The 71,656-nt window shown below is 46.1% G+C and overlaps 2 protein-coding genes across 2 annotated transcripts; one reads left to right on the forward strand and one right to left on the reverse strand.

Moving 5' to 3' along the window:
- Window positions 1-16,769: 16,769 nt before the first annotated feature.
- VPS18 (VPS18 core subunit of CORVET and HOPS complexes) lies at window positions 16,770-33,728 on the reverse strand. The gene is made up of 5 exons (XM_027818182.3): window positions 33,022-33,728; window positions 24,235-24,376; window positions 23,960-24,051; window positions 21,284-23,154; window positions 16,770-20,057 (listed from the first exon to the last, which is right to left on the reverse strand). The coding sequence occupies exons 1-5, from the start codon at window positions 33,110-33,112 to the stop codon at window positions 19,329-19,331; spliced, it is 2,925 nt and encodes a 974-aa protein (XP_027673983.2). The 5' UTR covers window positions 33,113-33,728; the 3' UTR covers window positions 16,770-19,328.
- A 9,178-nt stretch (window positions 33,729-42,906) lies between these two features.
- Window positions 42,907-53,078, forward strand: RHOV (ras homolog family member V). The gene is made up of 3 exons (XM_007055780.4): window positions 42,907-43,432; window positions 49,721-49,779; window positions 50,100-53,078. Exons 1-3 carry the CDS (start codon window positions 43,237-43,239, stop codon window positions 50,538-50,540), a joined length of 696 nt encoding a protein of 231 aa, XP_007055842.2. The 5' UTR covers window positions 42,907-43,236; the 3' UTR covers window positions 50,541-53,078.
- Window positions 53,079-71,656: the final 18,578 nt, after the last annotated feature.

Here is a 71,656-nt window from a genome sequence, read left to right on the forward strand (position 1 = left end):
ACCCACACCTTGAATACTGCATGCAGTTCTGTTTGACCCATCTCTAAAAGATATATTAGAAATGGAAAAGGTACAGAGAAGGGCAACAAAAATTATTAGAGGTATGGAATAGCTTCTGTATGAGGAGAGATTAAAAATACTGGGACTGTTGATCTTAGAAAACAGATGACTAAGGGGGGGATATGACAGATGTCTATAAAATCATGAATGGTGCGGAGAAAGGAATAAGGAAGTGTTATTTACCCCTTCACGTAACACAAGAACCAGGGGTCACCCAATGAAATTAATAGGCAGCAGGTTTAAAAACAAACAAAAGGAAGTACTCCTTCACACAACACACAGACAACCTGTGGAACTCATTGCTAAGGGATGTTGTGAAGGCCAAAACTAACAGGGTTAAAAAAAAATGTAATAAAGTTCATGGAGGCTAGGTCTATCAATGGCTACTGAGTCAGGACTGCTGAGTAATCACGGTTGGTACTGCAGGCACCCAATCTAAAGAGTGTGAAAATTGTAGGAGTCCATCCTGACGACTCGGGGACATTCAGAGAAACTAGTGAGGTCAAAGGTGGAGCTTGTCCTGAACGGTGACATTGTCTTTGACCTCCTGGTGCAGTGAAAAGGGAGGTCAAAGACCATTTTCATTTGCTCTAAACTTGCTGTCCCTCAGTTTCAAATGTCCATGTATACAATAGAGAGAAAAGGAAGACTCATCAATTCTCACTATATCCTTTGTAGTTCTGAGTACTTCTCTCAAGTCCCCTCTAACTCTTGTCCTGGAACTGCTCCAGCTGGGACACAAATTCCATAAGGAAAATAGAAGCCTGGACTTTATTTTTACCCTCCATTCTTTCCCAAAGCTAGTAACATAAGAATGGCCATACTAGGTGAGACCAATGGTCCATCTAGCCCAGTATCCTGTCTTTCAACAGTGGCCAATGCCAGATGCTTCTAAGGGCATGAACAGAACAGGGCAATCATCAAGTGATCCATCTCCAGTTGTCCAGTCCCAGCGTCTGACAGAAGTTAGGGACACCCAGAGCATGGGGTTGCATCCCTGACCATCTTGGCTAATAGCCATTGATAGACCTAGCCTCCATGAACTTTATCTAACCCTAACAGTAGAAACCAAATATAATAATCGAAAAGAAGATTTAACACAATAAAATGGTCTGCACTCATATCTTTCTTTCACAAGATGTAGGTAGCCCTAGCTTATCCCAAACACATCCCACCTCTGGGATAGGAATTCAGTCTGTTCCCCAGGAGTCTCTGCCTCTCTCTCGCAGTTCTTCAGGGGCTGTCCTTTTATCTACCCCGAGGTTGCCAGCCCTGTCTTTCTTGAACCCGGTTAAAATGGTTAATGTGGCCCTGTAGGAGAGTTGGGGAGAGACTTCACAGCTGTTATGGGGTCAGTGTCTCCCCTCCCATGTAAGTACAGTAACCCCCTTCATGACTCAACCTCTCACACTCATATAGCAAAAGCTACAATAACAAGTAAGCAAGCAGATGGAACAGAGTATTCATAAAACATTTCAGGCAGCACCTCTTGTATCTCACAGTCAAATACTGGGACTAAATTTAAAAAGGGATAATTTTGTAAAGACCACATCTGTAGCTACATAGGTTAGGGTAATAAAGTCTTATACTTCAGGGCATAAGCTGATCGCTAGAAAGGTTGGAAAGAAATTTCCCTTCCTTTCTGTGTACAGCATCAGTGATGTCGTCTCATTCTTAATCAGTGTGTGGGATGGGAAGGAGGGTTCACACATCCTTTTGGCTGGGCATATCTTCTGTTAGCCATGTAGTGGAATTGGGCTCCACCTTCAAAGCAAGAGTCAGCAGTTCTTTTAGCAAAGGATCATCAGGGTCATCAAGGAAGTGTGTGTGGATTCAAGATAAAGAGTTTGGTGAAAACCCGTCCTCTGCATCTGCTGGGCAGTTCAAAGAAATCAGAAGAGCCACACTTCAGTGCTGCAGTTTGGGAGTCCTCAAGTGGCTGCGCACTACACAGGGACATGAGGGCTGCTCCTGAAAATGGATCCATGCTCCGCAAGGCCTATGTGGAAATTCACTGTGAATGGCACAGAACTGTGGTGATTTTTCTGCAGTGGCCTATGTTGCAGGTGCACCAAAGGCTGAATTGCTACTGGTAACAGCTGAGTAAGTATACATTTAAGGTCAGGAATGGCCAGGCAAGTGAGAATCAACATTACAATTCTTACGCTGCATGGGAAAACGATGAGTTATAAAATGCAGCTGTCCAATGCAGTAGAGCAACGTTCTGTCTGCAAAGACTCGAGAGATGCTCTAGAGACAGTCACATGAAGAGAGAAGGTGGTCTTCTTGGGGCCGAAATAAGACACTTTCATCAGACCCTGACAAGCATAAAAGTAAGAGAGGAATTTTCAGACTGAGAATGGAGTGTGGCAATCACATGCCAGTGCCACTAACTGCTCAGAGGAAGAAGAGGTTGCCAGGATGAGAAAGCGTAGAATGGCAAATGTCTCTGATCCCGTTCATGGATAATGCCTTGATCGTAAGAAGGTTGGCTACTCCTTTCTGGTACTCATAAGTTGTGATTGCAAAAACTTTTGAGTTTGGAACATTTGTATGAGAGGGGAACTGTCTCCTACTTCAGTAATTCTGGGAGAGGCCAGATACTAATTGAGGAACTTGGTTCTGTTTCTTTAATTGAAGGGAAGGTGTCTGATTCTCTCACAGTGTAATCCCTGAGTCAGTGGAAATGTGGAAATAACATGAAACCTGTTCACAAGCTGATTATTATGCAGATCAGCAAATGTTATCCTTTCACTCATTACCTCAAATGCTTTCTGCCATCTGTTGGTAACAAACCTGCATCTGGCAGATTACCCATTGATTAGGACTCCTCTGGTAATTGGGGTAAAGGCTTGTGGGGACAGTCCTGGCAACAGACACAGAGGAAAACTTATGGCATGGAAGAAAGGTTTGCTTGTTCTGTGAGCTCCCAACAGCCAGCACTCATGTACTGTTCCTGAGAAGGACTCTCCCCGGGAGAGGCTGGGTCTGGAGTCGCAGTCAATTCCCCCCAGACTGTGATCTCACCTATTCCATTCTCCACAGTGTCCCTTGCAGGGAGCACCTGAGGCTCTAACACCTATTCGCTTCCCATGGCCTACAACACTATTTCCTAGACTGACTCCTGTTGGGAGAGAATGGGGCTAAGTAGGTCTGAGCTCCCTAAAGTCAGTACTTCTGCACCCATTTTGAGGTCTTTCAAAATGAGGCACAGATGAAAAAAATATGCCTCTCCGCAGTGACTAGGAATAGTGCTAGTAGAAATTTTTCATTAGAAAGTTTGGGGGAAGGGGTATTGGATGAAAAGTGGCCTTTATTCAGCATTTTTTAAAACATGGAAAATTTATGTCAATCATGGTTTTCTAGCTTCTGATTAAAAACTAAAACCTGAAATATGTTTTAGTTCTCAAAACCCAACTACACTGTTTTCAGTTGTTCCCTGAAAAACCAAAACTATTTCCCTCAGTGTTCTAAGAACAAAAAAGAAACTCACCATTTGCCAGCTAGCTGGAGGTGCTCACTCCAGAGGTGAGGAAAGACTGGTGGTGATTTCAGCCGCTTTGGCTTTGTCTGCACCAATGGGAATTCTTAGGATAATCAACTTGTGTCCTCTCCTATTGCCTCCTGAGCCTTGTCAATGCTAACACACTTTACAAAAATAAATCCCCCCACCCCCCGCTAATAATAATGTCTAGCTCTTAAAACAGTTTTCATCACTAGATTTCTCAAAGCACTTTACGAAAGGAGTATCACGATCCCCATTTTGTAGATGGGGAAACTAAGGCACGTAGCTGAGAAGTGACTTGCCCAAGCTCACCCAGCAGGCGATGGCCAAGTTGGAAATAGAACCCAGGTTGCCTGAGTCGTAGTCAAGTGCTCTAGCCTCTAGAGCGCACTTCCACTGCAGAAACTGTGCATTAGTGCTGCTAGCAGACAAGGCTCCAGTAGTCAGAATTCTCTTTTTTTCTTTTAAAAATCATCATATCAATCAAGCCAGCTTTGCAGCAAGTTTAACACAGCGATGAAAACCCCAGAAGCTTTCTACATTAGGGCTCCCTATGGTGCGAACACTCAGGCAGCAGAAAAGGCAGAAATTTGTGTAACCTTCACTAATTTAGACATAGCCTGGGAATGCCCCATACCTGGTGTATGGAAGGAACAGTGAATTTTGGCATAAGCCTGAGAATGGCCCAAAGAAAAGGAGGAAGTGGAAATTCCTATAAATAAGCAAACACTGCCAATGCCCACTCAAGTTGGGCTGGGATCCAAGTGACTGCTCTTGGATGATAAAAGTCCTTATTAGAGCACCTAGCATAAGGGATAGACACCGTAGAGCCTGAGCTCAGATGCTAACGGGGACACTGTTATCTGAATCATAACCAACAGTGAAATGAAATCTTCCAGAAATCCACTATCTGGACTCAGTTTGGCTAAGCACTGAGACCTTGAATCTTTTTACCTGACATGACAGGGAAGTAAACGGACTGAACGGTACAGGAGGAGTGGGACTGCAAGCTGTTTTTCAGAGAGTATTGCTGGAAGATAAGGCTCCCATTATACCCTTTTTCTTTAACAGAGGGTGGAACAGCTTTCAGTCTCCTGTGTTGGAGCTTGGATTGCATTGGGATGGAGAGCTCATCAATGGCTACTAAAGCCTTGGAAACATTCCAAGCCCAGCTGCTCAGGACAAGGAGCTGAAGCCAACCTGTCTCTCAGGTTGCCAGAGTCCAGTCTGTAGCAAACCTACAACCTACCGGACTCACCACATTTCTAACTGTAGAGGGGAAAAAGGGAGCAAGCCTTAGCGGGCAGGTGACCTGGGCTGCTACCAAAAACTAGGGGCCATCTTAGGAAATCTACCCAATTACAAACCCTACATTGCTTTTAGATGAGGAGGACGACGAGGAGGAGGAGAAGTGGAGCTGAGACCAAGACAGAATTTGTCAGGTTGCTTTTTTGATGGTCAGGGTGCTTTGTGACCCCAGGATGGCTCTGTCATCTTGAGCAGACAAAGGAGAACTCAGTCGCTTCTGTACAAGATTGGATTGTGCCGTTTCAGTGCAAGTACTACTCTCTCTGTCAGCCTTTGGCCCTTGAGCCTATGTACTCATTCATGGTACAGCAGAGCCTCAGATTTACGAACACCAGAGTTACGAACTGACCGGTCAACCACACACACCCCATTTGGAAAAGGAAGTACGCAACCAGGCAGCAGCAGAGACAAAAAAAAAAACAAAAAAAACAGTACCCCTACTGTATTAAATGCAAAACACTAAAAAATAAAAACAAAGGGAAAGTTTAAAAAAAGATTTGACAAGGTAAGGAAATTGTTTCTGTTCTTGTTTCATTTAAATTTAGATGGCTAAAAGCAGCATTTTTCTTCTGCATAGTAAAGTTTCAAAGCTGTATTAAGCCAATGTTCAGTTGCAAACTTTTGAAAGAACCATAACATGTTGTTCGGAGTTACGATCATTTCACAGTTATGAACAACCTCCATTCCCAGGGGTCTACTGTATTAGTCAGAAAGAAGGAGTAGCAGTGATTGGCTGAGTCCCCTTCAGACATTTCCTTCTGTGATAAGATAGAAGAAAAAACACACGTACATCCATGTTCTCAAGTTGACCAACAAGCTGCTGCCGATTCTATCTTCATATAGTTTAATCCTAGTCTAGCTAGTACAGCCTCAAAGCTGCTTCACTTCTCAAAAGTGGCTAAACTACTGCACCGGGCAAATAGAATAGAAAGGAAGGAGGAGCCAAAAGGTGGTACACTGCTACTTTTCCACTGACACCTCGTGCTGGCAGGAGTGTGCTCTGCCCCTCTCCCTGTCATCTCTCCTCATCAGCCCCAGACTGGGGCTTGGGAGTCAGGCTCTTCTACAACTAATGAGAGTTGTAGAAACTGACAGCATCTCTCCCCAACATGCATTTCCAACTGCATCTCTTCCCCACGCTCCTGTGGGTACAGGAAACTGTCCTGTCAGTGACCTGCAGAGGAAAACTGAGATGGGAACCACACCCTCAGAGAGTGAGCACAAGTCAGGGAAGGGGAAACTGGGGCAGGAGTGGGCATTTCAAACTGATCACATTAATTCTGATGAAATAAATAAAGGGCACCTGCAGGCTGAGAGACACGTCCCATTACATCAGCACACAGTTTTAATTCTCCCCCCGGTTAATGCTAAACAACACATCCCTCCCAGGCCAGGCAGCCGGGTAACTAACAGACCTCTGCTGTTACCCCACTCCACATAATTTCTCTCTTTTCTTCTCTGTCTTCCAAGTTCAGCTTCAGGGAGTTTCACTCTGCACCCCCACCAACCCTTCCCATGTTAAATATTCATGCCAGATGGGAACTCGATATGGCTGGTGTTCTTTACCAGAGCAGCAAGCGGAGAAGGACTGAAGGAGAAAACCAGAGGTGGGAGTCATCGGCTGGTTGGCCTGCTGCTCTGTCCCAGAAACAGAGAGTGAATGGGGATGCAAAACATCTGGCAGGCAGAGGAAGGGTTTGAGAGTCGGGTCATCACTGATGCCCTACCTTGTATTAAGTCAGTCCTTGTGAATGGGCTTTGAGTCTGAATCGCCAGGCCCTTGTGTATACAGACTTGCCAGGCTTTATAGAGAGCGTTCAGCTAGCTAGCTCTGGGTTTGTTTAGTATGAATCTGCTGAGGGGAGGAGAAAGTTACAGTACTAAATACAGTATCTTGCAGAACTGCTTCTCCCCACCCTCACCCCATCATCCGGCCTTGAGGAGCAACAAGCAGTGGGCCAGACTGGCAGCTTCATGTTTCAGAATGGTTTTCTTCTTCAGAGCATAACTAAACGCAGGGCCAGGTGACTCCACACAGGTGGATAATCTAAACCATTACCTTTGCTCAGGTGTCACAGCAAACTGCGTGTGAGCAACTGCACTTAATCAGATGCTGCAATGGGCTGCAGCAGCAAACACGCTAATGGAGCACTCAGCTACATGAAGTTCCAGCCTCCTCAACTGCCAGGTACCCCTCAGCATGGATGTAAAGAGCAATCAGTGTTCTCCTGACTGCCTGCAAGCACCACACTCTCACTTCTCCACACTACTTACTAAACCAATGGCCAGCGAGCAAGCTCAGCCGCCGCCCAAACTCCACCCTAGACCTAAAAATCTACCCCCTCCCCTTTCAGTACTACTCCTGTTTGCCGTTGGCATTCTTAACCTCCAACACTACAGTATGTTTCAGTCTCCTGAATTTTGGGCCACAGAGTGTCTACTAACAGCGCTCCATGCCCATGTCAAAGTTAGTTGCTGCTAGTCATGTAAACCCATACACCAAAAACGCAAGGTTATTTTTAACCCCTAAGAGAAGGGCAGGACAGAGGTGCAGACAGCCCTCTCCAATTTCTCAGAAGGCAGGGTTGAGATCAGGCCTCAGCACTACAGAAGGGAGAATTAAAAACTGAATTTGTTTCAGCACTTTCAGGATCAGTATGTGACCCCTTTCTGCAAATCATCTAGCAAATGAGGTTACCGGGCAGAAACATACACAATGAGTTTTAAACACTAAAAAATCCCTTTCAAAGCAACTTTGAACTTGCAAACACAAGAATTGGCCCTATGGAAATAGATCTGGGAACAGAAATATCATGTGATGCGTGTGTCCAATCAAATCTAATCAATCCAACCCAACTTTCAAATAAAGAATTGGAACAGACTGCTCATGAACACCCCACAGACCCAGATACAGAAGTTATTTGGCAAATAATTTCAAACAAATCTGAGCAGCTTCCAGTTTTATTGTGGCCAATATATGAATAGAAAAAGTCTGCATTCCCTGAACAATTTGCTATGACTCAACTTATCCGCTTGTTCACTGAGCAGGCCTGTAAACCAAGAGACATCAACCCCTGAGACTTTAATATATCTATATTATCTTAAGATATTTATTTCCCTCACTGTTTCCCCTGAAAATGAGTTAGATTTAATTATCCTATTGGAATGTGGTTTCTGTATGTTTCATTTTCTCTGCATGTTTCCATGCTGAATGATTTTTTTGCCTAGCAAATGGCATTAAATGTTGTAATTATAATTCTTTGCATCATCTACAAAGGTTTACCTCAGGCACCCTTTTAGAGGCAAATTACCCATAACAGAACCAACACACTATAAATGTAGTTATTCCATTAGCTGGGCAGGTAGGCAAGTGTTTGAAACAAACTGCAGACTGTTCTCCTCTCAAGGCTGCTGAGGACACAAACAAACTTGGGTGTTGCTCAGAGAGTTACACTGCATCACAGAGGCAAGTATTGAGCGGACAAAGAATTGAGGCACCTTGGAGAGAAAGCTGTAACTTTCACTGCTTTCCTCCTCTGCCCGCTACTGTAGTGAGCTGAGTTCTCAGCCAAATTCTCCCTCAGATAACGTATGTCCTGATGCAAGTTATTTAAGGGCTCTATTATCATGGATGGCAACATATGGCTTAGATATACTTTAAGGATTATTCTACCAGCAACCCAGTAATGCACATTAATGTTGACTTGATAACCATTGGGAGATTAACTGATCAATAGAAGATATAACCTCACCCACCCTGTCTCTCTAATATTCTGGGACCAAAACAACTACACTTCATACATGATCAACAACAGGCCCTTTTGCTGGACCCAGCTAATAAGCCAGAGAGCAAGCTTGAAGATTCTGCCGCTTGATCTAATAAAATCTTCACGGGACTTTTTCATTAACTCTGGCTCTTACGGGAAGAATCGTCTTGTCTGCAGGGAAGCAACAGCTGGTTATGGCATCCGGAGCAGCTGCTGACACCACCACCAGCAATGTCTGCAAACAGAAGCCCTAATAAACTAACAGGCAACAGTCTTCATGCATCTCCCTGCCCTTAGCATTCCTGCTTCCTCCCCATTCATTAGTCCACCTGTGTACCATCCCTGCCTCTCCCTGAAACACCCTGCCTGTAAATGAGCTGAAAGGAAGCCAGACCTGCTCACTAAAAATCACTGTGCGGCACTTTATGTCAGCATCACAGTAATCAGGAGTCCTAAGCAAATTTCTTGTGCAGCTGTTCCCTAGAGATTGGCTATTTATAGAAAGAACAGGAGTACTTGTGGCACCTTAGAGACTAACAAATTTATGAGAGCATAAGTTTTCGTGGGCTACAGCTCACTTCATTGGATGCACAGAATGGAACATATAGTAAGAATATATATATATTATAGACACACACATACACAAGTTGGAAATTTCCATACAAACTGTGAGAGGCTAATTAGTTAAGATGAGCTATTATCAGCAGGAGAAAAAAAACTTTTGTAGTGATAATCAAGATGGCTCATTTAGACAGTTGACAAGAAGGTCTGAGGATACTTAACTTAAGGAAATAGATTCAATATGTGTAATGAGAAATCATTTTAGTGTATACCTGTGGGGAAAGGGATAAACCTATTGAACGATGAAACAAACTGGACAACAGCACAGTTTGTTTAACCATCGCTCTCTTCAGTGCAGGCCTGCCCCCCTGCATTCTGCGTGAAGTATACCATCCTAGGTAAATGGTGATTGGACTTCTATTCTATGGAATGGAGAATGTCCAAGTTTAGATAGCAAGACCAGTTGGCTCAGGACTTGTTAAAAGGATATGGAGCTTTTCACATAAGTTATCATCACCTGCATACATGAAATGAGTTGGTGCTTCATGTAACATTGCACTCCATGTGTTTTATGGAAATATGCTAATGAGTGTGAACATGATATATCTGAAATATGCCTTATGCAAAATGTCTCTTGTAAGGTATCATTACAAAGCTTATAATCTACTGAGTGTGTTCATCCAATCTGTATGCATGCATCATTCTTGTATCTGAAACTAGAAATATGAAGTATAACTCTGAGGGCCTACCGTAATTACGCAAAGTGTGGGCCATTGATGGTGGTTTAGAATCTTGATGGCTCCCATTGACTAGAACAACTGGTTGTGGATGATTTATTTACCTGCAAGCCTTCCTGTGTACCTGTGGGCCAGCCCGTGGGTAATGAAGAATGAGGTCTTACAGTGACACATGACCATGTCACCTAATAATGAAATCCATCTTAAATCTGGTACTTTTCCATTTAGAAGGAGGGATGAGGACCCAGAGAGACAAAAGATTCCCGCCCTGTGCCAAAGCTATAAAAGAGGGTGGAGCAGAACAAAAAGAGGTGGCCAGTCATGAGAAAGCCCGTTTTTCACCTAAGATGTCTGCTGGAACTAACAAGAACGGTACCAAGGGAAAGGATTGGGCCCAGACTAGGAAGGAGTCTAGTCTGTGAAAGAAGCTTATTAGAACATCTCTGAGGATGAGATATTATCTGTAATCAGTTTCTTAATGTGTTAAGCTTAGACTTGCGTGTTTTTGCTTTATTTTGCTTGGTGATTTACTTTGCCCTGTCCGTTATTACTTTAAACCACTTAAAACCTACTTTTTATACTTAATAAAATCACATTTATTAATGAACCAAGAGTAAATAATTAATAGCTGGGGGAGCAAGCAGTTGTGCATCTCTCTCTATCAGTGTTATAGAGGGCAGACAATTTATGAGTTTACCCTGTATAAGCTTTATACAAAGTAAAACAGATTTATTTGGGGTTTGGATCCCATTAGGAGCTGGGTGCCTGGGTGCTGGAGGCAGGAAACCTGCTAAGCTGTTTTCAGTTAAATCTGCAGCTTTGGGGGGCGTGGACCAGACCTGGGTCTGAGCTGCAGCAGGCTAGCGTATCTAGCTCAACAAGGGAGGGTTCTGGAGTCCCAAGCTGGCAGGGAAAACAGGCTCAGAGGTAACTTCAGCACTTCAGGTGACAGTCCCAAGGGGATCTCTGTGACCGATGCCATCACACTTCAGCCTGCATTGAGACAGGTGTCCTCATCACAAAAATCACAACGGATGCCTTTGTAGCTGCTCAGTAGATTTGGCAAGTACTGAACAAACCATGGGAGACTGAAGCAACTGCCGCCTCTACAGATGGCCCTCTCTGGGGTCAGGGTGCTGGCACCAGGGGGCATGGGGTATGGACTGTTGCAAAGAATGAAATGCCAAAATTAAGTCTGCCTGTACAACCTTAAATTTAGGCCCCTTATGTGAGTGCATTATGATACAATCTTTAATTACATGATCACATACTTTTTCCACAGGACCCCAACCTCATTCAGTGCATAGAACGGACAGCATTTTCATTGAAGAAGCAGCTGTTCAATAATTTGTTTTCTCTTCATTGTTCAATGTGTGGCCCCAGGCCTTATTTACTGCCCACTATTTAAACACTGCTCCGGATACAAAATAATTTCCTCATGGGCTTTTCTATGACACTCATCAATCTAGTACGAGGGCTTCACAAAACATTAATCAATCTTCACAACAACCCTGTGCATTGAGGGGCTGATATTATCCCCACTTTACCGATGAGGCAGACACACAGAAGTCAAAAATGTCCACTAATTGTGGGTGCGCGATTTGAGATTCCCAGGGTCTGATTTTTCAGAGTACTTAGCATTATGTGGCACTTGTGTTCACAACAAAGCTCCCCATGACTTGAGTTGCAGCTGTGAGTGCTCAGCACTTCTGTAAATCAGAACCGAGGGTCTCAAGTTGAGCACCCAGAAATTCAAAATAATTAGTGGGCACTGGTGAAAAGTGACTTAGCATCACATAGGAATCCTGTAGCAGAGGCAGGGACAGAATCCAGTTCTAGAAGGCAGCATTCAACTGCCTTGGCCACAAAACCATCCTCTCTCTGCTTGCAGTCCTCTGCCTCCTTCAGTACTCCCCTTCCAATCAGGGCTTGCAGAGAATACTTTACCTTGAAGGTAGTCTGGCATGGAATGTGCCAGCACATGCCTTCCTCTGCTGCCTCCAAGGGCACTGATACAGCTGGCAGCTCCTATCTCCACCCAAGTTGTCTCCCCCAAGACCTCTCCGAGCTGCAGATCTTCCGCCAGGACTTCCTCAAGACCTGGAAGCTAGTTTCACCAACCAGGGCCAAAGAGGCCGTCAAGGGGGAGAACCTCCTTGCAGAGCCCCTGCTACACAATTCACACCTTAGTGTGCAGGTGGTGGAGTCCACTTTGGTGCGCTTGATGTTGGTCCTGAGCGAATCCTGTGGGAGGGTGCTCTCTGCCTTCCTCTCACCGTGGCCCTCCTGCCCCTGCCATCTCACTGCTGTCCCGCGATCCTCCCCAGCTGTCCCTGATGTGCAATCTGAGCCAACTGGTCCACCTCTGAACAGTACCCAAGAAACATCTGTACACGCTCATGCTCCATACTATTCACTTCCTCGCCCTCGTGTCCCGCCCTGACACCAGGTGGCAGGACTTGTTGCCACGTGCAGAGGGTAAGGAACCCCGACTGGCCAGTCTGTACTCCACTCTGGTCCCACAGCCCACCGGGGATATTAGCTGTCTGCTCCTTCATGGAGCAGTGAGCACAGACATGTACCTGGTATGGTTCCTGAACTCCCCCAACACCAGCCCCTTTTGCGGGTAGAGGGAGACCCTGGTGCACAACTACATAGGGTGCATCAGGTTGCAGCCCCTCTTCCAGAATCTCTTCTGAGGTTCTGGCAGCACTTTTCCCCACACCTCCTGCTCCATGCACACACATCCACAGCCCCACAAAATCACAGGGCCGTCTCATGGACCTCCTCCTGGCATGATGAATGGCTGTCTTGGCCAGTTCCAGGAGGAGGAGGAGGAGGAAACTGGGGGTGGGGGGGGTTTCTGTTGCTCCCAGTATCCATCTATGGCCTGGGTCCACTGGTCCCTCCTCCCTAGCTAAGCTAAGCTCCATTCTATGCAGGGGTAAAAGAGTATGTGATTGTGTAATTAAAGACAGTAGCTGTAGCACTAGGGACTCTGCTCTTTAGGGCAGGGACTGTCTTTGTTGTGTTTGTACTGCACCTGGCACTGTGGGCTGATGGCCCATGACTGGGGTTATTACACACTACAGTAGTACAAATAAAAAAGAATGCATTCATAACAAGGATACTGAATTAAGGTTGCCCGGGCAATCTTGATTCCAGCATTACTTAACTTTTGAGTGCTCAACTTTGCAAGCTTAATATTTTAATGTAGTTTGTGTGTAATCTTATAGTTATATTTACCTACACAAGTTCCAATATAGCATAGACATAATTGCTTTACTATCTCTACACCGATGGTACCACACACGCATTGCATGCTGTAGAATACTATAAAAAGGCCTTAAACGCTCCAGCAGCAGGCTCGAGCCCAATGCTGGTCTCCTCCCGTTCTACCTGGGAACTAGCCTTTGCTGAACACTCTGCCCCCATCTGATAAAGAATTGAGTCTGGAGGATCAGTTATACACTAACTGTAACCTTAGATCTCTCCTACCACTTACTAGTTTCCAGGCAACTGTGACCTTATTCAGACAGGCCTTCTTCTCTGTTGCTCGTGACAAATAAAATAAATGTCCAGTTCGAATTCCCGTCCCCACTCCAAAACTATCCCTGGCCCAACCATTTTCCACATACAAACTAAACAAACATCTTAGCTTCCCCTCCCCTCGAATTCTCAAATAGGCTGATTTAAAACCTGTGTCCAGAGTGCAGACCAGCTTTACTGCCTCTCTCACTCCCAGAACTCACAGGAGGGCCTAAGTGCTAGGGAAGGGCAGACAGAGACCCTCTAGTCCATGGACCTGCATATCTGGAATTGAAATGGAAGTGTAAAGATAAAATTCATAAGAGGGCTGCTGAGAAGCCAGGAATGGTCTAGAACTGGAACAGAAGTCAGGATTTAAGGGAGTGATGTCGACAGCAAATAGTTCATGAGCTGAACCCATAAGTGACTTGCAATAGTTTACTGAACTCCAGTGACAGTTTCCACTAATAAGCTCTAAGCTATTAAAAATTCCATCGTTAAGATCTCAATAGTCCCTCCTAACAGGACTTTCCTATACTGACCCAGTTTCTCTCTTCCCTCCACACCTTAAAATAAAAAGGACAAGTTCATCCACAATACAATACCACTGACTTCAGTGATGTTTCCCCAGCAAAGAATGTGGCCCAAAGCCTTTTCTGAGAGTCAGACTGAGGGATCTTTTATAGAGAGAGTTTTTCATGCTGGAAGATGCCAAGATGTTTAACGCTCTATAGAAACAGAGCCATCAACTAGCGGCCCTCCCCTTTATCGCACACTTAAGAGGAAGGGGCAAAAGGGGATCCTTTTGGCTGGGGCATCTCTGATTATGCCATGGTACTTTTCGATGTCCACACAAAACAAATGAGTCAACTGAATTGCATGGTGCTTAGTTTGTTCATCTACCTTACAAGGGCTTAGCCAATTCTGCTGAGACTTGAGCCTGCATTTCCAAGGAATCTGGGTGTTTCAACCTGAAGCTTAGATCACTAAACAATCCCACTAGTCATGTGGTAGAGATTCCAGTCTCCACCTTCATGCCAGCTAATAGAGGATTGCTCCTTACATTACTTTGTCCAACAAGAGATGGCATTCCCATAAATTCCCTTTGGAAGTTATTCCATAGCATTAAGCAAAAAACGATTGGATGGATGGATCTGTACTACCAGTGCCAGGACTGAAATTCATGGGCTGGTAATACTATGAGCCACACACCAAGATTCTCTCTCCCCACCTTACTAAGAGCAATAGGATCCAGGAACTAGCATGGATATTAAAGCCTACCTACAGTACAGAAACTGGAAGAACAAACTTTATCCTTCTGACTACTAACACCAGACCAAATCCAACTTCAGAAACTCAAGATCCAAAAATTTGTGGCCATCTGAACTCCTTTCTCCTACTTCCTCCCCCTTAATAAGTATTGTTATAGGCACAATTCCTTTTCCTATAAAAAAAGTCACCTGAAACCTTGTGCAGCCTCTACTTCTTACTACTATTCTTCAATATTCCATAGCAAAGAGACAGAAAACACTCACAGCTGTGCTTCATCAAAAGTCAGTATATTTAATGGAGAACAATGACATCTAGTGACTGGAATTAAAGTCTGCCTTACTGAGTTTCCAGCTCAGCAGTTAAACACTATGGCAAGGACATAAAGCGATCAGTGTTGGCTTAACTCCACTCACTTTGGTTACTGGTAAGAATCCCAGCAACTTCAATGGGAAGAGAGTTAGGCCAACACTGAGAACTTCTGAAGTGTCTCTCTACATGTTGTTCTTTACTACACACTTCCATCTGTTCTCTGGCTTTCTTCACTTCTCCAGACCCTTATATAGGCAACCTATTGACAAGGCAAGGTGGGGCGTGTGAGGAGAACTGTTTTAGGCCTGGTCTGCATGAGAAAGGTTGTACTGAAGAAACTAAGGTGTGAACCTAAATTCATGTAGTTTTGCCAGTATAACCCCTGCGTAGACACATTTATTCCAGTTTGCGTGGCCTTTTTTCAGTTTAGTTTAAACTCCTTCACAAGTAACAAACTAAACTGGCAAAAGGCCCCTCATATACCAGAATAAGAGTGTCAACACAAGGGGTTAAGCCAGTATAAATGGTACAAATCAGTACAAAACAGTAAAACTTTCCCATGTAGACAAGGCCTAGGAAAGAGTGGTACAGAACTCTCCCGTAGGACTCCATGTAAAATTCATTCCAGAGAATGGTGTGGCTGGTCCATACATACCTTGTGAACAAGGAGACCCCATTACAGAGAAGTATCTTAGCAAACTTACTCCAATCCAAATGTGTCATCGCCACTGAAATGATAGGAGATGGGAATACTCTACTCAGCTCCAGAATAGCAGAGAACAAGGTCTTGGAGCTGCTCCTTGACACATCAGATACCATATTCTATGTAGAAAAGCAAATGTTGAAAAACCATGTGGGAGAAGGGCTAAAATTTCTTCAATTTTCAAACATATTGGGATAACATCTCAGCTGTTAAGGACACCTGTATTCTAAGACAACCATGAACACACAAATGTGTGATTATGAAACTCCTTTAGTAGATACTATGACGTGTGTGGAGGACACCTTTCCACGGTGGCTGAAGAGGGCCAGTGTTTGGGACACTGCTAGAGTCCTAGCTGGCATTAGCAGGACACTGCACTGAGGGTGATCATTGTGCTTTGAAATCCATCAAAATGCTAGGTGACATTTCTGTGAAGGCTCAAGGTAACAAACAAACTTGTTGCCCGAACATACAGCCCCTTGAACAGGCAGGCTTCAAAACAGTTATCCATTTAAATTTTGACTAAGTAGAATAGTCTAGTGCTTGAGGAGAGACGGGATGAAAAGACTCCCATGTTTCTATTCTACCTTTGACAAAGACTTGCTCTGAGAATCCTTAATCTGTAACTCCGTTTCCCCATTTTGCAAATACACACAGGAATATTCTCTCTTTAAAAGGGAGTATAGAATGATTAATGCTTGTATTGTGCTCTGAAGTATTTGGTATCGTAAAACAAAACAGTTCAAGAGCTTTGAATGTAAAAGAACTGTCCTGTAATTCTAAAACTCCAGAGAGAGCGAGCTGTGGACATGTGAAAGGAATGAGGAGGAAGACAGCCTCCCAAGGAAACTGAGCAATTTGAAATCCCCTGGGGTGGATTAAAATTAATTTGGATTATGATCTTTTACAAAGCAATGACAAGGCAGAAGACGGCCCATCCCCAATTTTTATCAGAACTACTTTCATCGTGTATAAAACGCACACAAGCTTCCAGCCAAGAACAAAAATCCAGCAGTCAATCATATCAGGAAGGTTTAATGTAGAATTTCAAAGACATCACATTCAATAAGTGAGACACATACCTCATGTGTCTTCATCACAAAAGCCTTCTGGTACAGAGAGCAGCTCTCTCAAGTCAAACAGCAATCCAGAACCAACCAAAAAGAGAACTGATAAGCCATCAACAAGCACTAATAGCTGGCACTAATGAAACTAGTTATTCAGCAGTTCTAGTAGTAAAAAGATAATATTTCCAATAGCAACAGTTCTTTCTACTACTGAAATGCAGCTCTGACAGTGTTCATTTAGGGGAGGGGTGGGCAAACTTTTTGGCCCGAGGACCACACTGGGGTTGCGAAACGGTATGGAGGGCCGGGTAGGGAAAGCTGTGCCTCCCCAAACAGCCTGTCCCCAGCCCCCTCAGAACTCCCGACCCATCCAACCCCTCCCCCACATTCCTTGTCCCCTGACCGCCCCCTCCGGGGACCCCCATCCCTAACTGCCCCCCCAGGACCCCACCCCCATTCAACCCCCCTGCTCCCCACCCCCTATCCAACCTCCCCCCACTCCCTGTCTCCTGACCACCCCCACCCCATCCAACTGCCCCCTGTCCCCTGACTGCCCCCTGGGACCTCCTGCCCCTTATCCAACTCTCCCTGCCCCCTTACCATGCTGGCGGCAGGACAGGCTTATTGGAAAGTCTGGGAGGTGGGCGGGTGCAAGCCGTGCTGCTCCAGCACGTTAGCTGCAGGGGAGAGGAGACAGCAGGGGAGGGGCCGGGGGCTAGCCTCCCCGGCCGGGAGCTCAGGGGCCGGGCAGGATGGTCCCGCAGGTCAGATGTGGCCCGCGGGCCATAGTTTGCCCACCTCTGATTTAAGGCTTCTTCCTGCCAGCACTGCACAAGTAAAACATTGCAGGCTAAGCCCTCAGTTAGGAAATGCTCTGATCAGAAGTTGGGGAAGTTCTACTGGAACCCTGTGAGGCTACTAAGACCCCCAGTTAAGAAGACAAAATGTAATTTTGTATTACACCAAGACCCAGTTCCACAGTCACAGCAGCTGTCATGAGTGGCTAGCAGGTCACAGATGGGTTCTCAAGACAAGAACATAAGCTTTATAGAAGTCAGGAGAGATTTTTTTTTTTTTTAATTTCCTCTCAACTAAACTGACAAATATCCACCACCGCTTTACAAAACGTGATTCTCACGACTGCCCCTCATCTGTGGATCTTTGTGATTTAGTCCCAGCCAAAGCTCCATGGGAAGTTTAGTTCTTTCATGAGGAAGTGCTGACAGATCTAAATGTCACATGCCACTACTAACTCCTACTAAGGTGCTAGAGAAAAATCTCATCCTCCACCTCAAGTGTAATGATCTCCCTGTCAAAAACAGGACCAAAAAAAAATCTTCCAATGCTGAGCAGCATCTGGAGGGGTTGGGGAGAAATACACTGACCTACAGGAGCACTCAACTAAGCCATGAAGGGAACAGTTAGATTGCTTAGCAAAGGACGCCAAAGGCTCTCAAGTTTCTGCTTCAAGATGAAAGATGAAATGGTGTCACTGACTCAGAGAAGTGCTGTGGTCAGTCCTTGAGGAAACTGATTGCTAGACTTTCATTGGAGTGCCCACTCAGTGGTGCTACCTGTGAAGTATCATTATACGTAATACTCAAACTACCATTAGCAAGTACTGTACTTCAGTGGTGCTGGAACCAAAACAGGTAATTGTGCAGAATGTCCCAGTATGGGTATTCAGAATGGACTACAGTATAATGGCTGGAAACAAAGTGAAGAGATCCTACAGAAGATTCAACTGTATGGATCAGACCAAAAAACTTGTTGGAAAACTGGGGAAAGACCACAACCCCGAAATTCCAGACACAGGGATTAATATGCATCTTTTTAGACACTGCGCTGCTTAAGAATCATATTTTTATGTTATTATACAGAACCATGCATTCGTGTAACAGGACAGATGTTTGTAGACACACATGTAAACGCAAGTCTATTGCCTTCCTTTTACATTTCTGTCAGTAAAGCTGGCTAAACAATCTCATTAGGAAGCAAACTAAAAGCAATTCCTAATTTGAAAGTGATGAATGAAAGCCTATGCCACCAAGCACTCCCCACTGCTTCTTCCCATCGCCCCAGTCTTCACCTGAATTAATACTATAAAATGGGGAAGCAGTGCAACTGAATGAAATCATTTTTCTGTTCCCAGTTCTCTCTGGGCAATGAGGTATTCTTATCTTCATGCCAAAGGGTCTCATAAGAGCAGCTTCAAGAGGCAAGCTCAAGCTCACCTTCAGAGAGAAGCCAGAAGAAGTTCTGAGGCATTGGTGGAAATTAATCTTCCAGTTCTTAGACAACCATAACCATTTCTCTCATAGTCCTCCAGGACTAACTCATTGCTTTCCACATAACAGTACCAGCTGCTCTCTCCTTAGAGCTCTATCGAATCCATTTGTTTTCAGATTTCTGGAGGCTAATTCCTAATATGCATATTTCACAGGCAGTGGACATGACGTATAACTCAAAGTTTTGTGTTCATGCGCAGCCTCGAACAATAACTGTGTGACCCTACAGCCAACTCTGCCTCTCCTCCTCATACTTTTGTGGGTCAATGAAAGGCTTGTCAATGGACCGGATCATCAGCTCCCCACAGTACACGCATTCAGCTGCTACAATATCATCAATGTCTGCCTTGATCTGCTCCCGACTCTGCTGTCCCTTCCCCAAGCTGGTGGCATCTGTGTCCTTGGGGCGATGATGGGCTTTGGAGGGCTGGCTTGTGGCTCCCAGCTTCTTCTGAAGGTCTTCTAGCTTAGCTTGCTTGTAGGCAGGCAGGTTTGGAAAAACTGCCTGGAACAGACAGTCATAGTGGAACATGTGGCCGCAAAGGAAAAGGTAGAAAGGGCGGTTTAGGAGTGGAAAGTCACAGGCTGCACACTTCTCCTGAGGCTCCACAGAGCCATATTTGTTTCTCATCTCCTGGATGTCCTCCCGGATTCTCTTGGCACTCTGTGTAGCTTCCTCCATCTCTCTCTTCAGCTCCTCAATGTGCCTGTTGTAGTCCTCCAGAGAGTTGCAGATTGCCTCCTTGAAGTGGTCGATTGTGACAAAGTCAGGGAAGAAGGGAAGGACGTCTTCAATCTTTAGTAAGTTGCAGCTAGAAAGGCAGGCCATAGCCTTCTTGACGTCCTTCTCTTCCTGGACCACGTGGCGAGCAATTTTCAACCAGAGCTTCTTCCGTAGTTCCTCATCCTCTTCAGGGAGGTCTGCACAGGACTTTGCTAGATCCACATCCACCTGAAAATTGAACAGAACAGTAAGGAAACAAAATTATGATTTCCTCTTCACTTCTCTCTCCGTCATGAGAGCCCACTACCAGTAAAGGAAGGACACCAGTAGGAGATCTCTCCCTTATGTCAATCATAACTACAGCTATACAGTTGACATGCCCACTTGGCTGTTTGTCAGCCACATCCTCTCTCCCCCTGAGACATCCACTCCCAACACAAAAGGTGTGCATAGCAATTCTGGATCACTTTGAAGAGTCATTAGGGTCCAGGAACACAACAGGAAGATCTAGCTCTCCAAAGCCACTAGTGACCTTCGACCTCCAAGGTTACAACAATGAATTAAGTATCCACCCTCATACAGCAGGCACAGTTACAATTTTTGACCTTTACCGGGCTAGAGCATTTATCTCCTCCACAGTATTCTCTATACTCAGAATGTAGGATTCTGCAAATATTGTGATGAACTAAACTCAGTAAATGTCAGCACTTTAAATTGTACACACTGCACTGTCATCATTCAGAACCTAAGTTACCTCTACACTAATTTAAACTTTCTACAAGATGACCAAGGGGGGATAAATTCATTTTAAGTTTTTCTTGCCTTTTTTAATTAAATCAGGAGATTAAGAATAGGGTGGGATCCTCAGATCAGCAGAGCTGGTTATCAATGAGCAGAGTACCACAGAGCCAGGACTGCATTAACAGAAACCACATCCCCCACCACACAGTCTCTTTCACTCTCCTAAGATTATGGTCTGTGAAAATCAGATATCCACTGTGGGTATCTTTACACTACAATTAGACACCCAGGGCTGGCCCATGCCATCTGACTCAGGCTAAAGAACTGTTTAATTGTGGTACACACATTTCAAATTGGGCTGCAAGCCTGAGCTCTGGGAACCTCCCACCTCGCAGGGTCCTAGAGTCTGGGATCTAGACCGAGCCCAAACATCTACATCGCAATTAAACAGCCCCTTAGCATGGGCCAGAGTCAGCTGGCACAGGCCAGCCAATTTTTAATTGCAGTGTAAACATACCCTGATAGTTCTGAGCTTCCACTATTGCTCTAAGTTAATATGGTGACAGATATTCCCTCCCTTTCTTGGGGCCTTTATAACCCTTTAAACACACTAGCCAGCCTTCCCACCCCTTCCCTTTAAGAAAGGGAAAGCTCTCCACCATTGGACCTTCAAGAACAAATTAACTAAGAGTACTAAACATAGTAGCACACACCTGCAGAGCTAGATCCACTGCTTCCTCATATAACTCCATCACTTTGTAAACATGGACACAGGCTCGGTGGTGTCCATGCTCTGCACACAACCGAAGCGCATACTTCAGGTCATAGTGGATCCTGTTAGGGTTGGCTCCTGCTTGTTCGAGATATGATAGCAGCGAGTCTGGCCGACACAAAGCATAGAGAGACAACAGATAGTTGTGAATGGCTTGCTCGGTTTCCTCCAGCTCACACACACAGAATTCCATGTATCGAATAGCTTCACTGATCTGTTGGGTGCTCCCACTTTGGCTGTAGTTGACGAGGGCAGGTATGAGCTTCCTGGCATCCAGTTTCGTGCCCATGGAGATCCAAGCATCAACCACCTTCTTGGGGATGTGCTGGATCAGGACCGGAGAGAACTTGTAAAAGAGCTTCTCATCTCTGTGTCTGGTAAGGACGTTTAGGGCTTCATCATAGTCATCATGCTGGCAGTGATGGGCTACCACTCTCTCATAGTCCTGCATAATAACTGAAAAATAGACCATGTGTTCTGTGTCCCCATGGCTTGCTAGCAACTCATAGATGGACGCTCGGTTATTGAACAGGCACTCTTTGTTTCTGGGGCTGCTCAGGAAGCCGCAGAACTTCTCCCGAGTCGCCTCAAAGAGATTCCTTTTCGAGGTGTTCCCCTCCAGAGCACCTAGCCGATTCAAGTAAAGCTCTGTTAACCAGGTGGTCAGCAAAGTTGTCTGCGTCTTTTCAGAGGACTTTAAGCTGGCCAGTTTCTTGAGCAGAAACTCCATCAATGCCTCCTCCTGCTTGGCTTCAATGAACTTAAGGGCAATCTCTTCAAAGTAGTTCTGGGTCAGTGCATAACACTTGGCACTATCTAGGTACCTCTTGTTTTGGAAGGAGTGTTCTGCCTCTCTTGCCAACACAATATCTAGGCACTCAGGACGGTCTTTGCAGTACTCTTTGGCCAGATCAAACTTGTTAATGTTCATGTACATCTTCCAGACATCTCTCGATTCCCGTTGTACGTGGTAGCGGAATACAACTTTCTCCGTGTAGATCCAGATCTGCCCGACTGTGGGATCTTTGATCATGCGCTTCAACGAGCCAAACTTCTCCAAGAACAGGTCTTGGAAGACAACCTGCCCATTCAGAGTGCACACAGCCTTCACTCTGTCAGGCAGTAGCAGCAGGAAGTGGAACTGGGTGAGCACTATGGAGATTGGCTTGTTAGCTGCCACATCTACATCAGAGGGATACTCCCAGACCCGTTCATCACTCAGAATAGAGTCAGGCCGTCCATAGTCCAATGTACCATACAAGACCCCATTTCCCATCATCCAGGCAAAGGAGCGTGGGGAGGAGCGTAGCTTTGGAGTGTAAAATGCTATTTCGCTGTAGCCAAAGCTGGCTGGGAACTCTCGGAAGCTGGGCAAGTGGTCTGCATGCATGCCAAACACGAAGCCAAAGCCCTGTTGCTCCGCCCCCTCAGGCACTTTGCCAACAAACTGGAAGAGTCTCTTACGAGTAGTGGCAATGATAAAACATTTCCCATCGAGCCCTCGCTCTATTTCCAGACAGCAGACTGGGGTCGGTCCTGCCTCCTCCTCTAAGGTATAGGCCAGTCGGAAATACTGGTCCAGATTAGTGCTGAAGAGACTTCCCTCGCTGACAGAGATCTCAGCCTCATATATTTGGCCCTGGGCTGTCCCCACCAGGATAGGACCAGTGTTAGTCTCTGAACCCAGAAACTTGTTCCAGCCCACACTTTCAATCAAGTGACCTTTCCAGCGGGAGAGCGTCCGCACCTTCTGAGCACTTCTGTTCAAATACAGGCATTCACTAGTGTTCAGTGCAATCACAAGATGAGATCCTGTAAGGCATATAGCAAGAGATAGACAATTAATGGGTGCAGGGTTAAAGGAACTGCAAACACCACAACCCAGGCAGACCACTACTGTAAAGCAAGACTGCTGGTTGTTCTCAGAGTCATGTTAGACAAAACATGGAAGTCAAGTTCCTAGAGTTCCCCCAAGAATTTGAATTCATAAGAACCTGGGGATTGCAATAATGGATGAGATCAGTGGTCCATTTAGCCTAGTATCACAACTGACAATGCTTCAAAGGAAGGTGCAAGAAACCCTATATGAACAACTCTGGAATAAATGGCCCATAGAAAGTCCAGGCTGCTAATTGTTGTCATTAGGTTTTATATTTTATAAGTGTTTCATCCCAGCTAGAGTTAACTGTGGATATTATAATTATAATCCTATTTAGAAATCTGCTAAGCTCCTGGCCTCCTAAGGCCAAAGGAGGCAATGGGCTCCAAAAGTTAGATGTACATCACGTAAGGAGAATTTTCTTTTATCAGTTGTAAAAAGCTCACTCAAGTCAGCCCACATCTGTCAATAAAGAACTTGGGCAGTGGTTCATATACACCAAAATGTAAGGAGTAAGGCACAGTACTCTTCCTCTAACCCTTGGGTATTAAATAGGCAGAGTCCCTGGACAATAATTAGGTAGTCTGAGTTCATTCCCCAGGTGGGCCACGTACTCCTTCCACACACAGAACAGAAACTGGAAATCTTCCTTAATTAAATGCTTGTTTAAACACAATTATTGCATTTGTTGTAGATATTAAACAGCATATTGCAATTTCCCCTACACCATCACCTCACCTGTGTGGTCCAAAAACATCTTGTAGACTCTGGCTTCATCCTTGCGTCCCAACTCTACCTGATTAGGTTCATCTGCCTTGCCAAGATCAATCCTGCATGGAGGAATGACAAAGCAAGTTACCAAGATGCAGGAAGAGCCCATGTAATTGTGGAAACAAAATTATACCTTTCTCTTTTACAAAAGACCATGAATCTGCACCTAGTTTAGAGACAGGGTTTCCACGCGACCCAAAAACAGGCTGTGAAGGCTTCAGGTCTTAAATAGTACAAGTTACCTGAAAAGGGTGTCTCTGCCAAGGCTCATACAGAGTTGGTTACAGGAGACCACAAGGCTGTTAATTTTCTCTGGAGGAGTGAAATCAATCCTTTGCTTGTTAAATATTGGAGTCTCCTTCTCCAGCCGAGCATTCACATACCCTAGGAAACATGAAAATACAAATGTAGTTCAGAAAAGAGACAACACTAAATGTAACCTAAAACAGGGAGCAGAAACAGGGAGGGCTACAGGAAAGTGAAGTGCTCCATGGTGTGGAATCATGGGGAGTAGCATCTAATCTTTTCCCCAGGTGCATGTTTGGAGATACAGTAAAAGTCTATTTTCCCATTCTGCCACAGTGGAGCAATTTGTCACATGGCACTAACCTGAAAAAACAAACAAACAAACAAACACAGCGAACCCTGAAAACTCTGGAAGAAACTGCACATTACAGTTGCATGACAACTTTATAAAAAGCTGATTAAGAGGAGGACAAGAAATTAGACTTGAATAAAGACTGGGAGTGGATGTGTTATTACACAAAGTAAAACTATTTTCCCATGTTTATTCCGCTCCCCCCCCCCCCCCTTACTGTTCCTCACATGTTCTTGTCAACTGCTGGAAATGGCCCACCTTGATTATCACTACAAAAGTTTTTTTTCTCTCCTGCTGGTAATAGCTCACTTTACCTGATCACTCTCGTTACAGTGTGTATGGTAACACCCATTGTTTCATGTTCTCTGTATATATAAAATCTCCCCACTGTATTTTCCACTGCATGCATCTGATGAAGTGAGCTGTAGCTCACAAAAGCTTATGCTCAAATAAATTAAGGTGCCACAAGTACTCCTTTTCTTTTTAAGAAAACAAATGGTCAACTACTGGAAAATCAGGTTATTTGTTAAAACACTGAAATGGTGCTGTACAAGGTGCTAACATAGATGGTATCTATGCTTCACAGAGTTTACAGTCTAATGAAAGACTCAGAAATCAGAGGTGGCATTAGTTTAAAATGTTTCATTTGGGGAGGATAAAATTAATTTCTCTCTTATTCAGTCTAGCATCCATCACACAAAAGAAAAGGCGGAAATTAAGATTATTCAAAAGATTAAAGATTGATTAATTTTATGGAAAAAATCTAGCTTTTAATTGCCATAAAACAATTTAAGATCAGTGACTGCAAGCAATACAGCTGGAAGTCGCAACTAGATCAGTAGAAAAGTTTCATAATACTTGTATAATGTTTTACATCCACCAAGCTCAAAGCACTTGAAAAAAATGAATAAGTACCGTTACTCCAATTTTACATTTGAGAGAAACTGAACCATGGGGTTCAGTGAATTGACTGAAGTCACACAGCTTGCCGAGACTAGCACTCAAGTCTGGTGAGTACCAGAATCAGTGCCCTAACCATGAGACCACAACGCTGCCCAACAAAAGCCAAAACTAGGTAGAACCGGATTCGAATTTAATTACAAACTGAAAACTTGAGCCAGTGTGATCCAGTTCCTGGATCTTTTGGCAAACCTGGATTGAATTTCAAGCAAGGCTAGGCCAAATTAAGATTTGGGGTTAAACCTGGCAAATGTGGTCATTTTGTCAGAGCTGCACAATGCATTTTAGGTCTGCTGAAGCCTGAAACTCAAAGTGAAACTCAGGTGTGTGTGAACTGAAACTGGGAGTCGGAGGGTGAGTAGAAACCAATGACTTTCATATTGTTCTAGTCACAATGCTGATCTAAACTAGAACCACCACCACCACTATTCAACTATTTTGCTTTAATGGCTCCACTTACACGCCAGGGGACCACCGAGCTGGCTAGCTTGGGAGACACCAAATTTAGATGGTGGCAGATTACTAGACAGCGTGGTCTCTATAGCAGGTAGGAGGAGAAAGTTTTACACCAGCAGCATGGCAACATAGTCTGCTACAGAAACTGGTTCAGAACAGGCTTAGAGTTTTGTTTTGTTTCAGTTCATAAAAGCTTTTCAAGTTTTAAAGCAGGTGCAGTGACCTCAAGAGAAGGCCAAGCACTAAGATGGTGAAGGGAGGAGGGTGAAGGACTAGCCAGGGCAGGGGGATGAGAAATGTATACATTAAGATGGATAGGCTTTTAACACCACATAGCAGGGTGGCAGAATGGCATGACTAGTTTCATTTTTCTGAAGCTGGACAGGGCTCAGCTTTCAAAAGCTTGGAACAACCTAGAAGCACACCGTTTCCATGCCTAAATGGGGCAGCTTCTGAAGGCTGTTCTCCTATGGTGGATGGACACAAGCCAAAATCCATAAAGGAATTCAGCTCTGCCATGGAACTGTAAAATAATGTGACATTCACATGGAACAAAACATGAATGATACTCATTAGTAGAATCCAGGGGACATTTGTATGTCAACAAAAAGATTGTATCACAAAGCTCTCTCCATATCAGTCCTATGATGCAAGTTTTTCCTCTGCCTGAATTTCCCATGCCCTCACAGGACACCATGTAACCCCTTGACCAAGAATATTGCATTCCTCTAACAGAATGACCAGGCCACCTCAGGCTAGACAACAAGAAAGGACTGGTCATTTCTGGTTTCTTTCCTAGGTTAAATTTACACTGGCCTCCCTCCAAGGATGGAAAACCACTGGCTCCACAGGGATTTCTAAGACAGTTATATCTATGTAGTGCAGTTAGCCTGGGAAAATCTTCACTTGCAAAGGATTTACAAGGTACACAAGGTTACTCCTGGGGGAATTCTGCACCACTGCGCATGTGCAGAATTCATGTTCCCTGCAGATTTCTTTTTCCTTCGCAGAAAATACATTCTGCGGGAGAGATGCTGCAGTTATGCTTTTCACCCACCGGGGACTGCTGTGGTGCCAGAATAGAGGGCAGCTGCTCACCAGCCAAAACATCCCATAGAGAAGACAGCCTGCATTCCTCACAGCGTCCTGCCCACAGAGACAGATGAGAATGTACATGGGGGGGTGGGAGAGGAGACACAGACAGAGTGGGGCACATGGGGCTGCTGGGGGGTCACAGACTGGGGTTTAGAAAGGCTAATGGAGGGACAGGGGCTGAATAGGAGTGGGGGTGCAAGGCCACATGGGGACAGGGTGCAGGGACACATGGGAACGGGGGAAGGAGATGCAGGGACATGTGGACAGGGGGTGTATAAGGACGGGGGAAGGAGTGCATGGACACATGGGGACAGGGGCACATGTGCCTGACTGAATGGGAGAGGCTAGGGGTTAACCAAGGTCTGTATGCGGGAGGCTCCCCAACTTTCTAATAATTCCTCCCCCTCACCCCCCCAAAAAAATCTCTGTTCCATACTTCTCCCACCCACATCCAACAACCCTCCAGATTCACTCCCAGGCTCCTTCCCAGCAATTACTTCTCTCTCACTCAGCTCCTCCATTACGCCAACTCCCCCAAGCCTTTGCACTGCTTCTGAGAGGTGCAGGAAATATGGTTCTGTATTGTAGTTTGAATGAATGATTAATCAAAGTTCTGTATTAATATGCCTAGTAAGGAATATATTTGTCAAAAAAAAAAATCCTGAATCTTTTTCATTGTCTGTATTGTTACAGACATACTTGCTGACAGGTATTTTTAAATAAGTTACCAAAATAATTGAAGCTGGCATGATTATACTGTGTTATTCTGACAAATAAAATATGCAGAATTTTAAAATATTGTGTGTAGAATTTTTATCTTTTTGGAACAGAATGCCCCCAGGAGCAAAAGATAGAACAAGGCTGCTGGAAACCAAGGCCACTGGCTAAAGCAGCCAAACAGCAGGCATAAAGTTAAACACACAGTGTAAAAGGAGGGTTAGAAGACCGTTTGATTGGCAGGATAGGATTCTGTGGTCAGCCCAGCACTGTAGAGGCAGCGAATGCTCTGCTGCCATGTGAGAGGGAGCAGAGTTTAGGCCTAGAGCTCTGTAGGCTGGCAGGGGCCTGGAACAGCACAGAGAAAGCACAATCAGCCCCTATAGTCTTGTCCCTATGTTATTTTCAGCAACTCTCCCACCACTGGTCTAGCACCAGTGTAGCCCAGTTACTGGCTAGAAAAGATTAACACTAGTGTAGATGGGCTGTCAACACTTATCACGGCATCATCTAGACCTGCTCAAGCACAGTCAAATGACATGGAGACAAAAGTGCTGGCACCTGCTCTACCATCGCTATCCCCCGTTACTGATGCTAGTTCAATAGCGGCAAATTCAAAAAATAGCAAGCTTACAGGTAGCCGAAGTGTGTGCACTGGAAGAGATGGGAAATAACTTCATGCTAATTATGCAACACCTCTTTTGGCTAGCACTTAATTCAGCCTTTGCCTACACATAGTTTGACCATCCATTTAACTAAGTCAGCAGCACCCCCCTGCTGTGGACACATATTTCAGGTTGAGTGTCCTATTTTGGCTTTGATTAAGTCAGCGAGGAACTGATATAAGGAAAATTGAAAAAGGACACTATTATCCTGAAATAAGAGGGCCCATAACTAGTGGTCATATTGATTCAGTTAAATCGGTGCTCAAATTGCATGTAGACCACGTAGGGTTGCCAATTTTCAAAAGTGGAGTTTCACTCTGATGGGAAAGTGATACAGACACCCATTACTGAAAAAAGAAAAACATGGAATGGAGGATGATCAAAGGCACAAGAATCAAGCCATTAAAATGAGATCTCTAAGTCACATTCACTTAGAGTCAAGGTAACTTTTTTCTGGCTAATTGCCCACTCAGGAAAAAATAAGGTTGTCTCAGTCAGAGGACCAATGAAAATGTAACTCAGTAAAGAAAGGAGCAGTTTAGCTTTTGGATGGAAGGTTTTACTGATTTAAAAGCACTTTTATTTAAAATTATGTATTTTAGATTCCTTGAGTGACTACCTGTAACAACGCAGTCAGTTGTATGTGCACTTCAGTCATTAATTTGAGATTTTTAATTAGTGATCTTCACCAGAAGGGGAGACAGGTACTTTTTTAGCCTCTGTTCCTCAACACAAAAAGCTTGGGTAGGATTCAATTGGTTTTATTCCATCATATATCGTTTTTCCTGACTTGGAACAGGAGAACTAGCTTTGGTTTGGAGTCTCAGTCCCATACCTCTGCATTCCTCTCAAATGTGCATAAAAACACCTTTTCAAATGTGCTTAATCTATTGTTTAGGATTCTAAACGTTGCACCTTCAGATTTCTGGATGAGCCTTCTTTCTTTCTACCTCCCAGAGGCTGAAACATCTGGAGAAAGACAATGAAATAAGATCACTACTAACTCCAGCCAGGTCTTTTGGGACTTGAGGAACCTGCAGTTTGCGTTTCAGCCATCCCCAGTCTTTGCTCTTTTGCGATCTACATCTTTCTGAAATAGCATCAGTAAAAGCACAGCACTTCGGCACGCACTTCAACCAGCTTAACACTTCACAAAATTTCAGGTACAATGTTATGGTTTGCTCTTATGTGAATGTGCTCTATGTAAAGCTATTACTTTTATCTATTCCCCAAACTTTAGATCGGTCTGCAACTGCTGCCAACCAATTTACTTTCAAGTCATGTTCAAAGCCACAACCGGAGCCCTGAAGGGACACCAGCAGATTCTAAAATGGTGATGAACATGGCTGCCTCTCAACTCAAATATGGTTCAGCTGTCCCCTTTGCTGACACCCATTTGCCAGCAACAGGTAAAATTTTTAGTGAAGACAGAGTCTATAATAACTGAAAAACTACTTAAGAGATGATAATGCAGGAGTCAAGAGTGAAAGCAGAGCAAAAGGGAAGGAAAGGAATTGTTAGCCAAACTCTTAAAACCATTCTGCTTCCGTTAACTTCCATTTAGCACCAAAATAATTAACCGGTGGGTGGGGGGGGACCTCTGTTAAGAGATTCAGAACCCTGACTTCAATTAAACTTAACCAAATAAAGGTAACAAGCCATATTTTAAGAAATATGAACTTCAGTGTATGGACTATATTTAATTTGTTCTCTCTCTGTTTATCCCTTTTATTTTATACACAGCTTGGTATAATCAAACTTTTCCCACAGATATACATCATACAACCCTGCTTATCTAGCAGTTCCAGACGATACTTAAAACCTTTTGATAGGTTAGGATTCAACTAAAGTGGGGAGCCAGTCACAGATACTTTCAGAAGCATATGCCTATAGATTTTTAACTCAGCAAAGAGATGCCAACTTTGCTGAGTGGCCAGCACTGAAGTGGCAATGCTAGATAGAACATAGTCCTTTTAAAGCTAACTGGGTCTCATATCTAATTCAACCTTATATGGTGGCAGTAGGAGAAACCACATGTGAAACTCAAGACTCACTAGTTTGATTAATAGGGGAATGTACTACATAATTGCCCCTCTAGCAAGTTACTCCTCATTCATATTGCATAGCTGGCATAACCCATCACATAATTATTGTATATTTATATTACATTACACAGGTGGACCTAATGTAGGTGCCAGCACAAATTGTGGCATAAAGTTTCAGACCAACACAGATTGCTTTCATGCCACACTTCTGTAGTGGTAACCATACTAATATGAAATCAGCCCATGAGAATTACACAGTCATTATACATGTGATGGAACCTATGTTCTCTGCATCCAGTATATTGGTAAGTTTCCCTGGGCTGGGCAACTAACACGATGTCACTAAGCATCACACATACAAAATGTTTAATAGTTTCTATAGTTACTCAAGTTCCTCAAAAAGGAAAGGAGCAAAGAAAGACTAAGAAACTGATTAAAAAACAAAACAAGAAGTGGCATAGACAGGAGGCCTCCTGTGAGACATTATTGCCACAAATTTGGGTTGACAAGTGGAGAAGCAGTGGTTAGAGCTCACCCCAAGCTCATAACTTTAAAACCATTTCACATTCTCTTTTTTGCCTCGTATACAAGTGCATTCATATAGCAGTGATATTTTAGGATTAAGTCATTTTCCACCCCACATAATAATTTCACTCTAAATAGAGGTTCACTACAGTCAAAATTGCAATGAAGCAATTTGGGACTGGAATCCTTCTTCCTCAAACAGTTTCACTCTATAACCAAGTTCAAGCTACGCTCTAAACACAGAGCCCTACCAAATTGTGGTCATGAAAAACGCTTCATGGACAGTGAAATCTGATTTCCCATGTGCTTTTACTCTATATTATACAGATTTCATGGGGGCGACCTGTGTTTGTCAAATTGGGGGTCCTGACCCAAAAGGAGTTGCAGGGGAGTCATGCGGTTATTTTAGGGGGGGTCACAGTATCATCACCTTTACTTCTGCACTGCGTTCAGAGCTGGACGGCTGGAGAGCGGTGGCTTTTGGCCAGGCACCCAGCTCTGAAGGGGGTGCCCTACAAGTACCAGCACAGGGTGGCAATACGATACCATGGCATCCTTACTTCTGCACTGCTGCTGGTGGTGGCTGTGCCTTCAGAGCTGGGCTCCCGGCCAGCAGCCATTCCTCTTCGGCCACCCAGCTCTGAAGGCAGCGCCGCCATCATCAGCAGTGCAGAAGTAAGGGTAGCAGTACCACAACCCCCACACACACACACACACCCTACACACACAACTCCTTTTTAGGTCAGGACCTCTACGATTACAACACTGTGAAATTTCAGATTTATTTATCTGAAATCATGAAATTCACAATTTTTAAAATCTTATGACTTTGAAATTGATCAAAATGGACTGTGAATTTGGTAGAGCCCTATTTATACACAATGGAGAATCTGAGAAGAACTGATGTATTGTAACATTGTGTTCACAGGTTAAGTGCGCAGATTGCATTTGTGATTACAAAAATACTGTAAAAAGAAAAGGAGTACTTGTGGCACCTTAGAGACTAACCAATTTATTTGAGCATAAGCTTTCATGAGCTACAGGATGCGATGAAGTGAGCTGTAGCTCACGAAAGCTTATGCTCAAATAAATTGGTTAGTCTCTAAGGTGCCACAAGTACTCCTTTTCTTTTTGCGAATACAGACTAACACGGCTGTTACTCTGAAACCTGTCAAAAATACTGTACACATCTTCTCATTTTCTGTACTTCAGCTATTAGCAAGGCTTCCATTTGCTAAACGTAATGTAAAATTCATTTCCTTGCAACTGCCTCAACATGAAGTAGTAATGGCAAATATCCAATGTGGACCCAGAGATAGAGCAGAATCACATGACAGAGTGCCCGCTCTATGCTATAACACCTATCTTTGGTACCTATAGTGATTAATTAAGGCCCTAATTGTCCTCACATAGAGAAAACCAGGAAAGATGGGAACACTGAGAATTCATTCAAAGTACTGCATGATGACATTAATAATTTGCTCTTCTATAGTGTCACCACAGAATCTGAAAACGCATTACAAACTAAACCGCACAAAGAAAAGGAGTACTTGTGGCACCTTAGAGACTAACCAGTTTATTTGAGCATGAGCTTTCGTGAGCTACAGCTCACTTCATCGGATGCATAGCAAACCGCACAACTATCCATGAGGTATTATGACACCCATTTAACAAAAGGGAAAGGGAGGCAAGGAGGGGTTATTTGACCTCAGTGATACAGGAAGCCACTGGCAGACTTGGGAACAGAACCGAAGTCTGACTCTGCAACCCTATTTAGCCAGTAAGATCACGGTGCCTCCCAAGGCCAGCCAGACTCAAGTCAACAGGGCAGCATCCTGCAGGCTTGCAGTGTCGCTTGCAGAGCTCGTGCCCAAATCAGACTAGGGGGAGGGCGGGGCATCGTGGCCCCAGGGCAGTTCTCACGCTGTGACCTGCACAGATGATCGCGTAGCCCCAGCCCCCGCTTACCGGAGTGCGGGATGCCCACGCTGGCGCGGCTCTGCTGCAGGGAGGCGGAGCGGGACAGCGAATCTTCGTACTCGTCCAGGATGGAGGCCATGGCCGCCCCCTCACCAGCCAGTCCCCCGCCACCCACTCAGCTCCCTCCCCTCAACTCATCCCGACGCAGCCCCCTCGCTGCAGCCCGCTGCACCCTCCGACAACTCCCCTCCTGCAGAACGCCCCGCCCCCCGACAGACCGGGGAGCAACTCCGCTCCTGCAGCACCGACCCCGCCCCCGCCCCTCCTGTCTCGCGCAGCGAGCCCGGCCGCGCCCGACCCCCCTCCGGCCCAGGTCACTCCGGCCGGGCTACTTCCGCAGATGCTCAGCTGAGCGGCCGCACGTGACCTGACGGCTTGCGGGCCGCCGCGCTTCCGGTTTCCGGGCGGTAGCGCGGCTGCGCGCGGGGCGGGGCGGGGCGTGTCCCTCACGTGCCCTGAGCGGGAGGTCGCGCGCCTGTCGCTGGCCTAGCGCCGCCCCTCTTCACCACACGCCCGCCAATCGTGTCACCCAATAGGCGCGGGGCTGTCCTGACGCCGCGCCCCTGGTTCGCTCCAGCCCTTCTCCCTGTGATCGCACGAGTCAGAGGCAGCGCCGGGCTAGGGAGCCCCCCACGGGCAGGCTTGCAGGGGCTGCGCGTAAGCCCCGATGCTGCGAGCACTACACGCTGCTCAGCCAATCACCGGTACCGCCCTGCTCATCTTGGATGTACACCCGTCCGCACGCCAGCCGGGCCAACTCTGCGTGGGGGGAGCGTCTCATCCCAGTGTTACCTACAGGGGAACAGGCCGGGCGCGTGGCCTAAAGACAGAGCAATCCCACATCAGGAGTTCTCCGGCCGGTGTTTCTCAGTGGGTGGGCGGTGGCCCTGAGGCAGGGGGCTCATATGAGGCAGTCAAGGGTTGTGTGAACTTGAAAACTGAATAAAAATCTAAAGCAAAGAAACTCTTAGGCTTCGTCCCCCATTCCCAGTGCGCTTCAAGGTCAAGTGTTCTCTGTCAACCCCTAGAAATATACACACAAATTCTATTGGCTTATAATCAATACATTTTTTACTCTTATTGTATAGTAAAAGTAAAAGGGTCACAAACTTTTCTTTTAAATATGGCGTTGCCAGCTTGAAAAGGTTGAGAAACATAGATCTGTCCAGTGCCACCTTAGCCAATAAGAAAAGGCTTTTTAATGTAAAGGGCTCTGTTCAGATGAGGAAAGGCAGGTGAGGTAATATCTCTATTGGACCAATTTCTTTTGGTGAAAGAGACATAGATTCATAGATTCATAGATACTAAGGTCAGAAGGGACCATTATGATCATCTAGTCTGACCTCCTGCACAACGCAGGCCACAGAATCTCACCCACCCACTCCTGCGAAAAACCTCACCTATGTCTGAACTATTGAAGTCCTCAAATCGTGGTTTAAAGACTTCAAGGAGCAGAGAATCCTCCAGCAAGTGACCCGTGCCCCAGGCTACAGAGGAAGGCGAAAAACCTCCAGGGCCTCTTCCAATGCTTTCCAGCTTACACAGACGTCTTCCGATTAACATAAGAACATAAGAATGGCCATACTGGGTCAGACCAAAGGTCCGTCCAGCCCAGTATCCTGTCTGCCAACAGTGGCCAATGCCAGGTGCCCCAGAGGGAGTGAACCTAACAGGTAATGATCAAGTGGTCTCTCTCCTGCCATCCATCTCCACCTTCTGACAAACAGAGGCTAGGGACACCATTCCTTACCCATCCTGGCTAATGGCATTTAATGGACTTAACCTCCATGAATTTATCCAGTTCTCTTTTAAACCCTGTTTTAGTCGTACTCACAACCTCCTCAGGCAAGTAGTTCCACAGGTTGACTGTGCGCTGAGTGAAGAAGAACTTCCTTTTATTTGTTTTGAACCTGCTACCCATTAATTTCATTTGATGGCCCCTAGTTCTTATATTATGGGAACAAGTAAATAACTTTTCCTTATTCACTTTCTCCACACCACTCATGATTTTATGTATCTCTATCATATCCCTTCTTAGTCTCCTCTTTTCCAAGCTGAAGAGTCCTAGCCTCTTTAATCTCTCCTCATACGGGACCCGTTCCAACCCCCTAATCATTTTAGTTGCCCTTTTCTGAACCTTTTCTAATGCCATTCTGTTCTGATAGTAAACTGCAGTCCAACTGGATTAATACATTATTATTATTAGATGTTTTCCTTCCTTCTGGACCCTTCACTTAATTTTAGCATTAAAAGCTGAGTTTAAAAATACCAACCGTCTTCTACAATATGTTATGATAGTAACTTAGAGATGGGCCCAAACTTGAACCTCATAGCAAACCCCATCAGGTTTCATCATTGTGGGGTGTTTGGATTTCAGTGCCTAGATCCAAATCCCTATTTATGGTATTTTGGTTCTTGATCAGACCCAAACTGAAAGAGGACTATTTTCTTATTTTCGTTTGGTTGACAACAGCTGAATTTGTGAGATTATGGTCATTTTGGGCTGAAATCTCATGAGATCTGTTTGTCTGATTTCAGTGCTGTTAAATTGGAAGCCAGACTTTAGCATGGTTTCAGAGTAACAGCCGTGTTAGTCTGTATTCGCAAAAAGAAAAGGAGGACTTGTGGCACCTTAGAGACTAACCAATTTATTTGAGCATGAGCTTTCGTGAGCTACAGCTCACTTCATCGGATGCATGCTATGGAAATCGCACAAGACATTTTATACACAGACACCATGAAACAATGCCTCCTCCCACCCCACTCTCCTGCTGGTAATAGCTTATCTAGCTAGACTTTAGCATGGATTTGAAATGAAACTTCAGCCTAAACCTAATCCAGATTCTGAACTAAACATCTGTTTACCCATCTGTTATTCTACCTCCAGTGCTCATTCAATTTACTTACAAACGTTTTAAATAATTATATTATAGTGCTAAATTCATGAACTCAAGGTTTACAGACAGGAGTTGTTTTTAAGTGGGTAAAAACATGCAATGCATTTTTCAGTTCTTTTAGGTGTCAAGGAGTTCATGGACAATACGGTGACTCATTTTTGCAGGGCTTTGCCAAAAAACAAAAGAAAAGAAAAGAAAAACAGAAACATAAGCTTTCTCCAGCAGGTGGCAACATGCACCTAAACAATGAGACATCTTCACAGGCAGGTTTCAGAGTAGCAGCCGTGTTAGTCTGTGTCCGCAAAAAGAAAAGGAGGACTTGTGGCACCTTAGAGACTAACAGATGTATTTGAGCATAAGCTTTCGTGAGCTACGGCTCACTTAATCGGATGCATTCACAAGACCATACTCATTTCTGGTGCAAGTTTCATAAGGGATAAATTTGACCTACAATCTTTGACTTGAAAAAAAAAAAGAGACTAGGACTAATATCTATGCTTATTTTGGAGGGGCCTTTAAGAAAGCATTTTTGGAGATAACTTTATTTGTATTTCATTTTCATTTATTGTGATTTAATATTAAAATTAATGCAGGATTTTTATTTTATTTATTCATTAATTGCCTCTGTATGAAGCTAGGATGACAGCCAAGCAACATCTGTGCATTTTTCTATGTCATCACTTTTAATTCCAGGAAAGAATAGAGAGGGTCATTGATCCTGGGACTGGGAGAACTATGTGCTAGTACTTTCTCTGTATGCTCCATGACTGTGTTCTGTGAAAGTCTGTTAAAAATCAGACATCCCCATTAGTCCAAGTACTAAATGTAATACACAGGGGCTTAAAACATTTTTATTGCTAGTGAGTTCAAAAAATAAGCAATTCCTATTAATTGATCAAGGAAAACATAAGTACAAGCAAATATTAGGTTTGTCTTCCTTCTTAATTTAAGAATATAGAGAACCAGGTAATTTATTTGTGGCTTTCTGGCTCTTTGTAGGTTGCCAATGAGGCCCTAGCTGTCACAAAATTTGGGGACCTCAATTTAAATCCACTTGTGGTATCCAGTTTGTACACAAAGAGGATCTGATTCACCCTTGATTTGCACCTTATATAATTGTTCATGCCTATGCAAAGTGGGTATAAAATGCTGGCAAAAAAGAACGGTTGCATTTTACACCCACTTTGCAATCACTATTTGTAGATGTAAATGACTATACAAGGCACATGGCAATGGAGGATCAAACCCAGGATCTTCTCTTCACCTTTTTGTCTATGGAAATGGTAAGACATCTTTCCAGAGTCCAGGGGGATGTGCAATGAGGTGCCTGACATGATGCATGATGAATCAGCATTCACTATCTCTCTCGTTAATATAGTGATTATGAAGGTGACTGGTGAGGAAGATGTGTGTGTGTGTCTCAGCTCCTCTAGCAGGTGTCAGTTTCACCAGGTCTCATTTACCCTAACATCTGTCTCACCACCTCTGCATCTCTCCTAGCCTGCATCTCCAGCTGTTCTGCCCTGGTGTCAGATAGCTTCCTCTTTGCATTCATCATCTTTATGTTCCTCATTTTCCCTGTACCAGAATCTATCACCTGTAGTTGCAACTTTATACTTCCTCAGAGAGTTGCACATATGTGACCACAGTGCACCCCGTGTGTACTTGCAGTTGCAACTAATCTGATTGAATGTGACTAGACAAAAGTGTACGTAAAGTTTACTCAGTAGCCAATAACACTTGCTGGCAGTGGTTTTTATGAATTTCTCTCTCACTCCAGAAGGAAGAAACCCAGGTATTTTTAAATCTAGGCTCCACCTTCATAGATATATGTGGGCTCTTTCTAGTGCAGTTTGAATAGTTCAATCAATTTACAAAAAGCTAAGATGTGAGAGTGAACAGGAGTATTTGTAGGTATGTCTACATGTCATTGCAGCTGGGACTGGGAACATGTCTGCCAGCCTGGATAGATAGATATGCATTAGCCAGGGTTGCCAACCCTCCCGGATTGGCCAGGAGTCTCCCGGAATCAGTCTCAATCTCCCAGAGGCTACTGAAAACAATCTGGGAGATTTTAATAGGCCACTAAAAGTCCAGTGGCACAGCAGGACTAAGGCAGACTCCCTACCTGCCCTGGCTCCGCGCAGCTCCCAGAAGTGACTAGCATGTCCCTCTGGCTCCTAGGCGCAGGGGCAGCCAAGGGGTCTCTGCACACAGCCCTTACCCCAAGCGCCGACTCCGCAGCTCCCATTGGCTGGGAGCTGCAGCCAATGGGACCTGCGGGGGTGGCGCCTGTAGGCAGGGGCAGGGCACAGAGCTGCCTGGCCGCCCCTGAGCCTAGGAGCAGACATGGCGGTCGCTTCTGGGAGCTGCCCAAGGTAAGCACCGCCCGGCCAGAGCCTGCACCCCTCACTTCCTCCCGCACCCCAACCTCCTGCCCCAGCCCAGAGCCCCCTCCTGCACTCCAAACCCCTCGGCTCCAGCCCAGAGCCTGCACCCCCTCCTGCACCCCAACCCCCTACCCCAGGCTCAGCCCAGAGCCCCTTCCCACACTCTGAACCCCTTGGCCTCACCCTCCAGCCCAGAGGCTATACCCCCACCCCAGGCCCCAACCCGGTGAAAGTGAGTGAGGGTGGGGGAGAGCAAGCAAGGGAGGGAGGGGGCAGGGCCTGGGAGAAAGGGCAGGGCAGGGGCGTAGCCTTGGGGAATGGGGCATGGCAAGGGTGTTTGGGCAATCAGATAGTTGGCAACCCTAATTAGCTCTGTTCTAGACAGTGTTAAAAATTGCACCTGTTGCACGTGGCCCGCCAAGGTAAGCCCCCTGGCAGGCTGGGCTGGTTTGTTTACTTGCCGCATCCGCAGGTTCGGCTGATCGCGGCTCCCACTGACCGCAGTTCGCCGTTCCAGGCCAATGGGGGCTGTGAGAAGCCACAGCCAGCACATCCCTCAGCCCGCGCCGCTTCCTGCAGCCCCCGTTGGCCTGGAACGGTGAACTGTGGCCAGTGGGAGCCGCGATCGGCCGAACCTGCAGACGCAGCAGGTAAACAAACCAGGGGCTTACCCTGGCGGGCCACGTGCCGAAGGTTGCCGATCCCTGGGCTAGCCACATGAGTGCAAGCCCACCTAATTTCTTGCATCGGTACACTGCTATTTTCAACATGCTAGCTGGAGCAGAGCTAGTGCATGTTTGTCTTCCTCGGGCTAGGAAGCACACTTCCAGCTGCCATATAGACATATCCTAAAGGGTCAACACATATAGGACCTTGACATGACAGATTCCCAATATTGTAAAGATGCCCCTTTGTCCTTAGACTTAGACTTTGTCCTTAGATAGACTGCTCCACCTGTAAAGCTGGTTACAATAATTAGAATCTGAGGCTAAAACCAGTGTTTTTCTCCTAATTAATCATCTGTTTTTGTTAATAATAAGATTATATTCCTCTATATATCAGTTTGCTTGGCACCCTTCAGAACTATTCAGTATTCAAATGTGTAAGTCGAAATTTCATTGTAAACCTGTACTTAGTTTAATGCAACAATTTTGTGTTAATCTGAAGCTGCAGTTAGTTGTCCAGCCCAGGCTAGTAATGACTGATTCTGTTACTATATGAAGTCTGCGTAGTCTGTATGAAATGTGTTTGGTCATCTCAGTTAAGTTCCTAATGGGCAGGTGTCTGCATCACAATAAAAACCATTGCAGTTGGTACTAATAAGCATTCTCAGGAGAGAGGCCAAGAATAGCCCTGTGACCAAGTTACTCCCAACCCCTCACGTCCCGTCCCCCCCCCAACCCAGAGAGATTATCTTTGCAGGCTAGGAATGAAGCATGTTAAAGAGACAGGTTTCAGAGTAGCAGCCGTGTTAGTCTGTCTCTGCAAAAAGAACAGGAGTACTTGTGGCACCTTAGAGACTAACAAATTTGTTAGTCTCTAAGGTGCCACAAGTACTCCCACTCTTTTTGTTAAAGAGACAGCTTGCACTGCAGCTGCCATGGCATAGCTGTTGCATTGAAAGAGCACATACGTCTCCATGGCTATCAATCCAGTATCTCTTGTGAACTGGGATATACTTTCATTACCAAAACAAACTCTTAATTGAGGACAGGTGAGTGCTATTGTATGAATCCTCTCTCCATCTGGACAGAGCTGTACCTATATGTTCAGAGCCAGATAAGACATGAGGAAGAAACCTGTGGGATCTGCCCAGTTTCTTTCCCAAAAATTAATTGCTTGGTAAAGGTAGTTTAAAAATAATTTAAACAGGAGAATCAGGGCATCTCACCCCATGGAGGTGAGTGCGTCATCAGTCGACTGTTGTCAGAAATCTGTCTACAAAGAAGGGAAGTGTTGACCCACAGAGAAATATAAGATTTTAGGAGAGGGGATTTTCTGTACTCCCAGTGAGACAATTCATCTTATAGGAGACCCACCCATGGGTAAACAACAAATGGGAAACAAAGTCTGCCAGGTCCTTTTCATCTCCTCCTTCGGCTGCTGTTGTCACTTTTGCTAACTGTGGGAAATTCACACTCCCTCTGATTTGCATTCAACTTCTTCCTCTTTCTGGGAAGCAGCACCAAATCTTTCAGAGCACAACAGCTCCCATAGTGTTATCTCATATTTCAAATGTGTGCTAAGAAACCACTGCAGGGACTCTGAGCGCATGAAACAATTTGTTGCATTGCCTTTCCTTGCTATGGCTTGGTGCATGTACACAGCAGTACCGTTTCTCAAAGCAGCAATAGGAGGAGCCACAAACAGCACACCTTACAGTATTGACTGTACCATTGCATTCTGGGGCTCCTGAAGTAGCTGACCCATAGCCTGTGTTTGGACAAACCTTCTCTTAAAATCTCCCATCAGCACAACAAATACAGGGACTATAATGTAGACCAACCATTGCCATTTTAATCACCATATCATCTAACCCGGCTCAAAGCAGGTCTAGACAACACAGTGATTAAAACACTGGCAGCAACTTAATTATACTAGCTATCATTGCAATGAACAGAGCTGTGCTGGTGAGAATGCAATGGTGGGAGATTTTAAGAAAAATGTGAGGGTAGAGATGGCTACACTGCCCAATGTTGCTCCTGGGAGCAAAGGCTTTTGGGTACTTTCCAAAACTGGCAATGCCTATGGATTTTTCCATCACTGTAGTAAATCCATCCCTTCAAGCAGTGGTAGTTAAGTTGACAGAAGAATTCTTCTGTTCACCTAGCTGCGTATACAGTGAGAGTTAAGTCAACCTAACTACATTGCATCAGCCTGGGGTAAAATTTTTTGTAGACAAGAATGATGTCACTTGGTTGATTTAAGTTGTAGGTGGGCCAAGTCTTAACTGGTAGCACTCAGACTTCTAGCCTAGCAGGCTGTGGATTCAATTCCCACATCAGGACTTAACCCCATATCCAAGGTTGATAGTGCAATCTTTGTCTGCATTGATCTTTTCCCCTCAAAATTTCCCACCATTCTATAATTTGTTCCTCTCCACTGTGGTATAACAGTGGAAGTGCTAGTGCTGTTACCAGCACTTTTGCTGCTGAGTCTCTTCCCCTCTCTCTGTTTGTTTAGTTGTCTTTTTTTAGATTGGGAGCTCTTCAAAGCAGGGATTGTGTCTTCTTCTCTATTTATAAAGTGCTTAGCACATTGTGAGCACCACTGGAAAGGAATAAAAAATGCAAAAATGGGAGACCAGATTGGAAAGCCCCATGCACATCCATAGAGCTATGAAAATGTTTCACTGCTTTTGCCAGAACGTAGCAACAGTTTCACCTGTGTTATACAAGCTGGACTCGGTTGGTTCCAAGCACAGAAAGTTACCCAATAAGACATGTGTCATGCTCTCTGTCTTTCATTTGTTTTCTGTTGCCGTGCAATATTGTCCAAGGTTGCAGCTCCTGTACGTCTGTGGGAATCTTTTTCAACAATCACAGACTCTCCCTGCTGGGGCCACTGCCCACTGGCATTGGGCTTCGAAGTGCCTTATCACTGTTTCTTCTGAAGAAAAAATAGTTTTGAGGGATGAGCAGGGACCTTCTTTTTCTTCTGTTTGTGCAGCACCTAGCTCAATGGGATCCTGGTCCACGACTGGGACTCCTCAGAGCTACAGTAATGCACATAATAATAAGCACCAATAATAATAATAATGATTAGGGAATTGATAATGCATAACAGAGCCTTTCACCTGGAGGATGCTGGCTGGAATCCAGCTCAGATTGCTAGTGACTGAAAGTCTGTGCCATTTGACGGCTCTTCAGCAGCCTTTGTCAGGCCAGGTCTATACTATAAACTTATGTCGATAGAACTACGTCACTCAGGGGGATGACACACTTATACCGACCTAACCCCCCTTGTAGACAGCACAATGTCAATGGGAGAGTTTCTCCCATTGACGTAGTTACCGCCTCTCATGGAGGTGGATTAACTACACCAACAGGAGAAGCTCTCTCGTTGGCATAGGAGTGTCTTCACTAAAGTGCTACAGTGGTGCAGCTGCGCCTCTGCAGCGCTGTACGTGTAGACAAGCCCTAATATGCATTTGTTGGTCTCCATTTATTGCCTAATGAAGAGGTGTCCACATCACAAAGCCCCACTGCATTTTGTACTAATAGGCATCCTTGTTTGAGCAGAAGGAAAGATTCTGGGGCTGTAGGCTGAAATCCCCTCTCATTCCCCTTCAGAACAAGGTAAAGGCACCTGGGGAAGGCAATGTGGAAAACTTGCATTGCCACTGCTTTTGCTGTACCTGTTCTGAGCGTAGAGGACTTCACCCTGCAGGGCTGTCGGGCCACCACCTTTCACCAACACTAAAGTCACTGAAACTGTAAGCGAAAGAGAAGAAAATGTAGAGAGCAAGCAGAGAGGCTGGTTGATTCAGACGCCCATGAAGAAGAGTCAGGTTACAAGGACAGGACAGGAGGTTGGACTATGCAAATCAGGCTTTTTTTAAACCACTACAGGTGTAGAACTAAGTTAAGCAATAGTAGCTTAGTGAGAGGGAGAGAAGGTGGGACCCACAGGCCAGTGCACAGAGCTCACTGCAGCCGCTGCCTTGCCAGCTCCAAGACATTCCAAGGGATGTAGTTCCAGAGGCAAAGGAGCTTCCACCTAGGCTATAGTGGCTGAGCCACACTCATTTCCTGCCTTGCTTTACCCACTGGCACTTTCCTGGGGCTGCCGGGGGCTCTTTTAGGTTTTTGCTGGTTTTGTTTTTGTTTTAAACAGAGTTTTGCAGCCTGCCCCCCACATTCACCAAACTTTTTTAGAAGGGGGAGCAGAGCTGCTCCCCTTTTTCCTGTTCAAGAATGCCCCCCCAGGAGCTGCTGGATTATTCACCTACCCTGCGAAGAAACAGCACCCCAAGGGGCAGTGGCCCACAGCTGGGCATCAAATGTGTCCTGGTAGGTGACGGGGCTGTGGGCAAGACCAGCCTGATCATTAGCTACACAACAAATGGATACCCTGATGAGTACCAACCCACTGCCCTGGACACCTTCTCAGGTAAGGGGGAATGGAAGTTAAGTGCATATTGGGGAATCCTGCCTGACAGCAGCATGCTATTGCCTTCTGGGGTTGACTTTCTTCCTCTTTTTCACTGTTACAATGGCCTTGTCAACACTAGGATTTTTCAGACACATCTTTCCAAAGGGTGCAGTTCCACCACTCCAGTGGTAGCAATGGTGAGAGTCCTAGTATAGAGGGGCTACCAGCAACCATCAACATTTTAAGCACCACGTCATCTATCCCTGTTGGAAACCAATGAAGTCAACAGGAGGCTGGGGGGGAGGGATAGCTCAGTGGTTTGAGCATTGGCCTGCTAAACCCAGGGTTGTGAGTTCAATCCTTGAGGGGGCCATTTAGGGATCTAGGGCAAAAACTGGGGATTGGTCCTGCTTTGAGCAGGGAGTTGGACTAGATGGCCTCCTGAGGTCCCTTCCAACCCTGATAGTCTATGATTCTATGAACATAGTGCTTAAAACCTCAGCAGCAGCCATCAGTTCCCACGGTTAACCATTGCAGGAGCTGAACCCAAACAGACATTTTTTTTTAAAGCTTCCCTGGTGTAGACAAGGCTTGAGCATAAGCTTTGCACAGGAGGCTGTAAAGGGAAACCAGTTTTGCCTCTCACACGCAATGAGGGAGGCAACTCTCGTTCTTGGCTTGAGCCTGTGCAAAACTGTAGAAAGGAAGTTTATTCTGCTTGAGTCTGTTCCTTCAGGCCTGAAACATTGCCAAGAGACTTATCTAGGGGTTCATTGCCTTGCCTGCATCTCTCCTTATGAAAAAGGGGTGGGAGGTAGAGCTGTATGGAACTCTCAGGGGGGTTATTATTGATGAATGTATTACCTATTACCCATAACTGTGCTCAACTCTGGGTGAAATCCTGACCTCTCTGAAGTCAGTGGTAAAACTCCCATTGACTTCAGTAGGGTCAGGATTTCATCCTTGATCTTTCTATCATAAGGTTTTATACTGACTCTCATCACTGTAGTATCTGAGGGCTTCATGGACATATAATTAGACAAGACTCTACCGCAAAGATTGTAACCCTGGTCAGGATAGAGATCCAGGGAAAGGGACAGCTGTATGGCACTCGCAGGGTATGACTACACAGCCCACAGCAGAGAGTCTCAGTGTGTTAAAATCAGCTGCCCCAGCTGGGTAGATGTCACAACAGGGCTCCGAAGCCTACAGAGTGGGGGTGGGATTCAGAATCTTTCTAGGACGAATGTCTACACAGCTGTTTTTAGCACGGTAGCATGAAACCTGCAAACCTGAGTCTGTACACCTGAGCTCTGAGACTTGCTGTGTAGATCAGTGGCTCTCAACCTTTCCAGACTACAGTACCCCTTTCAGGAGTCTCATTTGTCTGGCGTACCCCAAGTTTCACCTGACTTAAAAACTACTTGCTTACAAAATCAGACATAAAAATACAAAAGTGTCACAGCACACTATTACTGAAAAGTGTATTGCTCACTTTCTCATTTTTTAGCATATAATTATAAATCAACTGGAATATAAATATTGTACTTACATTTCAGTGTATAGTATATAGAGTAGTATAAACAAATCATCTATATGAAATTTTAATTTGTACTGACTTCGCTAGTGCTTTTTATGTAGCTTGTTGTAAAACTAGGCAAATATCTAGATGAGCTAATGTACCGCCCTGGAAGACCTCTGTGTATCCCCACTGTGTACACCACTGGTGTAGATATACTTTCACTGGTGTTCTTATGTCACTGGTTAGGATTGGGATGCAGGGAGACAGGTGACCGTATGGGTTCCTAAGGGGTTTATTGCTCTGGTTATGTACCTATTTAAGATTAAAATACTGGGGGAAAGACAGCTGTGTGAAAACGCTTGGAAATTCATGGCCCGGTTCTGTCCCTGTTGTGATGACAGAGATAGGGAGAGGGAGACATCTGTGTGTAAAGCTTTGGAATTTTATTGCTCTGGTTGTGTAGCCGGTTAGGGCAGAGATACAGGGCAAGAGACAGCTGTGTGGAAATCAGTCTCCTCTGATTTCTTGTCCTTGCCCTGGGGAAAGGGAGACTGGAACCTGGGGTTTACCCCCAATGAAAAAACGGCATAATTAAAGAGCACATAAGTAAACACTGTCTGCTAAAAGTTTGCTTTGCATATTAAAAGATATGGGTGTTTGCTGTCTGGAGATAGCTCTGCTGATCCCTTCATGGCTCCTGAAGGGACAGGAGAGTAAATAACATTCTGGTGATACGTTAACACCCCACTAACTCTTGCCTTCTCCTGGACTTTGAGCAGTCACTTTAACTAATGCTAAAAGAAAAGGAGTACTAGTGGCACCTTAGAGACTAACCAATTTATTTGAGCATAAGCTTTCGTGAGCTACAGCTCGCTTCATCGGATGCATTCGATGAAGTGAGCTGTAGCTCACGAAAGCTTATGCTCAAATAAATTGGTTAGTCTCTGAGATGCCACTAGTACTCCTTTTCTTTTTGTGAATACAGACTAACACGGCTGCTACTCTGAAACCTTTAACTAATGCTGTAGCTTCACACATTCAGCTCTCCAGCTACAAGCCCAGCCTGTGTCTGTGTTATGGGGTTAAGAAAGTTTCCTTCCTTTTCTAATAGGTCTTGGGTAACATTTTCAAAAGTGCCTAAATCCCATTCTCAAAAGGGACTATGGCATTAAGGAGCCTAACTCCCAGTGACTCTGAATAAGGCTTAGGCTCCTGAGTAACTAGTTCGCTTTTGATATTGGGGCTCTTAAGTCACTTTGGCCTGGTGTACATTCAAAGGTAGGTCAACATTGGTGAGAGTGTGCAAAAATCCACACCCCGGACTGATGTAGCTATGCCAACCCAACCCCCACTGAAGACGGAAGAATGCTTCCTTGGATAAAGCTGCCATTGTTTGCGGAGGTGGTGTTGCTACACCAGTGTAAAACCCTCTTCCACTGTAGGCTGTGTCTATACTATGGGGCTATGCCAGTATAGTCTCCCTCATGTAGACATACCCTTAGGCACTTCGGAAAATCTTACCCCTTTGTCTATATTGCTTGCTCTTTCATCAGTGGTGCAAGCCTTAGTGGAGACAGGGCTCAGACATGTTTAATGGTAACCTGCAAAAGATTTCTTTTTTAAAATTGGGCTTGTGCCTTTTTTGCTACTTTATAATGACTAAATATGGGCTGAAAGGGTTGAAAAAAAAAAAAAAAGAATAATTCTGCTTCTTTTTGCCTTTAGAAATACCAGAAATGTGTACTGTTAGTTCTCCAGACCCTTAACTGATGGGGGAAGGGATGTTCGCTTCTTTAGTATGACGTCCTCTCTCCAAAATGCTCGTTAGCATTGGCAGTGAATAATGAAAAAATGAAGAGTTTAAAGAGTCTGACTAAAAATCCATTCCCCTCTCAATGGCTGAGCTTCAAAAACTATTAACTTCTAACATAGAAAACAAGCAGAAACAAAACCTTTAAAAAACATTTCAGGTCTCCTTTATCCATTGTAAAGAAACACAAAAGGGCACCAGGCCAATTGCGATTCCTTTGCAGGTCAGCTCAAAACTAAAGGCTCAGCTGGGATCCAGATCTGGGTTTCACATACCTCCAAGGCTGAGGGCTGCTCAGCCCTGAGTTGTTGCTTTTTTGTTCAGATGCCCCTCTAGTTCAGTCACGGTTGTGGAGGTATGGGAGACCTGCTGGTCTGCACTGGGCCCTACTGGCTTCCCCCAGAGAACTACTGGAAAGAACCAACCAACATTCTGCTGTTCCAGGATGCAGGGGAATTTTAGAAAATGGTCTGAGGTGCCATCAGTCCCTTGGATCTCTGAAGAAATGCCACCCGGGTAATTGTCCGTTCTCATTCTGCTCCCACAACGCTACCATGTTCAGCATTGGGGAGAGGGACAGGGGGTTGCCATCATTCACAACGATTATGTGTTATTGTTTTTCTGTATCAGCATCTTCTGAAGGGGCCCATCGCTAGGGAATGATCCAGAAAGGAGGAGGCAGCACTAGCCCAAGGGATCTTGCTGCTCTCTGCAATACGGACATGGCTGTCCTCAGCCCACAGTCAGTCCCACGCTGAACAGTCACTGGTGGCCTGAGCATCCACAGCTCTTATTGAACTCAAAAGGAATGGCAGGTGCTCATCACCTTTGAAAACCAGGCCTTCACCATATTGCTGCTAACTTCAGTAGTCACCTGTTCTGCCTACCTGGAAGAGCCCGCCAGCTATAGGATATAGGAAAATGGAGGAATTCCCACCCTTCCCATTTATGAGTACAGATTGGCTTGAACCAGAATCCATCCTCAGAACACCCCTGAACTTTAAGGAAGTTCCTCTCTGAATCCAAACTGCACAGTTTAGGCCCATCTTTATAATGGGCCTGAAAGGGAAACCCAAATTCCCCCAGGCTTTGGGCAAGTGTGGGTTTGGAACTGGATTTGGATCCAAACTGCATCTAATTTGGATCCAGTCCCAGAGCACCCATGGAGTCGGCACCTATGTAGCTAGGTTGATCTACGTTTTAAGCATAGACCGGGGCTCAGATTCTCAGCAGTTCTTTTGATCTGGAACAGGTTACTCTTCCTCCCCTGGGACTAAGATATGGTAATACCACTCAACTGTTTTCCAGCCACAAGGAAGCAATGGCTTTCACATATGCTGGCAGGAGAGGCAGTGCACCCTTGTGTGCCTCCCTCCCTCGTTCTTTGTGTGTGGGTGTCTTAATTTCAGTTCATCCTCTCTCTCTCTCTCTTTCTCTTTCACAGTTTTCTGTCAGTAAGCAGAATCATTCTTCTCCCCAAGGGCTTTTATGACCCCACTGACAATGAGGTCAGTTGTTTCTGCCACTTCACTCACCAGCTAAGAACTTGAAGAATAATACAAGATTCAGTTTGCTTCTTTAAAATAACAAAACCCGCTCCCCTCCCCATCCCACCAGAGCCAATGACACATCAGAAATACTGCTAGTTGGTGTCAAGTGCTCACCATTGTCACCTTAGCACAGGATGTCTCCCTTCCTTCAGCAGACAAGTGCTATTTTGACATGCTGTCAAGACTTTAATGCAATTCCCAGCCCCTACCCTTTCCTCCAGCCATTCTCTGTGGAGTCTGAAATGCTCAGGGGTCTAACAACTTTGCTTTGAATTTCCATGGGCGGGAAACAGGGCCTGACTCTGAGACAGCTAAGGTTGATGACACCATGTTAAGGCTTCCTGAACTTTTGGAATAATGTGGGTGCAAAAATTGCATACATAATTCGCCACTGGTGGTAGAAATGGTGACAACTGTAGTGTAGTGTAGGCAACACAGCGGTAAAAACATCTGAGGCCGCTGGGGTTTTCTAGTGGCGGCAAGGCCTCAGAGTGCAGATAGCCATGAAAGGGCCTTCCAGAAGAACTACATCACATTCCTTTTCCTTTAAGCACCTTTGCTTTAAAACAGTGTTTTATGTTCTTGGCTTTCTACAGCTGGGGCAATACTAAGAGAGCATCTCTGAGAAGGTTTTTCTTGAAATGCCAAATCTTTGCCCTGGATGAGAAGGTGGGGTCCTGGCCAGCCCCAGGGAGGGTGATCTAAGGATATGTCTATACTAGCCAACTCAGGCTCATGGCACTCAGGCTGCAGAGCTGTTTAATTGCAGTGTAGATGTTCGGGCTCGGGCTGGAGCCCAGATTCTAGGACTCTGTGGGGTGGGAGAGTCTGAGAGCTCGGACTGAAGCCCAAGCCTGAAAGTCTACACCACAATTAAACAGGCCTCCAGCCCAAGCTCTGAGTCAGCTGGCACCGGCCATCCATGGGTATCTAATTGCACTATAGACATACCCAAGTAGTCACAGAGTGCAAAAAACTAGGAATCAGTCCCTAAAGTGCAAGATTCCATGTATCCCTAACTGATCTTTTGGGGATGTGGGAGAAGACTGTCAAATTATTGCTAGGACACTGTTTGACTAAAAGGCCAGTCCTACCGAAGGTCTTTGGGTAGTAATGCCCTGGAAAGACTCCCTCAAGGTGTCGAAGCAACCAAAGAGACTGTCCCCAGAAAAGCTGGTGCAGGTTTCCCAAAGTGCTTGCTAGGACAGGCCTTTGGGTGTTTTAGTGAGGACTGGGTAGATAGCCAGACAGGGTGGACACATGCAATAAAACTGAGAGTCACTTTACCACTGAGTCAGGGCATTAATTCCAAGAGCTCCCCAGGAACACAAAACAGAGTTGGAGAGAGGAACGTGCGTGTGTGTGTGTGTCTGTCTCAAAGGCAGCAAGTCTGTACTCATCCTCTCTGTCTCTCTGTGTTGCAGTGCAGGTTCTGGTGGATGGAGCCCCAGTTCGGATCCAGCTCTGGGACACAGCTGGACAGGTGAGACCAGTCAAAAGGGAACCAGCAGTTTTGGTTCTGACTAGTCTGTGGGACAGGTGTTATTAGCAGGGTTTGTGGGGAGGGCAGTGTACAGATGGGAAAGAGGGACACATTCAGTAAAGACACTAATTAAACAGAATGTGACAAGGACTCTTGTCCCTGAAACTCAGCCTTCCAGAATGACGTGGAAGTGGCATGAAGGGGACATTGTGCCCTGTCTCTGAGATGCTGCTAGCATATTCATCGTGTGAAGGACTCACTCCAGTATCACACTGTTGGAGTTCAGTCCAATGATCTTCTCTCTCATTTTTCTCCTGCAGGAGGACTTTGATTGCCTCCGATCACTTTGTTACCCTGACACTGATGTCTTCCTTGTCTGCTTCAGTGTGGTGAACCCCAGCTCCTTCCAAAACATTACTGAGAAATGGATCCCTGAGATACGGACTCACAACCCCCAGGCGCCAGTGCTCCTGGTGGGGACGCAGGCTGACCTGCGGGATGATGTCAATGTCCTCATCAACCTGGACCGCTACCGTGGGAGGCCTGTGCCCAAGCTTCAGGCTGAAGGCCTGGCAGAGAAAATCCGGGCACAGACCTACGTGGAGTGCTCAGCACTGACCCAAAAGAACCTGAAAGAAGTATTTGACACAGCCATTGTCAGTGCAGTGGAGCACAAAGCCCGGCAGGAAAAGAAGATGACAGCCAAAGGGATCAAAACCCTCTCCAAGTGTCGTTGGAAGAAGTTCTTCTGCTTTGTCTGAAGCTGGTTTGGCAAAAACACCTCATGCCAGTGCTGATCCCACACCTTCTTGGAGAGCCATGTGACTGCACCTATGGCTCCTGAGAGGAGAGTGCTGTGAGCTGTTGAGGCTTGGAGTCCTGGCACTTGCTGGTTTGTGGTCACAGGCCTGGGAGACATGAAATGGACTTCCATTGCACCAGGTTACCAAATGGTCCTTCTAGCTTTAAGCATCTGGTGGACATGCCTGTGGTGTCCCAGATCAATGGGAGCCTTTAATATACTCAGACTTGGTCCTAAAGAACAAGCAGGTTCACTATGCCCAGTATGACCAGTTTCATTTCTGAAACCCAACTAAAACTTCCAAAATCCTGTCCCAGCATAATCTAACTCTGGTGTAAACCTTTTGATGGATTCTGGAGAGCTGGCTCTATTCTGGCCGTTCTAAAGTCTTGGTTGGGAAGAGGGAGGGGGTAATTAATAGAGACTACTGTGTGGTCTGATAGGGGCTGCTCAGTTTTAAAAAGTAGGACTTAAATGCTTCCCCTCTAGTTCTGATCACTAAAAGGGGGTGGGGGAAGAGTGTCATCAAGATGTGATAGAGCAGTGCTCGTGGGTTTGTAAAGATACCTTACCATGTGGGAAAGGGCTTACCTATGAGGCATATCCTGGGAAGAGACCAGTGGCTGTCTGAGGGAAAGCACACTGCAAGCTGCAGTCATCCTTGAAGCAAAACATCGCCTAAAGAGGGCTCCATGGTACAGAGGGTGACTGTGCTACAGCCACATGCTCAGAAGTGATCACTCCTTTTGGGTGCCCACTTTGAGACACCTTTGTGCCTGATGTTGAGAGGTGCTGAGGCGTGGGACTGCTGGGCCTTAGCACCTCTGGACATCAGGCAAAAAGGTAACGCTGTGACCATGAGGGGTTGATAATGCAACAGGGAAGTGCAGTGGTGTTGAGGGAGAGAAGGAAAAGCATGTGATAGAAGGAAGAGAGAGATGTGGAGTGAAGCCAAGAAGGAAGGAGAGGGGGGAAGGTGAGGAAGGAAGGAAAGGGTAAAGAGAAGGGAAGGGAGAAAAGAGGGGAAGGGGAAAGGGAAGGAAGAAAAGTTATTCCACTATCATACTTGTAGGATTTGGCTCACGATGAAAACTCTAGTGAGCTTGCTTTTTAAAATATTTTTGTCCCTCAGTTTCAAAATTCAGGAGAAAGTAGTGGGGGGACGGGATGGACAGTTCCTCTTGTTCAAATAAAACCAGCAGTTTAGGTGCCGTACGGCAGAACAGGAGAGAATCGAGTTCCCCTTGTATTGTTCAAACCTTGAGGCTGCAGGCTGAGAATTGAGGGCCCAGGGCTCTCCTCTCTGTTCTCAGGAGTTACAGCTTGATCCACTGAGGTCAGAAACAAAAGAAACCCTTAAAGATCCTGCCATAGGAAGACACCCACTCTGTCTGCTCCATGCCCTTGCAGCGAAGGAGCCCACTTTGTCTGTGAGTCTGTTCCCTATGATCCTGAAAGCAGGGTCAGTTTCCCAATGCGATTACGTACCCTTCCTATTACTGAGCTTATCTCCATTTCTAAAAAAATTTCCACAGAGACATTTCAATCTAGTTTACAAGGTAGAGAACATCATAGGCCTGTCATGCAATGCTTTGGAGAGTCAGGGGGTGCTCTGCACCTGACAGTCAACCATGCCTTTGGACACTCTCTCTGAAATAATGTCAGGCCAGGGGATACATTTGGGGGTTGTTTATACACACACCCCTTGTCTAGGCTGACTATAAAAACCACAGCATTCCACATGGGTGGCCAGAATGTGACCCGTAGTTTAAATGTCACTCAGATGACAGCCACCTTCATCTTTAACACAGAGGTGCAGTCCACTAAGAGTAGAGCCCCAAGTATGCAGTGCAGCCAGGTAAGATGGAGCATTGCGTGTGGAGACTTGTAGTCTCCACTGGCTGTATCCCTGTATTAAAGCTGACCATAGCTGCAATTGTTCCCTTTTGTGCAAACTGGGTGTGGCCCTTCTGAAATGTTACTGAGTTCAGCTGGATCCAGTCATGCAGGGCCAAACTATGGAGAACGCAGATCAGTAATTAGAACTGAAGAGAGGTGTCCTGGGTTATTTTGCCATTATACAACCATGGGCAGGGTACTGTCAGTTGCATATCACTTTCAGTCATAGATATATTACTGCATTTCTTTCCTAGCTGTGTAGGACAGCGCTTCTGTGTAACTAGTTCAGCTTCCAGGTTGGGTCTTTGTGCATTTCCATAATGTAAGAACAAACCTGGAGACGGGGCCGATAAGGAGAACACCCCCTGAGCCTGAGGAGGGGTGAAAGCACCTGCAGGAGCTCATTGGGAGTGCTGGACTTCCCTGGTTCCCCAGTGCAGAGTGAGTGCTGTGGAGAGAGCTGGCATTGCCCTTCAATAGCTCTGTACGGACAATGGGGTTGCTTTGTCCCAGGAAAGAAGCTGCACTCAGAGATGCTTTTGTCCACTGTTCACCATGTCTAATGTTTGTTCAAATAAAATGGTCTTATTTGAGAGTGACTGAAGTTTGTGTTCATAATTTCACTGGTGGCAAGGAGCCTGAGGCCTTCTGTGGGTAATGGGAATGTTCTACTGGATAGCCGCTCTCAGAACGGAGCTATGTCCGCTTGTGAGGGGGTGTCCACCCCACACAGAAAGGGGGTGAAGGTGGCCATGTAGGCCTATTAACTCCATAGGCTGCACCTGGAGGAAGAAGAGCCAGGGAGCAGGGAATTGATTGCAAGCAAGTTCAGCTGGGCAGGAATAGATGGGGCCTATAAAGCGAGGAAGCTGGCACTAGACAGGGGCTGCTAGTGGGAAGGACAATCACTCCCTGGGAAAAGAGAGGCAGGTTTGGTGTTAGTATTCCTAGGAAAACCAAGAGTGGTAGGAAGCATCCCAGGAAAGGAGTAGTAAGGGCTGAAAAAGCGAAGCCCAGAACTGCTGGGTTGAGGGTCCCTGGAGTGGAACCTGGAGTAGAGGGCAGGCCGGGGTTCTCCTACCAGCCACTGGAGTGGCACCTGAGGCAGTGAATGGGAAGACTGCCTAGGACAGTAGAAGGAAAGACTTTGATTTCCCCTTTCAGGGTATCACACATAAGGTGACCTGACCGCAGGGCTGAGTCACAAAGAGACTGCAGCAGCTCCTGGAGTGAGAGAGACTGCAGACCCAGAGAGACAGGTGGAGGACGGCGTGCAACCATGGGAATGGATGCTGACCTGATGAGCTAGTTCCCCAGAGTGGCCAGGAGGAGGTGCCAAATTAGTGGTGAGTGGAGCACCCCATCCCACCCTTTTTCTGCCCTCTGTTCCCCAGCCCAATTTTTGTTAGCATTGCTCATTATCCCTTCCTCAGTCCCAGTCCAATTCACTTCTTTAACTTAACTGCCAATAGATTAGTTTGGGGTGAGGAATCTCCCAAGAGCTCCTAGTCACCTGAGATTCTTCCTTCCACCCTCAAAGGCCAGTCCTGGTGACTGTTCCTCTGGGTAAGAAGGGCTGCTAGTGACACAAGAAGCAAGCTAGTCTCATCAGCCATGACTCAGCAGCAGCTCCTTACGAATGCTGCCTTTGCAGCACTCTCAACACAGGGCGAGACGCCCATCTCACGCTTAAATCCTCTCAGGGTAACAATGTGTTGCTCTGGCATCAAGCTAGTCTCATTCCTGGTAGCTCAGTTGCTATTTAAATGCTGATTGAGTGATCTGTGCTGTCCAAGGCACAAAGGAAGATGTAGTCCCTGTCCCAAAGATCTTAGTTTATTAGAACCGCAGTTGTTTTAACCATTCCAATCAAAATCTTGGGGCCTCCCAACCACTCTGAGGGTGGGGGAGAGACAGAATCCAGCAGAAGGGTTGGGGACTAAGCGGGAAGAAACAAACTGGAGGACGGAGGCTGCTGAAAAGCTGAATCTGTGAGGGAGGAAGAGGGTTCCTGCTGAAAGGCTCTCTGATTATAACCTTTCTTCCAAGCATGGGAGGCAGGCTCATTCACTGACTGCAATCTGCCACTTGCTGGACCTGCTTGAGTTAGAATATGTGAGGGTTGCGGGGGCGGGAGGGGTGTTAACACTCTCAGCACAATGCTCAATGCGGCAATCTATGGGGTCAGAGCTTGGCTCTGCTATTTCCCACAAGACTGCCCCATCTTCCTAATAATTAAGACATACAGAGATCGTGGAGGGATCTGTGACTGGAAGTAACAGTGAAGTGTGAATGAGCTCATGGAATGATTCATTACAAAGCACCTCCTCTGTCATGTGCACAGCAAGTGTGCAAAAACTCAAGGAAATGTCAACAATGAACAATCCTGAACTAACAGGGGGAAGGCTGTTTTTTATTGCATGTAGTGTTGTGTCAATGCTTTGCAGTAGACCAGTGCTATCTACCCCTTAACTACAGGGAGCAAGCTCATCCTCTGTGCCTTGAAGCCTCACCCACATAGACCCTGTCTATGCTTCATATTTAGGGCCCTACCAAATTCACAGCCATGAAAAACAAGTCACAGACCATGAAATCTGGTCTCTTATGTGCTTTTACCTTATTATACAGATTTCACAGGGGAGACCAGCATTCCTGAAATGTGGGGGGTCCTGACCCAAAAGGGAGTTGCAGGGGGTCACAAGGCTATTTTAGGGTGTTGCCGTATTGCCACCCTTATTTCTGCACTGCCTTCAGAGCTGGGTGGCCAGAGAGCAATGGCTGTTGGCTGGGTACCCGGCTCTGAATACACCAGCAGCGGCGCAGAAGTGACTGGCAATACCATACCTTGGCATGCTTACGTCTGCGTGCTGCCTTCAGAGCTGGACAGGCAGGGAGTGGCAGCTGCTGACTGAGGGCCCGGCTTGGCAGGTAGCAGCACAGAAGTAAGGATGGCATGGAATGTTATTGCCACCCTTATTTCTGTGCAGCTTCTGGTGGTGACTCTGCCTTCTGAGCTGGGCTCCCTGCCAGCAGCCGCCACTCTCCAGCTGCCCAGCTCCGGAGGCAGCTCTGCCACCAGAAGCAGCAGTACTGCAACCCTCCCCTACAATAACCTTGCAAACCCACCCCCCCCCAACTCCTTTTTGGGTCAGGACCCCTACAATTACAACACCATGACATTTCAGATTTAAATAGGTGACATTTACAGTTTTTAAAAATCCTATGACTGTGAAATTGACCAAAATGGACTGTGAATTTGAATAGGGCCCTACCATAGCGACAGACTCAGTTACAACCTGCCAGCCCTTTGGCTCTGGCACAGTTAAAGCTCCTGCAGGGCAGCTCTACCCAGAGTTTAACTGTGTCTCTAGATCATTCTAACAACTTGGATGCAGTTACAACACACTTGGACTATAGGTGGAATGATGAGAGAAGTTACTGTTGCTCAGGTTTGAATACAAATCGCCCTCTTCAGGTTGGGTTTTATTGCAGGAGATCTAGCCTGACCCCAGATTGATACTAGCTGGGCATAGTCCTCCAGCTGCATTCTTTCCATGTGATTTTAATGCAGTTTAAGGCCAGAAGGGATCAGCATGATCCTCGAGTGTGACCTCCTGCATAACCTCTTTTTTATAAGAAGAAAACTCAAAAGAAAAAGGGTACAAGCTATATTATGTAGCTCCTGTTTCCCCACAGTGGACTCTACTCAGCACAGCCCATGTGGCCCTGCTTATACTCTGCATATTTTTCAAGATCTTTTTTCCCCCGCCTCCAGTGCTAACATCTCATCAACTCTGGTGGTATGAGCAATGTTGGGAGCATTAGAGGCTGCCAGCTGCAGATGGTACCAAATAGGGTAACCTGGCTCAGAGCAGGTGTTTAAGTCCCTGGCGGCAGCCACCAGCTTGTGTACACTAGAGCTAGCTCTGGTGGAGCTGAACTCTGCTTTCTCAATGGTGGGAAATTTTCCCTAGTGTAGAGAGGGCCCTTTTGTCTCTCTCCTTTCAAAGTAACACACCCTAATAGGCTTAGCTGTGCCTAATTAGCTCCCAGCTGGCAGGGCCTCTGTAAGCTGCCTCTGAACCCTGGCTGTAAATTACCACCCAAATTACAAAACATTGTCTGTTTCAGCACAGCCACCTCCTATAGCCTGGTGTGGCAAGGACTTGGGGGTCCCCTCCAACAAAACTGTACACCCTGTTAGTGTAAACAGGACCTAATCGCATGTAAGACAATTGTTTGAACCCTATCTGGCAGAGCCAGTGCTAGGCATAAGCAGACTAAGCAATTGCTTGGGGGCCCTCTATTTATTATTATCTGTTGGGGGGGAGGGAAAAAATATTCCTGCTTACTGCCCCAGTGGGTTAGCACTGGCACTGCTAGCAGGGAACTACGAAGTTGTGATGGGTCCAGTAACACAGCAGAATTTGTAATGCATCTGAGACAACTAGGGACAAAACTGTATAATCATTACAACCTTGCTTAAATGCAGTGGTTACCAACAGGGTTCATAGTGGTTTCCCTGACCAGTGACTAGTTATTCCCCAGACCCTCTTTACAATGATATAACTCTGTTAAAACACTATGGCTATGTCTACACTACAGACTTTATGGCAGCACAGCTGTACCGCTGCAGCTTCCCCGCTGTAAGTTCTCCTGTGTAGCTGCTCTATGCCAAGGGTAGAGAGCTCTCCCACCAGCATAATTAAACTACCACCCCCCTCCCCCCCGCAACAAGCAGCAGTAGCTATATCTGTGGGAAAGCGTCTCCCGCCAATATAGTGCTATTCACACGGGCACTTTTGTCAGCGAAACTTATCAGTCGGGCTGTGGGGTTTTTTTCCACATTCTGACCAATAAAAGTGCTAGTGTAGACCCACAGTCTATAGCATAGGCTTTGTCTATGTATTACAGAGTGGCTAGTATAGTTTTATAACATAGTTACAAGAATGGAATCCCTGGTCAGACAAACTGCACTAGAATGCTGTTTGCAATATCTTATTTAAGATACAGTCTGTAGCATGGCTCTGATCCTGTAGCAAGAAGCAAAGAGCTGCCCCATCCTGTACCTGGGCCTACTGAAACCTGCTGACTCATGTACACTAGAGGCAAGCCCTGGGCTCTCTGTGTTCAACAAGAGTTCCCATGATATAAATATGATATTGTACTAGTGAAGACCTATTGCACAAGAAAGGGGGAGATGATTCAACCTCTCCCTTAGACAGGTTCCTTCTGCTGCCACATCATGTGATGTCAGTTCCCAGGGTGACGCGATGCCCTTTCCTTTCGGAGGGCTGCTCTGCTTAGTGTCCAAACAGGCCTAACTTGTTCTGGAAGGGCAGGGTGAGATACGGACCCTTTCCTCCTTTACCCCACCGCTGCCCCAGGGCTGTGTTGTGCTCTGAAATACATGGGTTTCTTCTCACACAGAGATGCATCAGGTGCAGGAAATTTGGCTCAGAAACAAGTTTCACCACAAGTCACTGAGCCAGGGTTTTCTTTCCCATGAGATAATCCTGGGCGGGGCAGACAATCTATTAAAATTAAAATACAATGAAAATAAATGGCTTCCCACGGGTTAGCGTAAATCTCCCTTTCTTGTTTTCTCAGGTAGCCGGCCAGGGTTTTGTGAAACTGGCTCCAGGTTAGTGCCACAGAAGGTAACCCTGCGGTCTCAGGAACTACTTAACACTATTTGCACTCTGTGCTATAAACGATTTATAGCCCATTGGTTCTGACATGCTCTGAATTCAGTGGCTCTGATTTTGCTCTTGCTTTCACTAAGTGGTGTCATTGGAATGACACCCTTTCAAATCTAGAATAAATGAGAGCAGACACAGGTCTAGTAGAAAGAATTATAAATATTACCTCACCCACCTAGGCTTTGTCTTTTATTAGACCAACTTCTGTTGGTGAAAGACAAATTTGAGCTCCACAGAGCTCTTCTTCAGAGCTCTGGGGGAAGAAGAGCCAAATTGGTCCAATAAAAGATATTACCTCACCCACCCTGTCACTCTCCTCACCCAGGACCAACATGGCTACAACAACACTGCAAACAGTAATAAATGCAAGTTTATTTTCTGTCCCATGTTACAACTCCCCTGAACATAGTGCTATTATATTATTACTTGGTCCTGCTTTGAGTGCAGGGGCCTGGACTAGATGACGTATGGAGGTCTCTTCCAGTCCTACCCTTCTATGATTCTGTGCTACTGAGGGCAGAATTTGGCCCACATTGTCTAACTGCTCTTTTGCCCTAGGCATGCTTTGTCATCTTACATCAAGTATGGCTATAGAGAAGCCTGATATAGATATGAGTCTTTTTGCCAAAGATTTCACAGCATTGCTGCCAACAGTCCATTCACCTGTGGTGGCAGAGCATTAGTGTAGACAGGGCTCCAGGCAGCCACTGTTATTTTAAGCACTGTGTTTTCTAATCTTGCTCAAAGCAGGTCTACACAACACAGGGGCCACTGGCACCTTAATCTAAATGGAAGCCTCCATGTTTTCTAGTACCCCAGCACTGAACTGCTGGTGGCAATGGTGTTAAATCTTACAGACATAAGAATAATACAGACAAGGTCACCGAGTGGAAAAGGCCAAGATTTTATTCCCCTAGGATAGGGTGGGACTTCCAGGGCTGGATTCCACTGGCCCAACTGCCTGAGAATGCCAAACAGCATGAACCTGGAGACTGAATTCCCCTCTCACCCCGGGAGAAAAGTCAGTCCTGAAGTGCTGTGCTGGGCCCCTGTGTGGAAGCCAGGCTTTCATGAATAGTGAGACTGGGCTCCTCTCTTGAGAGGTTTCAGAGTAACAGCCGTGTTAGTCTGTATTCGTAAAAAGAAAAGGAGTACTTGTGGCCCCTTAGAGACTAACCAGTTTATTTGAGCATGAGCTTTCGTGAGCTACAGCTCACTTCATCAGATGCATAGCATATCGTGGAAACTGCAGAAGACTTCTGCAGTTTCCACGATATGCTATGCATCTGATGAAGTGAGCTGTAGCTCACGAAAGCTCATGCTCAAATAAACTGGTTAGTCTCTAAGGGGCCACAAGTACTCCTTTTCTCTTGAGAGGGTGATCCCTGCAAGGCCTGGTGGGAACTCTTCTCTATGCCTTTGGAAGAAGTCTTTGAATGAAGAAAATATTGCAGAGCACACGATAGTCCCCTGCCAAGAGCAGTTAACAAAGTGGCAGGGAAGTTGTCACCCTCTGTGTCTCTGCACCCCGGAAGCTGCAGGTGGCTGTAAAAAGTGGGTCTGTGGACCTTTGCAGGAATTGCATGACATGGTGAAGATCTGAAGTTTTGAGAGGCTGTAGATATAAAAGTTTACACAGGATTCCTAAAATTGCACGTTCATCTTCCCCTCAAGTCAGCCAGTAATGCCTTGGGCAGTACTATGACATGCTGCATGCCTAAATCATCATTTTCATGGGAACAGATTCATGAGACAGAGAAAGAAAGAATAAGGGAGGCTCTCCCAGCACTTCAGACATTGTCAGCACTCAGAATGTAGATTTCACAAGATAATCAAAAGCCTTTAATAACCACAGTGATCTAGACTTTGAAACCCTGCCAAATCCTTCTCAAGAAATGAGAGCAAACAAGAGACAGAATCCCAGGCCCGTGCCAGACCCACAGGTTAGTTACTCAGCTGCTTTCAGTGAAGAAGTTTGAGTGCGGGAGGGAGTCTAAAGATTCAGATATTAATTGACTGTAACTCTTCATGGTGAGTTTTCAGCTGATGACTATGTTGTACAACACCCGCCGGGGGCTGACAATTTAAATAAAAGAAATGAAACAAGTCATACCTTGGACTTTTATCTGGGGACCCATGTATAATCTCAAAGCAGAGCACATGTGAGGGTATTTTATTCTAGGATCTCTTCCATCAGATGGAGATTGGGTGTCCTTGTTGTTTTTTTTTGTTTGTTTGTTTTTGTTTTTGCAAAGTGTCCAGACACACAATAATATAATAATAAACCATTACATTTAAGTGTCTTATTTCAGAAGGATCCCAAACTGAAAATATACAGATCACCTGCTAACCTATGAAAAGCAACTACCTCTGGTATGGAACGTGGCAGCCCAGAACACCAGCTCTCTACCACGAGGTTGCGCTCTTGGAACTTGGGGTGGCAAACTTTTTGCTTGGGGCAGCAAAAATCCTAGAGCTGGCACTGCTCTTTCCCCAACCCCCTCACTCCCACTTTCCTCATTTTCCCCCATCGCCCCCTTACCCAGCCGCCCTGCAGCACTCGCTGTTGCACAGAAAATAGGAAGGCTCTCAGCACACAGAAGGGGAGCATGACTGGCACTAGGACCCAGGGGGCGGTGCTGAGAGGCAGCCTCCTTCAGCTGGGCAGCTCCACACTTGCAGAAATGAGGAGAGGGGCAGTGGCATGTAACCTCATGCCCCCCCCCATGCCTCACCTCTGTTTGGGGGGAGCAATCTCCCCCCAAAAACTGCACCCATGGTCTCCCCCAGCCTGCATGTGGCAGGGGAGTTTGGGGGTGTGGATGGGGGTCAGGAGGGGTCAGAGGGCAGGGAACAGGGTGTTTGGATGGGGCAGGGGTCCCGGGGGGTCAGTCAGGAATGGGGGGGTGGATGGGGCAATCAGGGATGGACAGGGAGCAGGGGGTGGTGAATGGGGCAGTAGTCACGGGAGGGGCCAACAGGGAATGGGGGGGGGGGGGGGTTGGATGGGGCAGGAGTCCTGGGGGAGCTGTCGGGGGCAAGAAGCTGGGGGGTTGGATAGGAAGCGGGGGTCAGGCCATACCTGGCTGTCTGGGGAGACACAGCCTCCCCTAACCGGCCCTCCATACAATTTTGGAAACCTGATGTGACCGCCCCTGCTCTAGATGAGCTCCTTCTCTGCAAATAGCTACGGGTTGTTGCAGGGCAATGCATGAACTATTAACTTTGAAGATTTTGCTCTTTCCACAACCACTTGCACAACTAACTTTGTCCAGAAGGGCCAAAGCCCAGGAATGCGAAAGAATGCTGGCCATTTAAAAAGGGTTCTTCCCAAGTGGGTAGTTTAAGGAAAGCAAGCTGAGACCCAGGCACCTGGAGAAGGTAGGCCTGCCTAGGTTACCCTCAGGGCAGGGGCGACAGAACAGGGTTGCCAAGGTGTCATGGCCCTCCCACTTTTTGCCACAGGCCTGGCCCCTTGCCCGTCCTCTTCCCCCGCAAGACCCTGGAGCCTGGCCTGGGTGAGAGTGGCACAGGGAGCCCAGGCAGCTGTGGGGAGCGTGGGCCCCTCCACCTGCCTGAGGTGGGGGGCCCAAGAGCAGCCCGTGGCCCATGTCCTCGCCTCCCACACCCAGGGCAGATGGAGGGTCTGTGGCTCCCCACATCTGCCTGGGCCACGCTTACCATGGCCCTACTGTGGCCTTTTGGCCCCCAAGGGCCCCACCCCTAGGCCAGACTGAAAGTTGGATCGGGGTAAGAGCCATGCGGACAACTGTGAGGAGCCATGAACCCTCCACCTGCCCTAGGTGGGGACACGGGCCAGGGGCTGCTCTCGGGCCCCCTCACCCTGAGCAGGTGGAGCTCCCCTGCCTGGCTCCGGCTTCCAGCTTGGCTGGGGTGGGCAGGGCCTTGTGGGGGAAGAGGTGGGGCAGGGGAGGGCCACGAAGGGGGTGGGGACTCATGGCCCTCCCCACTTTTAGGAAGAATCCTTCGTCCCTGCCTCAGGGGAGTCTTTAGGTAAGAAACACGCTTGTAGACTGTTGTTTGAAAACCCTTTTCCCTTCAGTGTTTTGTTCCTATTGCAAAGTAAACTGTTATTGTTTTAATAATGCTGTCTGATCACTGAGTACCACTGGTCACAGACTCCCAAACAGAAAAGCCACAGGTGTCCAAGCTCAGTCAGACCTGCTGGGTAAGCACAGTTGATGCACATGGTTCTATAGGCCAAGCTAAGAGTGGGAGAACTGAAGAATTCCACTCAAGGAGAGGTAAAGGTGGGATGCCTGAGACCTGTGGGTTGCTCTCAGAGAGACCAGAAAGGGGACACGGGTGCAGCTAACTCTGTAGCCATGACAACTACCAAAGTCTCTTCGAACGTACTGAATCTGGAAGCTGTGCCAGGAATGATGGGATATGTAGTGTACCCAGAAAGTACTGGGCCTCACATGGATCAGCAGAGTAGTAGGGTAGATGCAAGGCAAAAAAGCAGATGTCTTAGCACAATGTATTATTATATTTATTATAGCAAGGACATGCTCAATTGTTTGTGTTTCAATCCGTGCAAAACAATTGACCCTGCACCCCAACCTGCTCCTTCACCCCCAGCCCTGGTCTCAGTGCACTCCCACCTTCATCTCAGTGCAGAGAGAGGAAGAGAATGGGCCAGAACCAGGTACCTACTCTATGTGGACAGGGCCGGGACCCCGGACCGGCAGCGGGCTGAGAGGGGCCGGTAGCAGGGACCCTGGCTGGCAGGAGCCGGCTGACAGAATCCCAGACCAGCAGCGGGCTGAGCTGCTCAGCCCACTGCTGGTCTGGGGTCCCGGCTGCCAGCCCCGCTCAGCCCACTGCCGGTCTGGGGTTCTGGGTACCTGCCCCTTGTCAGCCAGGGTCCTGGCCGCAGGCCCCGCTCAGCCTGCTGCCGGCCTAGGTGAATGGAACCCCAGGCCGGCAACAGGCTGAGTGGGCCAGCACTGTAAGATCAGCATTTTAATTTAATTTTAAATGAAACTTCTTAAACATTTTGAAAACCTTGTTTACATACGACAATAGTTTAGTTACAAATATATAGATTTATAGCGCGAGACCTTCTAAAAATGTTAAAATGTATTATTGGCACACAAAACCTTAAATTAAAGTGAATAAATGAAGACTCGGCACACCACTTCTAAAAGGTTGCTGATCCCTGGGTTCAAGGATACGGTGCCATATTTGTCTTATGCTGTTAAGCTCTTTGGGGCTTTTTGTTCTATATTCATACAGCGCCTAGCATAGTGGGGTCCTGGTCCATGCCTGTGGTTCCTACACACTACTGCAAACTAATAATAACGGTGTCAGCAACCAGTGGGCTATCTACACTAGAGATCCTAATATTGGTTGTGTAACTTGCAGCTGAACCTGACAAGATGTTTCACAGGCCAGTGATTCCGAGAGCTGAGGGAACTTTGCCTGGGGGCAGAGCTTCCTGCCATTGTCAGGAGGTTTCAGCAAAACTCTTTTCAAACTACATGAACAAACAGGTCTAGCCAGGCTAAGAAAACATCTTGTTGCTGGAGTTTAAAGGTTTGTCTTTCCTTCATCCTCTTTGTACTATGGCTTGAGCAGCGCTAGCAATTGACCAGCAATTCAAAAAAGGCTATCAAGCATGCTAGAGCCGTGCTCAATACCTGCCTCTGCTGTAGGAGGAAGCTGTGGTTTCTTTGAACTTTGTCGTTTTGTTTTTGATGACTGCACTAGTCCAAACCTTATGCACACAGAGGATTTACTCAAATTTCCCTGCCTGTGCTACAGACTGTGGGAGTGCTTGACTGCTGTCTTTTTACCACTGCGTCATTTAACCCTGCAGAGTTAGAGGACTTGGAGGCAAAACACTAGGGGCCTGTCTACACTAATCAGCAGCAGAGAAGAAACTGAACTGGTGGGGAGAATTTGAGAAAGTCCTCAACGCAGACATAGCCTATGACTATTTGCAGTAGTTATGGTCAGAAGCCATACTATCAAGACCACACTATGTTAGATGCGGGACATAGTATGCTTGGACATAGTGTACTTAAGTTTCCAGAAAGCCTTTGACAAGATCCCTCACCAAAGGCTCTTATGTAAATTAAGTTGTCATGGGATAAGAGGGAAGATCCTTTCATGGATGGAGAACTGGTTAAAAGACGGGGAACAAAGGGTAGGAATAAATGGTAAATTTTCAGAATGGAGAGGGGTAACTAGTGGTGTTCTCCAAGGGTCGGTCCTAGGACCAATCCTATTCAACTTATTCATAAATGATCTGGAGAAAGGGGTAAAGAATGAGGTGGTAAAGTTTGCAGATGATACTAAACTGCTCAAGATGGTTAAGACCAAAGCAGACTGTGAAGAACTTCAAAAAGATCTCACAAAACTGGGTGACTGGGCAACAAAATGGCAAATGAAATTTAATGTGGATAAATGTAAAGTAATGCACATTGGAAAAAATAACCCCAACTATATATACAATATGATGGGGGGCTAATTTAGCTACAACTAATCAGGAGAAAGATCTTGGAGTCATCGTGGATAGTTCTCTGAAGATGGCTACGCAGTGGCAGTCAAAAAAGCAAACGGGATGTTAGGAATCATTAAAAAAGGGATAGAGAATAAGATAGAGAATATTTTATTGCCCTTATGTAAATCCATGGTACACCCACATCTTGAATACTGCATACAGATGTGGTCCCCTCATCTCAAAAAAGATATACTGGCATTAAAAAAGGTTCAGAAAAGGGCAACTAAAATGATTAGGGGGTTGGAACGGGTCCCGTATGAGGAGAGATTAAAGAGGCTAGGACTTTTCAGCTTGGAAAAGAGGAGACTAAGAGGGGATATGATAGAGGTATATAAAATCATGAGTGGTGTGGAGAAAGTGAATAAGGAAAAGTTATTTACTTGTTCCCATAATATAAGAACTAGGGGCCACCAAATGAAATTAATGGGTAGCAGGTTCAAAACAAATAAAAGGAAGTTCTTCTTCACTCAGCGCACAGTCAACCTGTGGAACTCCTTGCCTGAGGAGGTTGTGAAGGCTAGGACTATAACAGTGTTTAAAAGAGAACTGGATAAATTCATGGAGGTTAAGTCCATTAATGGCTATTAGCCAGGAGGGGTAAGGAATGGTGTCCCTAGCCTCTGTTTGTTAGTGGGTGGAGATGGATGGCAGGAGAGAGATCACTTGACCATTACCTGTTAGGTTCACTCCCTCTGGGGCACCTGGCATTGGCAACTGTCGGCAGACAGGATACTGGGCTGGACGGACCTTTGGTCTGACCCAGTATGGCCATTCTTATGTTCTTATGACACAAACTCTGTCTACATATTTGAAAATGGTTTCAAAGGCCTAGTCTACCTTACAATTATAAGTGAGTAGGGGACACACCCAATGTCTTAGCCCACTTATGCAACACTTAAGGTCCTACTACATTACAAATTTGAACCATGTTGTAAGTGACATCCATGACTTCATTGTAATTGTAGCAGAGACAAGTATAAACTTGATTACAAACCCTAATATGGATTAGTTCACTGCTAACCTCTGCTCTCCAACTTTCAGTGGCTGGTTGTATAAAGCTCCCACATGAAAGCTCTTGATTCCTAACTGAGACCTTAATCAGGAGCCTAATGTCATTATCCTAACTGTTTTCACCTGGGTGGGTATGGGAAGCAGGCAAGCTGAACAGTGAGTTAATTCCCTGGCTGCTGGGCCTAGGGCAAGGGCTCTGCTGCCATCAGTCACTCAGGGACCTTTAGGCACCTAAAAATTAAACTTAATCTTTAATGCCGTCTGACCAGTCAGTCCAGCAAGTAAGGATTTAGGGGAGGTGGGAGTTGCATCTGAGCAAATGTGTCTCATCTGATAGCCCTGGAGTTGGGGGCTACAGGCTGGTGTTTTCAACTCCCTTGGAACATGCATGGGAACATTTGGAACGTGCTAGGATTCTGTTCAGAGAGTCACTTTACTCTCCATTCCAGACAGCAGGTGTCTTCTATCCCTCTGAGAGCTTGTCTGCACTGGCACTTTACAGCGCTGCAACTTTCTCGCTCACGGGTATGAAAAAACACCCCCCGGAGCACAGCAAGTTTCAGCCTTGTAAAGCGCCGGTATAGACAGTGCACCAGTGCGGTGAGCCGTGCACCTCATGGAGGTGGGTTTTTTTAGAGCACTAGGAAAGCTCTCTCCCAGTGTTGTGCCACGACCACACAAGTCACATTAAAGCACTGCCACGGCAGCACTTTAACGTTGCCAGTGTAGACGAGCCCTGAGTCAGCCTTGAACCAGAGCCCTAGCATGGGGCTAAGAAGCCATGCTGCTGAAGGTGCAGTCTGTCACATGAGACATAAAATCAGGCCCCTCACTAGAGCCGGGCAAAAGGTGTTGGTTGCTCTCCATGTTTGATTTTTAGTTTCTGGCTCAAACAATCCCCCATACTCAAAGTGAAACTCAACTGAAGTCACCAAAGAGTTTCATCCTGAGCCATAACTTGGGCCTGGCTCATCCAAAAGGTGCCTGAATGAATGTAGGCTGAGTTGCAGATTGATAGTAATGCAACAGGGTTTGGTTCTGAAAGGTTCATGCACAGTTAGACTTTGTCTTCACTGCAGACGAAAGTGTGTTTTTACATCCAGTTAGCTCTTGATGTCAAATCCTAACAGAGACAAAGCACTGTAGTTTTTACCTCAGTGTAGGCAAGATCACTATACCTCCCACTTGGGATCAACCCCAACTACTTACACTGAGGGAGAAATTATAGTGCCTTGTCTCCTGCTGGATTTTACACTCCTGTTAGCTCTCCTGATGTAAAGCAATGAAGACACAGCTTCAGTCTTGTGGTTATTAATGCTCCCAAGGCCTTTTTGCAAGGAGCACTTACCCAAGTGCCCAGGCAAACTCCAGTTTGGGCTAATTGCACTATGACAAAAATTCCCTTACCAGTTCAAACTGGAGAAATTAGTTTTCACTTCCCCTCCTGAAACCCCTGCATTACTGCATTACTGGTGCAGAAAGTCTGCTGGGTCCTAGCCCAGTGATGGCTGCACTTCAGTGGTGTGTGAATTGAAGAGGCTACACCCTCTAATGTTGGTGGGATCCTTCAGAATGAAAGGTGCTACGCAGCTAGATGGTGTTATTACATGTTTGATTGGATTGCACACTATCTGAACACTTTCAGACTTCTGCCTGGCATATCAAAGCTCCCTCTGCCCCTGGGAAAAAACCCAGACACATGGGAAGGGAGTGTGCAAGTCAAACAAAGGAAGAGTACATGGGAAAGTGAAGGGGAGAGGGGCAAACAAGAGAGATAGGAAACAATACTTTGAACAAGCCCAGTCATGCCCCAGGTACCTGTTTTACCTGCCCTAAGTGTGACCACAGCTCAGTCTGCCCAGCAACTGCCGTAAGAACTGGGACAAACCAAGATCAGGAGAACAAGAAGAATTTGCTGGGTGATATCACTGCGGAGCTGAGCTGGCAAACCCCCTGTGTGATGAATGCATTAGTCATCTAGCAGCCCTCACCATAAATCCCTGGGTTGGCATTACAGGGAGGAAGCAATTGTTTACATATGACGTCTACAGGAGCTAAGTCTTTGGAAATGACTGGTTGTGGGAAAGTGAAAAGATAGAAGTCACTACTCTGCATCCAATCTACTGGTGCATCTGTCTGCACAACCCTACAGGCATAGCAAAGGGGCTTGTGCAATGGGGCTGGCCAGCACTGTTTCAAGACCTGGGTGACCCATTAGATCATTATATCTATCCACACTAAACCTCACCCTGAGGAAATACAAGAAGATAAAAACCTCTGCACAGAAAATCTCCTCAAGCCTCTCCTCTGCCATGCAGCCTGTAAGAAATTGGCCAGTTAATCATGGCTAGGATGAGGGACAGGTGGGACTATATAGCACTATCTATTTATCATATTGTTTTAAAATAAGTGTATATAAAATGGTGTGTATTTGATTATATCTCTCTCCCGCCACTCTTCATTTGTTACCTCTCTTCATAGATCATACTGTTATGCTGAAAGATCTGGTTACTGCATGGATCAACAGACCTCTTTAGGACTGGATGTGAGCACACTCTTCGGTTAGCATAACTGTCAGGATAAATGAATCACAAGCCCCTCACCTAAGACAAAAGGGAGTTGTGAACCTGCCCAGGAGTTTTTGGAGTGAGTGGTCTCACTGAATATTGGGAGGGGACAGAAAACACAGAGGAGAGACAGACAGACGCCCTGACAAAGCAGCTGAAAGCATAGTGTCTGACCCTGAAAGAAATGTGGAGAGAGATTTTTGGGTCAGGAGTGCAGGCTGAAAAGAGCGTTCTTGGTTATGTGAACAAATGAAGCAGTTTCCTGCTATTTGATTCCTTCTGTGTTCAGAATAAGAGATGCAGGACTTCATACATTCTTTGTAGTGACAGAACTGTGTCAAAGAAATAGCAGACTACTTCCAATTTCTACTCCCAGCTGAGACACCCACAGGGCCCTAACAGGAAGTTATTTGAGGAGAGGACTGTGTCTTTGTATGCGTGTATTCAGCTCCTAGCAAGGAAAAGTTAGGGAGAAGAAGGCTGAAGACCCTACATTCCAAGGGTCTTCCTGTAGCGGCAGGATACTTGTATTTCTAGCTCTCAGGAATAAGAAGCCTGTGCAGAGACATTACTGTAGTCTAGTGATTAGCACAAGGTACTGGGGGCCTGATTCTCCACTGCCCTGAACCTTATGTAGTCATTTATAGCTGTATAACCTGCTACTACCAGTATAAATAAGGGTGAATTCTAACTTGGTAGCACTTCACACACACTTTATACAGGTGCAAATGACTCTACGTGGTACAAATCAGAAGGGAGTCAGGCCACTGGCGCATCAGGACACCTGGGTTCTGTTCCCAGCTCCGCAACTGACTCAATGTGTGGCTTAAGTTTAGGCAAATATGTTCAAAGGTGGTCTTTGATCTTGGTGTCTCAAAGTTGTGCACTGCAAAATTGTGACACCCAGAACCAGAGGCCACTTCTGAAAATATTTGCTTTAAACCTCACTGCGCTTCAGTTTTCCCCTCTGTAAAATTGAGATACTTTAATATATAAACCGTTATTACAAGAACACCCAGAAATGCTGAGTACAAAGTCTTATTTTATCTATCTGCTGTAAGGATTTCAGTAATAGCTCCATCTCAAAGTCATTTAGATCCATTCTTTGGGCTGGGATTTCTTTTGCCCTTCTGGGAGCAAGGGAGACTGTGTGGCTGGTCTATGCCCCAGCTCCGAGAAGCAGATTCAGTCTGCTGTGTCTCCTTTTTAAATCTCTTCCTCATTCTTAACTTCATGTCTGTGTGTTCTTCACACCCAGCTGTCTCTTGCTGTGGAAATCCAGGCTGCCAATGAAAAGCTGCCCATGTGTCCCTAAATCAGCAGGTCTTTACCTCCCTCTCCACCATCATTTCCCAGCTATTTCCTCACACCTCTTTTGGAACTGGCTTTAATAATAGGTCCAGCCCATGGCCAATTAATCACTGAACAAATGAACATAAGCCAATTGCACTAAGGAAAGTGAAGGCTGGGGAAACATACACACACACACACACACCCTTTCCTCACAGTTGGATCAGGCAATTTACAGAAAGCCCAGGGGGCTGGGGAGGGAGTAAATCCTTCCTGAGGTTGTTGCTGGACTCCATAAGGAAGGAGCGGACCTACAGCAATTTCGGAAAAGTTTCCTACTGTTGCTAAGGCAGTTTCAGCTCCACTGCCATTTGCAAAATCAGGAGTCTCCTAGGGCAGACATCCTGCCAGCTCTCACCACTGTTTTGTATTTGAAAGCCTCCCTAGTGTTTAAATGTCAGTCATAATAAATACCTAGCTATTGCATAGTGCTTTTCATTCCCTAGTCCTCAAAGCACTTTTATCCCTATTTTACAGATGGGGAAACTGAGGCACAGAGCAGGGAGGTGACTTGCCCAAGTTCACCCAACAGGCCACTGGCAGAGACAGCATTAGCCCACCACTGTCCTGAATCCCAGTCCACTGCTCTATCTGCTAGGCCACACTGCCTCTCTGAATTAGGCACCTAACTCCCACCGATAGTCAACAAGAGTTAGGTGCCTTCGAAACTCACCCGTGTCTCACTCAGACCTGTCTGAGCAGGGTTACTTGATGTGGTGATAAAAAATGCTGTTGATAAAGGATAGCCACTCTGTCCTGGGGGCAGGGGTGCAATGTTGCTAACACTACAGGAGCCAAACCACAGTTAGCAAGGGTGGAATGTTTTAGAAAGTTTCCCTCCCTTGTGTAGACAAGGCCAGTGTCTCAGTGGTTGAATGGGAGATGCCAATACCCCTCTCATTGCGTATTTGGTTGGAGTTTTCTTCTCTGGGTCAGAGATACTAAATGTCCCTGACATCTGATTGGCTAGCTGGGTGTCCAAGTTTCTACTGCACTTGCGGGGGCTGGGGACATAGGCATAGTTTGACTTCTATATTTGCGGGGACAGCTCCAGTCAGGCCAATGGGGCCATGCGTGGCGGCGGCGGGGGGGGGGGGCAAATTCCACACCTGCCTGAGGCTTGCAGTTTGGGGAGGCAAACTATGCCCATGGCTGTGGGTTCAACAGAAAGTGAGGGGGGGCGTGATTTGATGGCTGAGTGGGTGTGTATGAGAAGTGTCAATCTGGGTGCACACATTATGGAGGCTGATCACTTTAAATAGCTCCTTGCTCTCTGAGCAGATCCTAAGCCTCTAAGAGAAGCCTATGAGCAGGCTGACTGGATAGAGAGAGAAATGAAGAGGGGGATGGAAAGTGTATGGCTGGACGCGGGCAGCAGGTATAATGGGCCAGGGAAGGCTAAGGTTCTTGTGCATCCTCCAGGTGATGGGAAGGGGCTCAGGGGAGGAGGCCAAGTGGGACCTGGGCCTGGGGTGGAGCATGGGCAGGGCCACAGTCTAGGCGCTGGTGGCCCTCCCCACACTTCCAGGGAGCTTCCGCCGCTCAGGCCTAGCCTCGTCAAATGTGGGAGTCATACGCCACCCATATGGCTGGATGAATAAGTTAACAATGGTTGAATGGGTATGGACTGTGCGTGGGCAGACTTCAGCGAAGGTTCAGACTTCAAGGAAAGGGAAGAGAAAGAAGAAAGAAGCAGAAAATACAAGGCCAGCTAGAGAAGGGAAGAGACAGATTAAAGTACAGGTTTCAGAGTAACAGCCGTGTTAGTCTGTATTCGCAAAAAGAAAAGGAGTACTTGTGGCACCTTAGAGACTAACCAATTTATTTGAGCATAAGCTTTCATGAGCTATAGCTCACTTCATCGCATCCGATGAAGTGAGCTGTAGCTCATGAAAGCTTATGCTCAAATAAATTGGTTAGTCTCTAAGGTGCCACAAGTCCTCCTTTTCTTTTTTAGATTAAAGTACCTATCTTTGCAAAGGGGAACAAAGAGAACCTTGGGAATTATACAACAGTC

This window comes from Chelonia mydas, chromosome 6 (genome assembly GCF_015237465.2).
Source record: "Chelonia mydas isolate rCheMyd1 chromosome 6, rCheMyd1.pri.v2, whole genome shotgun sequence".
NCBI classification, from domain to species: Eukaryota; Metazoa; Chordata; order Testudines; family Cheloniidae; genus Chelonia; species Chelonia mydas.

Coding starts and splice junctions, on each gene's coding strand:
- VPS18 (XM_027818182.3), bottom strand. CDS start 33,112: ATGGCCTCCATCCTGGACGAGTACGAAGATTCGCTGTCCCGCTCCGCC. Junction 24,052..24,234: donor GGCAGAGACACCCTTTTCAG/GTAACTTGTACT, acceptor TCCTCCATGCAG/GATTGATCTTGGCAAGGCAG. Junction 23,155..23,959: donor GATGTTTTTGGACCACACAG/GTGAGGTGATGG, acceptor TATGCCTTACAG/GATCTCATCTTGTGATTGCA.
- RHOV (XM_007055780.4), top strand. CDS start 43,237: ATGCCCCCCCAGGAGCTGCTGGATTATTCACCTACCCTGCGAAGAAAC. Junction 43,433..49,720: donor TGCCCTGGACACCTTCTCAG/GTAAGGGGGAAT, acceptor TCTGTGTTGCAG/TGCAGGTTCTGGTGGATGGA. Junction 49,780..50,099: donor TCTGGGACACAGCTGGACAG/GTGAGACCAGTC, acceptor TTTCTCCTGCAG/GAGGACTTTGATTGCCTCCG.